The sequence below is a fragment of the Coregonus clupeaformis genome, chromosome 29 (assembly GCF_020615455.1).
Source record: "Coregonus clupeaformis isolate EN_2021a chromosome 29, ASM2061545v1, whole genome shotgun sequence".
Lineage (NCBI taxonomy): Eukaryota > Metazoa > Chordata > Actinopteri > Salmoniformes > Salmonidae > Coregonus > Coregonus clupeaformis.
This window is the reverse complement of record NC_059220.1, coordinates 40,856,249-40,917,196: the sequence shown is the minus strand read 5'-3', so window position 1 is coordinate 40,917,196 and position 60,948 is coordinate 40,856,249. Positions and strand designations below refer to the sequence as shown.

The following is a 60,948-nucleotide window of genomic DNA, read 5'->3' as shown; positions in this document are numbered from 1 at the left end:
CAACACAGAGTTACATATGGGGTAAAACAAAACATACAGTCAATAACACAATAGAAAATATATATACAGTGTGTGCAAATGTAGTAAGTTATGGAGGTAAGGCAATAAATAGGCCATAGTGCAAATTAATTACAATTTAGTATTAACACTGGAGTGATAGATGTGCAGAAGAAGATGTGCAAATAGAGATACTGGGGTGCAAATGAACAAAATAAATAACAATATGGGGATGAGGTAGTTGGGTGGGCTAATTACAGATGGGCTGTGTACAGGTGCAGTGATCGGTAAGCTGCTCTGACAACTGATGCTTAAAGTTAGTGAGGGAGATAAGAGTCTCCAGCTTCAGAGATTTTTGCAGTTCGTTCCAGTCATTAGCAGCAGAGAACTGGAAGGAATGGCGGCCAAAGGAGGTGTTGGCTTTGGGGATGACCAGTGAGATATACCTGCTGGAGTGCATACTACGGGTGGGTGTTGCTATGGTGACCAATGAGCTAAGATAAGGCGGGGATTTGCCTAGCAGTGATTTATAGATAACCTGGAGCCAGTGGGTTTGGCGACAAATATGTAGTGAGGACCAGCCAACGAGAGCGTACAGGTCACAATGGTGGGTAGTATATGGGGCTTTGGTGACAAAACGGATGGCACTGTGATAGACTACATCCAATTTGCTGAGTAGAGTGTTGGAAGCTATTTTGTAAATGACATCGCCGAAGTCAAGGATCGGTAGGATAGTCAGTTTTACGAGGGCATGTTTGGCAGCATGAGTGAAGGAGGCTTTGTTGCGAAATAGGAAGCCGATTCTAGATTTCACTTTGGATTGGAGATGCTTAATGTGAGTCTGGAAGGAGAGTTTACGGTCTAACCAGACACCTAGGTATTTTTAGTTGTCCACATATTCTAAGTCAGACCCGCCGAGAGTAGTGATTCTAGTCGGGCAGGCAGTGCAAGCAGTGTTCGATTGAAGAGCATGCATTTAGTTTTACTAGCGTTTAGGAGCAGTTGGAGGCTATGGAAGGAGTGTTGTATGGCATTGAAGCTCGTTTGGAGGCTTGTTAACACAGTGTCCAATGAAGGGCCAGATGTATACAAAATGGTGTCGTCTGCGTAGAGGTGGATCTGAGAGTCACCAGCAGCAAGAGCGACATCATTCATATACACAGAGAATAGTGTCGGCCCAAGAATTGAACCCTGTGGCACCCCCATAGGATTATCTATCCTGTTGCCTAGTCACTTTACCCCTAACTACAGTATACTGCTGCTACTGTCTATTATCTATCCTGTTGTCTAGTCACTTTACCCCTACCTACAGTATACTGCTGCTACTGTCTATTATCTATCCTGTTGTCTAGTCACTTTACCCCTACCTACAGTATACTGCTGCTACTGTCTATTATCTATCCTGTTGCCTAGTCACTTTACCCCTACCTACAGTATACTGCTGCTACTGTCTATTATCTATTCTGTTGCCTAGTCACTTTACCCCTACCTACAGTATACTGCTGCTACTGTCTATTATCTATCCTGTTGCCTAGTCACTTTACCCCTACCTACAGTATACTGCTGCTACTGTCTATTATCTATCCTGTTGCCTAGTCACTTTACCCCTACCTACAGTATACTGCTGCTACTGTCTATTATCTATCCTGTTGCCTAGTCACTTTACCCCTACCTACAGTATACTGCTGCTACTGTCTATTATCTATCCTGTTGCCTAGTCACTTTACCCCTACCTACAGTATACTGCTGCTACTGTCTATTATCTATCCTGTTGCCTAGTCACTTTACCCCTACCTTATTGTACATACCAGTGGAGGCTGGCGGGAGGAGCTATAGGAGGACGGGCTCATTGTAATGGCTGGAATGGTATATATGGAACGGTATCAAACATATGGAAACTGTTCCATTTATTCCATTCCAGCCATTACAATGAGCCCGTCCTCCTGTAGCTCCTCCCACCAGCCTCCACTGGTACATACGGTCGCTACCTCAATTACATCCTCCTGCACATCGACTCGTTACTGGTGTTATTTTTTATTTTTTATTGTTATTCCCTGTGTCACTTTTTAAATGTTTTTTTTTCTATTTTTATCTTTAACTCCACATTGTTGGAAAAGGACCTGTAAGTAAGCATTTCACTGTTACTCTACACTCGTGGTTCCCAACCTTTTTCGGTTAATGTACCACCAAGTAGATTTTGCTCTGCCCGGAGTACCCCTGAAGTACCCCCTCATGAGCATCTTACCAGTAGGCCTATGGTCTCATCAGTCTTACAAGACGCTCTTATTAGTGCATACATTATTTTAAATTTTTCATACTGGCCCCCCGTGGGAATCGAACCCACAACCCTGGCGTTGCAAACACCATGCCCTACTGAGCTACATCCCTGCCGGCCATTCCCTCCCCTACCCTGGACGAATTGTGCGCCGCCCCATGGGTCTCCCGGTCGCGGCCGGCTACGACAAGAGCCTGGATTCGAACCAGGATCTCTAGTGGCACAACTCTAGTGCCTTAGACCACTGTGCCACTCGGGAGTCCAAGTCTTCTCAAGTACCCCTTGTGGATAGGCCAAGTACCCGCCAGGGGTCCTAGTACCCCTGGTTGGGAAACACTGGTCTACACCTGTTGTTTAAGAAGCATGTGACAAATAACATTTGATTTGATTAAAATGAGGAAGCAATAGATTTTGATTCAAGAATAGGGCTAGCTAGAAGAAAGTGTGAATGCATCTCTTTTCATGTTTGACTATATATTTTATGCATACATGCAATAGGCTCCATTCACTGTAACAGTGTATAGTTTATCTAGGCTACATTGTAACAATGTATCGAGCTTTGAATTCTAGGGTTGTGCTTCGGCTCTGGTACGTCACACAAGTTGGCTCCAGTCTGTCTGGCGTTCACTTCACCAGAGAGAACCGACCAAAGGAGAGTGTGTCCCGCAGTAATGTTGCTATCCCTACCAAATGAATTACTTACTTGTGTTCCCGCGACCAACACGTTTTTCCAACTGCTATCTTTTCACCTTAGAATGAAATTATGAAGTAATGTGTAGCCTAGTGAGAATCACGTGAAACCGCTTACACACCCCCACAACAAACTGCAACAAACGCCATTGAACAACCACCGACCAAAAAACAGAGTTGGCGTTGGAGAGGTGTTCGCTGCTCGTCTATGTTTGTTGGTTAGTGTTTTGTCTGATTCGACACGTACAATCTGCGTTTGTTCATCAGTGTTATTGTGGCGTTTGTTAAGACAGTGGCTATAGCAACTCCAAAAGATGCAACTGGAAGGGTCAGCCACTAGTGGGCAGTCTTCCTTCACACGTAGCAAGTTCTCTTCTTTTGATGAGACAGGCTGAAAGACAGACAGACAGACAGACAGGAAGGAGGAGGCAGACAGACAGACAGAGAAATTCCCAACAATATATTAGACATTGGAATATTGAAGATAAGTTATAAAAAACTAAGTATGTAGATGAATTGATGTTTTAATCAGATAGTGGACAGTTCATGATACAGCTGTAACCTATGGGAGAACCATGTATCCACCGGTATCCTCAGAATGAAAAGCCTCATAATGAAAAGCCTTATAATATTATTATAATTATTATGGTAATGCTGTCGGGGAGACAGGGGAACCCAACTCCTACAAAGGGCCTAGAAGTCAACAGGCAGAACAGAACTTCGAGGGAAGGCGCTCCTGGATCAGAACGTAACTACACAGCAATGTCAATAACAGATGGAAGGGACATGGTGATACTGTATTTCAAGGCCTGGGGTACAGAAAACCTATTGGTGGCTGTCTGTTTTGTGGTTTTCACTCCCCTCCTTTATCATTCCTTAATGTTCACTCATTTTTTAAGGTTTGAAATAGGCCTACAGTTTACTCTATGTTCTCATTTATTTACTTAGCCTGTAGGCTATTCTTTTAGCCTATAAGTACCATACTGTGTGAGCCACCCATACACAGATACTCTCCCTTTGATGAAAGGAAACTGTAGATCTTTATTGACAGCTCTCTCACATTAACGCAAGAGACACAATACCCATTTGATCTGTTTCCCAAATTCCCGGCCGCGTCTTGGGTGTTCTCCTCTTGGCATAAGTGGGCCATTGTAGGTCAAGCCTGGCCAAGCCTGGCCAAGTTAACAGGGTGTATCAGGGGGGCAACAGATGGACCACAGGTCAACCATGGTACAGGGTCTGGAGGCCTTCCGTTCTGGGGAGAAACATCTGCCTCTATCAATACAGAGAGAAGGACAGAATCTTATGTAACAAGTATCAGAGGAGCAAAAGTTTAGCCTGGTCCCGGATCCCGTTGATGCTGTCTTGCCAACTTTTATGATCATCAGTATGGTTATCAAAATGATCTTAGGAGTTGGAAATACGGCACAAACTGATCTGGGACCAGGCTATAAAAAGTTTAGGTATAACTGGTGAATGTTAGGTCGAGACAACCTCTTCACTGATGTCGTGAAGACATCCCGCTCTGTCAGAGATGAGTGATCATTGTTGGAATTTCAACTTGAATATAGAAAGAACAAAGCTCTCAGGCTAGGTTTAGTAGGTTACCTGGGGTAACAGCTGTCTTCAGGGATGAAAATGTTATGGCTAGGTGTCTTGAAGAAGTGTTAAAACCACAGGAACATGACCAGTAGAGGAATACATGAGGTAAAAGCAGTCCTAAAGCCATGGTGTTTTTAATAGTTCCACATGTGTTCCATGTTACAGGGCAATAACAGGCGCTAGACCGACTTCCTCATAGTCCAGGAGGGCACAGTTAAGGTACAGAATGAATGAAATAGAGGATTGAACTTAAACAATGGGTACATTGACATAGAAACCCTCTGAACTTGCAAGACTATTGCATTTCAAATGGTGCGCCAATCTACCATGTCTTGCTGCAGAATATACTATAGGCTACTAGTAGCATGTAATAAACTACATGACATCCAGCAACAACATTAAGTCACTATATGTTTGGTTACTGATGTAATAGTAAGGATGTAACTACATTATTACTCTTCCTGACCTCGTTTGCTCCATCTGTTACCTTGAGCAACAAGTCTCTTAGAAAATCAGAACTCTGACATTAGAGAGAGTTCTAGAATCCGGTGGGAATTCCAGAACTCTAATGAGTGCTTTGACCTTTGCCTTCTCCATAATCTGTCTCACAATATTTTGACTTGTTTAATAGATTTTTTGGCATCCAGAACAGTCAGTGGCCTTCCGTTCCTGACGAGGGCTCCTAGCCAGTGGTCGCTCTGCCCCCTGTAGCTCCAACAGCTTGGTAGTGTCTGGTCCAGAGTGTAAAACACTTTTGGAATGTTTCATTCATTGTTCCGGATCATTTGCCGGGAGGCCTGCCAACTGGGAGCTGGCTATTGTATGCATATATCTGTCTCTCTCTCTCTCTCTCCCTTACAACACTCCTGTACACGGCCCTTCCCATGGGCTCAACCAAGAAACTGGAAGGGTTCCTATGTTCTAATTTCTTTACAGATAACAATTCTTCCTTTTCCCCCCCTCCAGAGAAAATACATACACAAACTTCAAAATATATTTTAAAACTTAACATTACAGTCAATGTTCGTGAGTGGTGAATTGAAAGTATTGGTCTTGGATTAAATTATTATTGATATCACATGGATGAGAAAAAATGTCCAATTCAGTTTTCAGTTCCTGTACAGTGAGGTGTTGACGTTGTTCTGCAGATGGACCTGTGATGGTGGTTTTCAGCAGGAGTTAGTCTAATTCAAACAGAAGGAAGACCTTGTTCTCAGACATTGGGTAGGCTATGTTCCAAACGGCACCCTATTCCCTATACAAAAGTAGTACACTATAAAGGAAATAGGCTGCCGTTTGGAACGCAGATAAGATGATATAATATTACACAAGTGCCGTGAAACACTTTAGTGTCCTCATGGATAGAACTTTAATAAATCCAAACAAATTCTGTGGCTACAAAATGAACATTTTATTTTTGAAATGTGCAGACATTGCTCTTTGGTTTCCACACAAAATATATTGCTACAGTATGTTACAAATGGAATGCATGTGACTTGAATATGGGTGCATTACTATTTTCAAAAGGTTTAATGAAAAAATGACTTTGACCTCCATTTGCGTGTGCCCAAATAGCTTTTTTTCCGTTCCAGGCTAAACATGCAAACATGCTACATCTATCATATCAAAACAAAATACAGTATACATTTCTCCAAAAAAATCTGCTCTGCGTTTACATTTAAAACAGAAGTCATGTGTGAACATTCAAAACACTTTCATGAAACTACAGTATATGTAGTCATAGCTAGTTGCTGTTCTTTGGTTTACAGTTTTCACATAAAAGAAAACAGACAAGTAATTCTATTAAATTCAAATCTTCGGTCTTTGGTATATGAAAGCAATACTACAACATATTCCACTAAGAGATATCCCATCTCTTTCTTCATCTAATGCTGGGTTATTATTCACGTTGACCATCTTTGACAAAATTTGATCGATAAGACTACCTTTGAGAGTTCCAGATAAGAATATATTCCATAAACAAAAGGAACAATCCCCTGATTTGTGTTGATGTACCGTATGTAATTATATTTTTCTCCTCCTTAATTTGTTTTACTGGACGCGAGTCATCGTCCTGCTGGAGAGACTCTTCCTGACCTTCTGGAAGAGATCATCTGAAACAAAACAAAGATCATAACAACATTTAACACCAGTTCAACAACAGTTTGTTTTGTGGAATGCACCACGTGAGACTGTGGGAGATGTAGATAAGAGAATATTTACCATTTTTGACTGCGATTCTTGAGTCCGTCTGTGAAGAAAGGAATACAACAATATTTAGATATAAATCTACAAATACAAAACAAATCTCTTTAAGATAATGTACATTCACATAGCTGCAGCTTTAAAACAACGGTCATCTAATAAGACAGTCAAAAGAGACATGATAAGTGAACTGTCTATAAATGTCTTACTCTCATGGAAGAGATGGGGGCATCAGCCTGTTCCCTGTCAACCTTAGGAGCTGGAGGAGATAGAGAGAGAATGAGACCGTTGGAGGATAATACAGTATGCCATATACAGTAAGGTGAGATGGTTTATTCAGTATTTATAAAGTGATTGCTCTTACGCAGTGGCGTTATGATGGCTCCCACAGCGTGGACAACTCCATTGGTGGCCATCAGGTCGGCTTCAACCACTGGCACCTTGTTGACGTACACTGTCTGGTTCTTCTGAAGGAGAAAGACATATGCCATTTATAAGGTGACACTTAATATTTTCATAACATGGGGTTCAAGACAATCAAGTCATGTTGAAATAATGTATATCAATACATTGTACACAAATTATGTAAGCAATAGAAGTACACAACAAAAGAAAGTACCTCTTTTCTCCACTGAAAACAAAATCATCAATAAAAAGAAAAACATGTACATATTAGTACTGATAGTACATGTTAGTAGGATCAATATCAAACATGTGTTATCGGAACAAATTGTTACAGGATCATGTGTTATCGGATCAAATTGTTACAGGATCATGTGTTCTAGGATCTAATTGTTCTAGGATCATGTGTTCTAGGATCTAATTGTTCTAGGATCATGTGTTCTAGGATCTAATTGTTCTAGGGTCATGTGTTCTAGGATCTAATTGTTCTAGGATCATGTCTTCTAGGATCATGTCTTCTAGGATCATGTCTTCTAGGATCATGTGTTCTAGGATCATGTGTTCCAGGATCAAACAGTCACGAGGGCCTACTGTACCATGTTCAGCTCCAGCTTCTCTCCCTGCAAAGGCTTCAGTCTGGTATGGGAGCCCACTCCTCCACTGACCAGAATCTCCTTAGCCATGTGGTACTTCAACACACTGGCCAGCTCCTGGGGGTTGCCTAGACAACAAAATGAAATAGAACACCTACCAGATCATATTGTATCACTATGGTCTAGACATTTACAAACAGAGGAATTCGAAAAAATACCAGCCCGCATTAAAACACTGCTGAGGAATGAATAATGCTTAAAAAGTGAAGAGGAATCGGTTGTGCAAGTTGCAACATGGAACTGATGAATTAAGGCCCTTGGCATAACTTTAGCATTACAGCTACATTCTCATTGCTGTGGCCAAGTCATTGAACATGAAGTCATGATGCTATTTGTCTAAACGTGTCCTGCTCATCTAAACAGTTGTTGCAAAACGGCTAGGCAATCATTAACAAACAGCAGTGGGGTTTTTTTCTCTCGTTATAAATGATTTTAAACACCCAAACAAGCGTAATTGTAGCTGCAGTATCCTGTAGGTAGGTCATACTGTAACGTTACAACCGGCTCCAGTTAACCACAGCTGTTTGGCATTCATACGCGTAGCAGCATCCAAGATTCATTATTTAATGTCATAATTTCCTGGGTGTAGATAGGTCATTAGGTTTATACAAATAGTTCTGTCTGTCTGCCGAACATATTCTCACTGTGGGTCATATCAGGTTGTCTTTAGGTGCCATTGATTTTTCTTTACTGGAAAAGTACTGTGTTCTGCAAAGCCAGTCATGTGAAACCTGTTCACAGTTTTGGTTGTTTGTCAGGCAGGATGCCAGTCACCAAAATACACCACATATGGCATGCACTACATACAACATGCATATGATAGAGCCTGTATGGCCGAGAGGTGTCTGTTATAAATATCCTAGTCTTACATCACCAGACCTCAACCCCTGTATTCTCGTTTGAGATTAGCTTTGTTCTAGAAAAACTAGAATGTCTGGAGCCAGGGCCGTCCTTACCCATGAGTTTGTTGAGGTCAGCCTTTGGCAAGGCGCTGAAAGCATCGTTGGTGGGCGCGAACACGGTATGGGGACCGGCCTGGTTCATCAGCTCTGTCATGCCAGCCGTCTGGATGGCACCGACCAACAGACTGGAACAAAGAAGGGAACACACACTTAGAAAGACTATCTTCAGAGCAAGAAAGAGGACTTGACAGTTGACTAATAGGAAAGTTTAAACCACGTCGATGAGTTGTGGTTTCTGATGAGCCTAATGTACCAAACATGTATGAGTTGAATCATGGCAGAACAGATCACTGGTAGTGAAAACATACAGAGAAAACGGAAAAGAACCAGGTCTCTGAACGTGGGTGGAAATGAAGCAGCAGATTGCCTTTCAGCCTTTCAGTTCTGGGAAAACCATTAGACGCTTGAGGGGGACTTCTCCCCAGGATATCTAGCTACAGAAGCTGAACACATGCTGTGCTACGTAGGCAGAAGCGACCATCTTTTTTGCTCATCCGCTACATGTCTGTTCTTCTTGTTCTTCTGAAATTGAATTATATATGCCTCAAGATATTATTGAAGACAACCTTGGTAATCCTTTTCATTGAATCATTCCCCGATTCATTGACTCTCACCTGAATCGGTTATCAGCCTTCAGGACATCCATGATGGTACCCATTGGCGGAGTCAGGACCTTGTCGACTGTGAACATGCTGCCGAAACGTCCGGTCTTGTCGTGGGCAGCTATACAGGAGTTCTCAATGCACAGGCTCTGTTGTTAAAACAGAGAGAGAGAGAGAGGGGAACAGACAGACAGGTTAAAGGAACGTTTACTCCACCCATCGCCATGATTTCATCCCAAATGGCACTACTTTTGACCAATGTTCCCTCTAAGCTGCGGGTGCATGCAGCAAGATTGAACTTCACTCAACTTTCTAGTTTTCCCCCTGTTAGTTAACACTATCAACGTTTCCCCTCTACTGTGGGAATTGTGCTCGAATCAACGCAATATCAGCCACTTTCAATGTAACATACCGAAACAAAATGAACTATGCAAGACTTAGTATGCAAAACTAACTGTGCAAGAGATTTTATTGTAGGCAGAACGCATTGGAGTATGATTCTATTGCATTGACAGGCATGACCCAGGCCCGTAATCTACACAGACCGGTGCGCCATAACCAATCAGAGCTGAAGTAGGCCTATATGCAAATAGCCATTGCCACATATGGATCTGTGCCATTCACTTTGAACTGGACTGTGTTTACAGCATGACCGGTCGCGAGTAGATGCGCTTGTTTTGAGATCACCTGTGCACATTTGTTCATATTCTTTGCTAGTTAGTGAGTTATTAGCCCAGTTATAGCTAATTTCTAGTCAACAATGGAGGAGTTATTGCTTCCTATAAGAGCACAAAATGTGTGCATTTCTAGCCATCTTTGAAAAGCCAGTCAGGTAAAGAGTCTTAAAGGGACAGTGTTGTAATTTGAGACGGTCTTAAATAGGCTTAGTAGCCAATAGGCAGAGAGTAGCACAATTTGTCTGATTCTCTGTAATAATGGTATGGGAATAATAATGAATTGTATTTTGTAAAGTGGTTTCTTGCATCAAACACAGCATTTTCAGTCACCTCCTTGTCTGAAGGACAAGTGGATGAACAGGTTAATGTCAAGCCCTGCATGTTATTTATTTATTTATTTTATTTCACCTTTATTTAACCAGGTAAACCAGTTGAGAACAAGTTCTCATTTACAACTGCGACCTGGCCAAGATAAAGCAAAGCAGTGCGATAAAAACAACAACACAGAGTTACATATGGGGTAAAACAAAACAAAGTCAAAAATACAACAGAAATACATATATATACAGTGTGTGCAAATGTAGCAAGTTATGGAGGTAAGGCAATAAATAGGCTATAGTGCAAAATAATTACAATTAGTATTAACACTGGAATGATAGATGTGCAAGAGATGATGTGCAAATGGAGATACTGGGGTACAAATGAGCAAAATAAATAACAATATAGGGATGAGGTAGTTGGGCGGGCTAATTTCAGATGGGCTGTGTACAGGTGCAGTGATCGGTAAGGTGCTCTGACAACTGATGCTTAAAGTTAGTGAGGGAGATAAGTGTCTCCAGCTTCAGAGATTTTTGCAATTTGTTCCAGTCATTGGCAGCAGAGAACTGGAAGGAATTGCGGCCAAAGGAGGTGTTGGCAGTGAGATATACCTGCTGGAGCGCAGACTACGGGTGTGTGTTGCTATGGTGACCAATGAGCTAAGATAAGGCGGGGATTTGCCTAGCAGTGATTTATAGATGGCCTGGAGCCAGTGGGTTTGGCGACGAATATGTAGTGAGGACCAGCCAACAAGAGCGTACAGGTCACAGTGGTGGGTATTATATGGGGCTTTGGAGACAAAACGGATGGCACTGTGATAGACTACATCCAATTTGCTGAGTAGAGTGTTGGAGGCTATTTTGTAAATGACATCGCCGAAGTCAAGGATCGGTAGGATAGTCAGTTTTACGAGGGCATGTTTGGCAGCATGAGTGAAGGAGGCTTTGTTGCGAAATAGGAAACCGATTCTAGATTTAACTTTGGATTGGAGATTCTTAATGTGAGTCTGGAAGGAGAGTTTACAGTCAAACCAGACACCTAGATATTTGTAGTTGTCCACATACTCTAGGTCAGACCCGTCGAGAGTAGTGATTCTAGTCGGGTGGGCGGGTGCAAGCAGCGTTCGGTTGAAGAGCATGCATTTAGTTTTACTAGTGTTTAAGAGCAGTTGGAGGCTACTGAAGGAGTGTTGTATGGCATTGAAGCTCGTTTGGAGGTTTGTTAACACAGTGTCCAATGAAGGGCCAGATGTATACAAAATGGTGTCGTCTGCGTAGAGGTGGATCTGAGAGTCACCAGCAGCAAGAGCGACGTCATTGATATACACAGAGAAAAGAGTCGGCCCAAGAATTGAACCCTGTGGCACCCCCATAGAGACTGCCATAGGTCCAGACAACAGGCCCTCCGATTTGACACATTGAACTCTATCTGAGAAGTAGTTGGTGAACCAGGCGAGGCAGTCATTTGGGAAACCAAGGCTATTTAGTCTGCCAATAAGAATGCTGTGGTTGACAGAGTCGAAAGCCTTGGCCAGGTCAATGAAAACGGCTGCACAGTACTGTCTATTATCGATCGCGGTTATAATATCGTTTAGGACCTTGAGCGTGGCTGAAGTGCACCCATGACCAGCTCGGAACCGGATTGCATAGCGGAGAAGGTACGGTGGGATTCGAAATGGTCGGTGATCTGTTTGTTGACTTGGCTTTCAAAAACTTTTGAAGGGCAGGATGGATATGGGTCTGTAACAGTTTGGATCTAGAGTGTCACCCCCTTTGAAGAGGGGGATGACCGCGGCAGCTTTCCAATCTCTGGGGATCTCAGACGTTACGAAAGAGAGGTTGAACAGGCTAGTAATAGGGGTTGCGACAATTTCGGCGGCTAGTTTTAGAAAGAAAGGGTCCAGATTGTCTAGCCCAGAAGATTTGTAGGGTTCCAGATTTTGCAGCTCTTTCAGAACATCAGCTGTCTGGATTTGTGTGAAGGAGAAGCGGGGGGGGCATGGGCAAGTTGCAGCGGAAAAAGTCTCATGGAATGTAGGCCTACATTGAACACCACACACTTGCTGCTACTGTAGTCTGAATGATAGCATAGCTATTTCCATGTTAAAATGTTATGGGATGCATCCCCATTGTTTTTGATGGTAGACCACTCTGGTAGGCCTACATTATGATCAAATAGCCACAGTAGCCTACTTGACCACTGTTAAAACTAACTTAAAGCGGGTACAGCCTCAGTGTTCACAGTAAACGCGCACCGGAAGTTGCTCAGAATTTTCACAATGTTCAAATTTGCGCTCAGCAGACCTGAAATGTGCTCAGTGCCCCAAAAATGTTGAGGGAAAATTGCTTTTGACTAGAGCCATATGGGCCCGGGTCAAATGTAGTGCACTGTATAGGGAATAGGGTGCCATTGTGGATGAAACCATCAGTCTACCAAGAAGTCTGGCACATGGCTTCCTTCCATTCTCCCCTGCACTCTCTCTCTGGTCTCTCTCTCTCTCTCTGGAAAAAAGCTTTTTGTGGCCGTCTGGAAATTCCATTACAAAGCAGAAATGTGAGCTGTGCTGCCGAACAACCATCTTCCACCCAGCAGAGAACAGAGCAGAGCTGTGCTGCCGAACAACCATCTGCCACCCAGCAGAGAACAGAGCAGAGCTGTGCTGCCGAACAACCATCTGCCACCCAGCAGAGAACAGAGCAGAGCTGTGCTGCCGAACAGCCATCTGCCACCCAGCAGAGAACAGAGCAGAGCTGTGCTGCCGAACAACCATCTGCCACCCAGCAGAGAACAGAGCAGAGCTGTGCTGCCGAACAACCATCTGCCACCCAGCAGAGAACAGAGCAGAGCTGTGCTGCCGAACAACCATCTGCCACCCAGCAGAGAACAGAGCAGAGCTGTGCTGCCGAACAACCATCTGCCACCCAGCAGAGAACGGAGCAGAGCTGTGCTGCCGAACAACCACCTGCCACCCAGCAGAGAACGGAGCAGAGCTGTGCTGCCGAACAACCATCTGCCACCCAGCAGAGAACAGAGCAGAGCTGTGCTGCCGAACAACCATCTGCCACCCAGCAGAGAACGGAGCAGAGCTGTGCTGCCGAACAACCATCTGCCACCCAGCAGAGAACGGAGCAGAGCTGTGAAAACGGTGTGAAACAGCATTCTGGGTAACTATTCTACAGTATGAGGATGTAGAGGGACACTCTTGTTTCATTGGATGAAAACATGTTTTGGTGGTAAAACTAATTAGGCCTCCTTCTCTGACTCGTTTGGAGAAAATGATGCACAGCCAGAAACTGTTCATTGTTAATATGAAAACAGCACAATCATACTTTGTATAGTTTGGGATAGTGTATTTGGGGTAATCTATGTAATGAGTTGCCCTTAGGAAGAGAGTAATCTATGTAATAAATTAGCCCTCTGGAAGAGAGTAATCTATGTAATGAGTTAGCCCTCAGGAAGAGAGTAATCTATGATAAAGAGCCCTCAAGGGAGAGAGTAATCTATGTAATGAGTTAGCCCTCAGGAAGAGAGTAATCTATGAAATAAGTTAGCCCTCAGGAAGAGAGTAATCTATGTAATGAGTCCCTCAGAAGAGAGTAATCTATGTAATGAGTTAGCCCTCAGGAAGAGAGTAATCTATGTAATGAGTTAGCCCTTAGGAAGAGAGTAATCTATGTAATGAGTTAGCCCTCAGGAAGAGAGTAATCTATGTAATGAGTTAGCCCTCAGGAAGAGAGTAATCTATGTAATGAGTTAGCCCTCAGGAAGAGAGTAATCAATGTAATGAGTTAGCCCTCAGGAAGAGAGTAATCTATGTAATGAGTTAGCCCTTAGGAAGAGAGTAATCTATGTAATGAGTTAGCCTTCAGGAAGAGAGTAATCTATGTAATGAGTTAGCCCTCAGGAAGAGAGTAATCTATGTAATGAGTTAGCCCTCGGAAAGAGAGTAATCTATGTAATGAGTTAGCCCTTAGGAAGAGAGTAATCTATGTAATGAGTTAGCCCTCAGGAAGAGAGTAATCTATGTAATGAGTTAGCCCTTAGGAAGAGAGTAATCTATGTAATGAGTTAGCCCTCAGGAAGAGAGTAATCTATGTAATGAGTTAGCCCTCAGGAAGAGAGTAATCTATGTAATGAGTTAGCCCTCAGGAAGAGAGTAATCTATGTAATGAGTTAGCCCTCAGGAAGAGAGTAATCTATGTAATGAGTTAGCCCTCAGGAAGAGAGTAATCTATGTAATGAGTTAGCCCTCAGGAAGAGAGTAATCTATGTAATGAGTTAGCCCTTAGGAAGAGAGTAATCTATGTAATGAGTTAGCCTTAGGAAGAGAGTAATCTATGTAATGAGTTAGCCCTCAGGAAGAGAGTAATCTATGTAATGAGTTAGCCCTCAGGAAGAGAGTAATCTATGTAATGAGTTAGCCCTCAGGAAGAGAGTAATCTATGTAATGAGTTAGCCCTCAGGAAGAGAGTAATCTATGTAATGAGTTAGCCCTCAGGAAGAGAGTAATCTATGTAATGAGTTAGCCCTCAGGAAGAGAGTAATCTATGTAATGAGTTAGCCCTCAGGAAGAGAGTAATCTATGTAATGAGTTAGCCCTCAGGAAGAGAGTAATCTATGTAATGAGTTAGCCCTCAGGAAGAGAGTAATCTATGTAATGAGTTAGCCCTCAGGAAGAGAGTAATCTATGTAATGAGTTATGCCTTAGGAATAGGGTAATGTATGTAATGAGTTATGCCTTAGGAAGAGGGTAATGTATGTAATGAGTTATGCCTTAGGAAGAGAGTAATCTATGTAATGAGTTAGCCCTCAGGAAGAGAGTAATCTATGTAATGAGTTATGCCTTAGGAAGAGGGTAATGTATGTTATGAGTTATGCCTTAGAAAGAGAGTAATCTATGTAATGAGTTATGCCTTAGGAATAGGGTAATGTATGTAATGAGTTATGCCTTAGGAAGAGGGTAATGTATGTAATGAGTTATGCCTTAGGAAGAGAGTAATCTATGTAATGAGTTAGCCCTCAGGAAGAGAGTAATCTATGTAATGAGTTATGCCTTAGGAAGAGGGTAATGTATGTTATGAGTTATGCCTTAGGAAGAGGGTAATGTATGTAATGAGTTATGCCTTAGGAAGAGAGTCTTGTCTTTTTCCAGAAGAACAACTGTGCTCAGAGTTACTTTTAGATCGCGCTCTTAATTCAGCTCAATTGAGGCTTTTATATCATCTGATGCCAGCTGTAGGTCCTCTAGAGGGCTTTGATCTGTGGTTCTTACGTTACGGTAGACGAACACTCTGAGTTTGATTCCTCCCAGAGTCTCTAGCTCTTGTCCGTGGTACAGCGACCTGGAAGACAGCTGCTCCTTCAGGATGTGGTTCTTCAACAGCTTCTTCAGCTCACCAGTCACCGACACACCCTCTGTTAACAATAGAGAAGTTATCAGATTGATGAAATGAAATGGGTCAAGAACCATGGCTCAAATCACTTCTGCTTGTTAGCACAGAGAGAGGGGAGAGGGAGGGAGGGAGACAGAGAGAGTGAGAGAAAGAGAGAGAAAGAGCGAGACAGAGAGAGCGAGAGACGGACAGAGACCAAGAGAGATGGAGATGGGGGGAGAAAAAGGTGGAGAGAGATCATCGTCGATCGATGTTACCTTTGAAAGCTTCATTCTGAGGGGTCAGGATGGTCAGAGCCTCTGAGCCAGAAAGGCGGGAACTAAGACCAGCGTCAACAAACAGCTTGGTTGCTGTGGTAACGACGGATCCCTGGGCCAGCTCCAATAATGTCTTAGCTTTAAAAGGAGATCAGTACATATAAACATTTATCATCGCACATAGAGATGGAAAACACTCCTCATAAGTAGCCTTGAGGTCTTGTCTCAATAAGAACCATTGAGTTGGTAGAGCATGGCGCTTGTAACGCCAGGGTAGTGGGTTCGATCCCCTGGGACCGCCCATACGTAAAAAATGTATGCACACATGACTGTAAGTCGCTTTGGATAAAAGCGTCTGCTAAATGGCATATTATATTATAATCTACTTCATATTCAGTGCAGTAGCATTCCAGAAAGACAGACTTATACTTGACTCTCAACTCCTATGACCGTCAGAGACCTTTTCAGGCGTGAATCACCATTACTAATAATCTCATAACAGAGATCTTCTCAGACTAAATCACCATTACTAATAATCTCATAACAGAATGCGGAGGCCCAATAATTTGAATTGCAGCCTTATATTTGGCATTGACGCAACTCTCAATTTAAGTCTCTGGCTCTGGTTGGAATACCTGAGTCTGGGATGAGGAGCTCGTTGATGTAGTGGATGACTCCGTTGGTCCCCAGCTGGTCTTTCTTCTGGATGATGGCCTTCCCGTTGAGGGTCATGTCAGCCCCATCACAGCCCACCTCAAGCACAGTTCCCTGCAAGGTCTCCAGGGGAGTACCAGATGTGATGGACTCTGCACACTGCATGTTCTTCAGGATGTGGTAGTTCAGCAGGTCTGGATGGAGAGTACAGACACAAGTAGAAGTTAGTTCATGGTAATAAGTGATTGGGTTTCCTTCTCCAATATCTATCTCCCCATTCTATATCCAAAGATCCCTTAAAAAAAAAAAAAAAAAAATCACCTTTCAGAGCCACGGGGTCTCCCAGGATCCTGTTGAGCATTTCAGGGGGGATCTTATTGAATGCTTCGTTGGTTGGAGCGAACACCGTATAGTGGCCATCGCTCTCCAGCATTTGGGTCAGACCAGCAGCAGCAACAGCAGTCTAAAACACAGAGAATCAACACACTGAACACTGGGTCAGACCAGCAGCAGCAACAGCAGTCTAAAACACAGAGAATCACACACTGAATCAACACTGAATCAACACTGAATCAACACTGAATCACACACTGAACACTGCTTTTCTCTACATGATTCAAATTGCACATACAATACAAAAGACTGAGACCGCGTCAATGATCAGCGAATGTAACATTATGATAGCTGACATAGCATTGCATAGCATATGTTCAACATGTATAAAATGGTAAGAGAGTTCTGTGTGATAGACTGTTCTGTGAATGGATGAATGAATGGATGAATGAAGCGACAAACTGTTAAACTCATTTACTTACACGAAGAGTCTCCAGATCATCATCGGTGTCGATGAAAGTGTGCACGTCGTTGGTAACGGCGGTGATGACTCTGTCCACAACGTGCACGATCCCGTTGGTAGCGTGCTGGTCTGTCTTCACCAGACGAGCACAGTTCACTGTTACAATCTGCAATGACGAGAGAACATTTGAGATTTTGTCTCGATGATTTAGCTGGCTTTCGAATCGATGGTCAACATGTGACCATTTTGAAAAATTACCAAAACCGTATGGTAAAGATTTTTAGACGACGACATGTCTGTTCATGTCTCTTTTGTTGTTGAGCTGTCTCTCTAGAGGTTCCAACTGGCTTGGTCCCAGATGGGCTATGGCACAACATCATATACCTTCCAATCACAGGAGGCTGGTGAGGACAGGACGGCTCATAACAATGACTGGAATGAAGTGAATGGAATGGTATCAAACAATACCATTCTATTCATTCCATTCCAGTCGTTACTATAGAGCCCGTCCTCCCCAATTAAGGTGCCACCAGACGCCTGCGCTTCCAATATAATGCAACATTAAACATCGGACAGATGCTACTCACTCCGTTGGGGTAGTGGTGGATGTGAAGGTTGAAGTCTTGGTACATGGAGGGGAAGGCAGATCCATGCTTCAGGTCCTCAGAGGTCAAACGGCGGTTCACCATGTGGTAGTGGAGTGCGTTGAGCAGCTCAATGTTCACGTTGCTCACCAGAGCATCCAGGATTTCCTACACAACCATAAAAAAAACAGAGTCCTACTTTCATCAGAATAATGATCAGTCACAAGCTAACCATTCATACCATTACATAATACTGACCAAAGACTTGGTTATAGTATCAACTACTTGGATCTTTGGGGGGGAAAAAATGGATCTTTGATACGCTAACATGGCTGGTTAGGCTGATAACACGTAGTCTGCAGTCAGCATAATACAATGGTCAATGGTGGTCCTCTGTAGCTCAATTGGTAGAGCACGGCGCTTGTAACGCCAGGGTAGTGGGTTCGATCCCCCGGGGACCACCCATACGTAAAAATCTATGCACACATGACTGTAAGTCGCTTTGGATAAAAGCGTCTGCTAAATGGCTTATTATATTATAATATCTCTACATTTACATTTTAGTCATTTAGCAGACGCTCTTATCCAGAGCGACTTACAGTTTAGTGAGTGCATACATTTTTATTTATTTTTCATACTGGAATTGAACCCACAACCCTGGCATTGCAAACGCCATGCTCTACCAACTGAGCTACATCCCTGCCGGCCATTCCCTCCCCTACCCTGGGCCAATTGCGCTCCGCCCCATGGGTCTCCCGGTCGCAGCCGGCTACGACAGAGCCTGGATTCGAACCAGAATCTCTAGTGGCACAGCTAGCACTGCGATGCAGTGCCTTAGACCACTGCGCCACTCGGGAGACTCTAGATGCAACAGGATTTGGGGTCAATTATACTTCGTTTTCTAGTTTTCGCTCAGTGTATCCCTCTCCTGTGAAAACTTGACACACTCACATTGGGTAAGGCCGCCCATGCCTCGTTGCTGGGAGCGAAGAAGGTGAAGCTCCCTGGTCCCTCGATCTCCTCCCTCAGCTGAGCCCTCTCTGAGTACATCTTAGTGGTGGCAGCTCCAACCATACCCAGGGTGTTGTAGATGTTCACCAATGGCAGAGCTGGGGGGGAAAAAAAATAACCACTCTTAACCATCATATGGGGGAATGTATGAAATTCAAATGTTGACTTGATAGATATATATTTCACAACCAAAGTGAGATGCCATATTTTGTTTGACAGGCCTCTGGTCTAGAAATAATTCTCCCAAATTGGTCATGACATGAATTGATGACTAGCTGTTGCATTGTATCGATAGTAAGTGACTGAGCTATAACTTGATTTGCAGGCTAATAAACCATATTTATTCTTACCAGCAGGACAACCCTTCTCTCCTGGAAGCTTCTCATAACCAGGGCAACACTCATAGCTGATCACCCTGTCGACCAATAAGAACACACGTTAAGGATGACTGCAGCCAATCAGAGATGAACACAAACAGGTCAGTTTCTCATGACCCTTTCAAATCAAAAAGACTCTAGCCTTGTCCCAGATCTCGTTTGTGCCGTCTTGCCACAAACAGATCTGGGAACGGGCTACAAAAGATTGAACAATGTGTCTTAGGCTAAATGATGCAACCACATGCTATACACATAGTTCTGTCATTTTGTGCATTTAAGATATTTCCACAATAAATCTAAACTGGGCTCAGCTGGATCCTGGAAGGTCATAAAAGCTCATTTCCTCAGAGTGAGAGAAGGAGCAGAGGAATCCACTGACCCAGGGTTGGCCAAAAGAAACTCCTGAAAGGGGACTAAGGGACTGATACTGAAACATAGGCTCCCGCCAGTAAAAACAAAGAGTAAAACGGTCAAGCGAAGGTGTAACTACTGGATAAAAATGTCAACCTTAAAGTTAAGTCAAAAATAAGTGGTCTATATCCACGAAAAGGAAGCTTTTAACTAGCTACATTCGGTGGCAAGTTCTTCATACAACCAGAAAACAAAAAAAACTGAATAAAAGATGGTAGTCCATTGTGTAAACATTAGTATTGCTAATCAAACAGTGGCACACATAGGTTCTAGTGAGGAACACACAGTGGCAATATTATCAATACATAACACACTCAAAAAAGACCAGGCAAAGCTGTGGAAAGCGATGCTAAAAGTATTTGGCATCTTGCAGCCCCCTGCAGACCCTACACCCCAACTCGAGTACTCCGTTCTGCCAGCTCTAGTCTCTTGGCCCACCCCTACGGGTGTCAGATCCCGCTCAGCCCAGTCAAAGCTCTTCAGCAGAGTCCCTGCCCAACTTCCAAAAACAGCAGAAACCCTACCTCTTCAAAGAGTATCTTAAATAATCTCCCCCACTGATATGTGGTTGTCACACCTAGCTATTTTAAGATGAATGCACTAACTGTAAGTTGCTCTGGATAATAGTGTCTGCTAAAGGACTAAAGGACTAAAATGTAAAAGAGGACCAACTCTGAATCCTAACATTGATGAAAGTCAATGGAAAACTACCTGAGTCAGACATATTGTATACCCACAGAGTCAGACATATTGTATACCCACTTGTCATGTCAACCCTAGTTAACCACCCCATGCCCACCATCCCCTTTAAGCATAATGAACTATACTGTAAAAGCTGTTAAAGACCTCAGACAGGCTCTGAGCAATCAGCTACTGTTAAACTCCTAGTGTGAGGGTAGGGGTAGCTCAGAAACATAGTTGGGGGACAATCCTAACATTCAGCGAGGTGGAGGGGGAGGGGGGGGTTACGGGGAAACCCTGTAAAACACAGTAGCCTGGAAACCAGACCAGACTGATTATCAAAACAGATGGTAACTCAACTTCGATTTGTTCTCCACAAGCATAAACAAAGATGGTAGCCATGGATTTCTGACAAAATAAACAGTAAGGTCACATAATTCAAACACAGTGTACATTGAGACTTCCAAGTGTTGAGGTAAGCTATCCACCAGACTAAAGTACTAAAGACGAGACTGAAGGTCCATTCGACTTTTATGGGTTCCATGTTGAAATCAGCATGCTAGATAGATTTGGATTTTCCCACACAGTCATCTCTCACTTTGGCTTTATATTCCTAGGTACTGTATCAGAAAATTAGTTTTTTTGCTTCATTGATTAAGAATAGATAACAAAACGTTCCTTTCCCAGACAAAAAAAAACAAGATGTAAAAGTGACTGTGTATAAAGCTTTACAGACTAGTTAGCTTTGGGATTCACCTTTGGTCAAATGTCACGGCGCCGGAGGGGATGGCTGCCGTTTTACGGGCTCCTAACCAACTGTGCTATTTTGTTAGTTTTTTCGCGTTGGTTGTAACAGTTTGTAACTGCTGCTACCGTCTCTTATGACCGAAAATAACTTCTGGACATCAGAACAGCGATTACTTACCTCAAACTGGACTAAGATGTTTTCTTTAACGAGTCCGACGCGAAGGATATACCGCTTTCTCGGGAACGGGCCCAAATCCCCGTCATTTGGGTGAAGAAAAGACGGAGAAAAAGGAGGCGGAGGTCGGGAAACCACGAGCTGCCCAGTGACTCGAGCCTACCAGATGAGCTAAATGCCTTTTATGCTCACTTCGAGGCAAGCAACGCTGAAGCATGCATGAGAGCACCAGCTGTTCTGGACGATGTGAACAAGACCTTTAAACAGGTCAACATTCACAAAGCCGCGGGGCCAGACGGATTACCAGGATGTGTACTCAAAGCATGTGCGGACCTACTGGCAAGTGTCTTCACTGACATTTTCAACCTCTCCCTGACCGAGTCTGTAATACATACATCTCTCAAGCAGACCACCATAGTCCCTGTGCACAAGGAAGCGAAGGTAACCTGCCTAAATGACTACCGACCCGTAGCACTCACGTCAGTAGCCATGAAGTGCTTTGAAAGGCTGGTCATGGCTCACATCAACAGCATCATCCCAGATACCCTAGACCCACTCCAATTCGCATACCCAAAGATCCACTGATGACGCAATCTCAATCGCACTCCACACTGCCCTTTCCCACCTGGACAAAAGGAACACCTATGTGAGAATGCTGTTAATTGACTACAGCTCCCGGTTCAAGACCATAGTGCCCACAAAGATCATCACTGAGCTAAGGACCCTGGGACTAAACACCTCCCTCTGCAACTGGATCCTGGACTTCCTGACGGGCCGCCCCCAGGTGGTAAGGGTAGGCAACAACACGTCTGCCAAGCTGATCCTCAACATGGGGGCCCTTCAGGGGTGCGTGCTCAGTCCCCTCCTGTACTCCATGTTCACCCATGACTGCGTGGCCAAACACGACTCCAACACCATTAAAGTTTGCTGACGACACAACAGTGGTAGGCCTGATCACCGACAACGATGAGACTGCCTATAGGGAGGAGGTCCGAGACCTGGCAGTGTGGTGCCAGGACAACAACCTCTCCCTCAATGTGAGCAAGACAAAGGAGCTGATCGTGGACTACAGGAAAAGGCGGGCCGAACAGGCCCCCATTAACATTGACGGGGCTGTAGTGGAGCAGGTCGAGAGTTTCAAGTTCCTTGGTGTCCACATCACCAACAAACTATCATGGTCCAAACACACCAAGACAGTTGTGAAGAGGGCACGACAACACCTTTTCCCCCTCAGGAGACTGAAAAGATTTGGCATGGGTCCCCAGATCCTCAGAAAGTTATACAGCTGCACCATCGAGAGCATCCTGACCGGTTGCATCACCGCCTGGTATGGCAACTGCTCGGCATCTGACCATAAGGCTCTACAGAGGGTAGTTATTACAGCCCAGTACATCACTGGGGCCAAGCTTCCTGCCATCCAGGACCTCTATACCAGGCTACCGCACGGCAAGCGGTACCGGAGCGCCAAGTCTAGGACCAAAAGGCTCCTTAACATCTTCTACCCTCAAGCCATAAGACTGCTGAACAATTAATCAAATGGCCACCCAGACTTTTTACATTGACCCCCCCTTTATTTTTACATTGCTGCTACCCGCTGTCTATTATCTATGCATAGTCACTTTACCCCTACCTACATGTACAAATTACCTCGACTAACCTGTACCCCCGCACATTGACTTGGTACCGGTACCCCCTGTATATAGCTTCGTTATTGTTATTTTATTGTGTTACTTTTTATAATTTTTTCTTGAACTGCATTGTTGGTTAAGGGCTTGTAAGTAAGCATTTCACGGTAAGGTTGTATTCGGCTCATGTGACAAATAAAGTTTGATTTGATTTGATCGCTTGAGCAAAGCAGAAGAACCAATGCATTGACGTTGAGAGTGGGGCTTTAAAGGTAGCTAGGGGATGTTGGGAGGTTGCTAAGGGGTGTTGTTAGGGTTATTGGTGACTCAGAGTTTTGGGGTCTCCCCTCAAGTGACCTGTGACCTCTCTAGCACCAGCAGCACCACCTCCCCATGGCCTAGCACCACCTCCCCATGGCCTAGCACCACCTCCCCATGGCCTAGCACCGCCTCCCCATGGCCTAGCACCGCCTCCCCATGGCCTAGCACCACCTCCCCATGGCCTAGCACCGCCTCCCCATGGCCTAGCACCACCTCCCCATGGCCTAGCACCACCTCCCCCATGGCCTAGCACCACCTCCCCATGGCCCAGCACCACCTCCCCATGGCCTAGCACCGCTCCCCCATGGCCTAGCACCACCTCCCCATGGCCTAGCACCACCTCCCCATGGCCTAGCACCACCTCCCCATGGCCTAGCACCACCTCCCCATGGCCTAGCACCGCCTCCCCATGGCCTAGCACCGCCTCCCCATGGCCTAGCACCACCTCCCCATGGCCTAGCACCGCCTCCCCATGGCCTAGCACCACCTCCCCATGGCCTAGCACCACCTCCCCATGGCCTAGCACCACCTCCCCATGGCCTAGCACCACCTCCCCATGGCCTAGCACCGCCTCCCCATGGCCTACGTTCGAACCCATTACCTGTTAAGCCCAGTGGCCACTCACAGTCACACAGACAGGGATTGTTCAGTTCAGCACAATGAACGCTGCTACACACCCCAGTGTTCAAAACTCCCCTCTCTATGCAGACCTGGGTTCAAATACTATTTGAAATCACCGCACAGGGGCTCTGTCGGGCCGGGGGCGGAAATGGCCAGTGGGGGGGGAGGGGGACGAGGGGGCAGTATAAAAAAAAGATGTATTGCTGGATAGGCGTTGCAAAATGTTAAAAAACGTTCTGTGTTTTGTTTTTTTGTTGCTTGCCTGGCCTAACAGGCCAATAGAATAGTCCCAAAACAGCAACCACCTGCTCATCTGGCACACCAGACAGGCTAGAGAAAAGGGTACAAGTATTAGACATATTCTAAATAGTATTTTAACAGGTCGGCTCCCTCTTTCCATGGATGTCTGTCTCTGTCTGTAAATGTAATTAAATCCAAGCTGATAAAAGCTTTTTGGAACCTTTGTTTACACAAGCCCAGGTTTGTCCTTTTGAACGCAACTCTCAAACTCCCAGTCCTCTCAAATTGACACAGTTAGGCCTGGCTTGCTATGGAAAAAGTAAAATGTCCTGGCTCCCTTATGAATGATTAGTGTGCGTTTAGGGATGTAAGTCTCTCAACAGTGCCCTCTAAAGCCATCATTTCCTCCAAACATCCAGCGCCCACAGCAAAGTTTCACTTCCTCTTCAACTTTCATGAGATTTCCAATGAAAGAAACACTGTTGTGAATCGCCAGCAAACGTCTCCCGTTACAAAGTCATCAAGTTCGTGTCTGTGGTTACATTCTACAGGAAACATCCAGATAATTTCACAATACTTATCAAGGGAGATCAAATAACAAGAAAAAGCCAGGAACAGAAGACTCTCTCACACACACACACACACACACACACACACACACACACACACACACGCTCCAAGACCCACTTATCCTAAATAGCAAATGCATGTCTACTTAGCACACCAATTCCCATGCACTGCAGGACAAGGCAGTATAATGGTGCAATGGTCTACACATGACTTTCCCATCCCATGCCATGCAAAACCTACAACACAATCTCAGAGGAATGTTAGACAGAGCAATAACCAATACCATCTTGCCCCCTGCAGGGATGTTAACATTGACGTCAATCAAACTGCAGCTACTGTGGAGGGTTGTCAGTGCCTTTACTGCCCGTGGTCCAGGACGGGGCCGATCTGGAAGACTGATGTTGGTAACTTGAGTTGTCCTTTGACCCTCAGAGGTGGTCAAGCTATTTAACACTACCCTGACTGATTGATTAGAGAGACACAAGGTATCCATTATCTCCCATTATCTCCTTCAGCTATTTATCTCCCTCAAACTAACTACGTAGTTAACTCAGCATTTATCTCCCTGCAAACTAACTACCTAGCTAACCCAGCATTTATCTTGTCCAAACTAACTACCTAGCTAACCCAGCATTTATGTCCCCTTAACTAACTATCTAGCTAACCCAGCATTTATCTCCCCCTAACTAACTACCTAGCTAACCCAGCATTTATCTCCCCCAAACTAACTACCTAGCTAACCCAGCTATTTATCTCCCTCAAACTAACTACCTAGCTAACCCAGCATTTATCTCCCCCAAACTACCTACCTAGCTAACCCAGCATTTATCTCCCTCAAACTAACTACCTAGCTAACCCAGCATTTATCTCCCCCAAACTACCTACCTAGCTAACCCAGCATTTATCACGTCCAAACTAACTACCTAGCTAACTCAGCATTTATCTCCCCCTAACTAACTACCTAGCTAACCCAGCATGTATCTCCCCCAAACTAACTACCTAGCTAACCCAGCATTTATCTCGTCCAAACTAACTACCTAGCTAACCCAGCATTTATCTCCCCCAAACTAACTACCTAGCTAACCCAGCTATTTATCTCCCTCAAACTAACTACCTAGCTAACCCAGCATTTATCTCCCCCAAACTACCTACCTAGCTAACCCAGCATTTATCTCCCTCAAACTAACTACCTAGCTAACCCAGCATTTATCTCCCCCAAACTACCTACCTAGCTAACCCAGCATTTATCACGTCCAAACTAACTACCTAGCTAACCCAGCATTTATCTCCCCCTAACTAACTACCTAGCTAACCCAGCATGAATCTCCCCCAAACTAACTACCTAGCTAACCCAGCATTTATCTTGTCCAAACTAACTACCTAGCTAACCCAGCATTTATCTCGTCCAAACTAACTACCTAGCTAACCCAGTATTTATCTCGTCCAAACTAACTACCTAGCTAACCCAGCTATTTATCTCCCTCAAACTAACTACCTAGCTAACCCAGCATTTATCTCCCCCTAACTAACTACCTAGCTAACCCAGCATGTATCTCCCCCTAACTAACTACCCAGCTAACCCAGCATTTATCTCCCCCAAACTAACGACCTAGCTAACCCAGCATTTATCTCCCCCTAACTAACTACCTAGCTAACCCAGCATTTATCTCCCCCTAACTAACTACCTAGCTAACCCAGCATTTATCTCCCCCAAACGAACTACCTAGCTAACCCAGCATTTATCTCCCCCTAACTAACTACCTAGCTAACCCAGCATGTATCTCCCCCTAACTAACTACCTAGCTAACCCAGCATTTATCTCCCCCAAACTAACTACCTAGCTAACCCAGCATGTATCTCCCCCTAACTAACTACCTAGCTAACCCAGCATGTATCTCCCCCAAACTAGCTATCTAGCTAACCCAGCTATTTATCTTGTCCAAACTAACTACCTAGCTAACCCAGCATGTATCTCCCCCAAACTAGCTATCTAGCTAACCCAGCTATTTATCTCCCCTAAACTAACACTAAAACTGAGTCAAACTTCCAGTCCTTGTCGATGTCACAAAAAGAGAAGAGGATACAGCAACAAAGCTGATGACTCAATGATTCCTGGATTAGTCATTTCCTAATTGTTGAGAACCAAACTAACAGAATTGTGTCTAACTCATGAGCTTACCATTATGATCCAAAACTAAACGCAAACCAATTTCCACTACTATTACTACTAATATGTTCATTTGTCAGCCATTCTATTGAAACTAAATAAGATATATATATATATATATACAGTGGGGAAAAAAAGTATTTAGTCAGCCACCAATTGTGCAAGTTCTCCCACTTAAAAAGATGAGAGAGGCCTGTAATTTTCATCATAGGTACACATCAACTATGACAGACAAATTGAGAAAAAAAAATTCCAGAAAATCACTTTGTAGGATTTTTTATGAATTTATTTGCAAATTATGGTGGAAAATAAGTATTTGGTCACCTACAAACAAGCAAGATTTCTGGCTCTCACAGACCTGTAACTTCTTCTTTAAGAGGCTCCTCTGTCCTCCACTCGTTACCTGTATTAATGGCACTTGTTTGAACTTGTTATCAGTATAAAAGACACCTGTCCACAACCTCAAACAGTCACACTCCAAACTCCACTATGGCCAAGACCAAAGAGCTGTCAAAGGACACCAGAAACAAAATTGTAGACCTGCACCAGGCTGGGAAGACTGAATCTGCAATAGGTAAGCAGCTTGGTTTGAAGAAATCAACTGTGGGAGCAATTATTAGGAAATGGAAGACATACAAGACCACTGATAATCTCCCTCGATCTGGGGCTCCACGCAAGATCTCACCCCGTGGGGTCAAATTGATCACAAGAACGGTGAGCAAAAATCCCAGAACCACACGGGGGGACCTAGTGAATGACCTGCAGAGAGCTGGGAACAAAGTAACAAAGCCTACCATCAGTAACACACTACGCCGCCAGGGACTCAAATCCTGCAGTGCAAGACGTGTCCCCCTGCTTAAGCCAGTACATATCCAGGCCCGTCTGAAGTTTGCTAGAGTGCATTTGGATGATCCAGAAGAGGATTGGGAGAATGTCATATGGTCAGATGAAACCAAAATATAACTTTTTGGTAAAAACTCAACTCGTCGTGTTTGGAGGACAAAGAATGCTGAGAGAACACCATACCTACTGTGAAGCATGGGGGTGGAAACATCATGCTTTGGGGCTGTTTTTCTGCAAAGGGACCAGGACGACTGATCCGTGTAAAGGAAAGAATCAATGGGGCCATGTATCGTGAGATTTTGAGTGAAAACCTCCTTCCATCAGCAAGGGCATTGAAGATGAAACGTGGCTGGGTCTTTCAGCATGACAATGATCCCAAACACACCGCCCGGGCAACGAAGGAGTGGCTTCGTAAGAAGCATTTCAAGGTCCTGGAGTGGCCTAGCCAGTCTCCAGATCTCAACCCCATAGAAAATCTTTGGAAGGAGTTGAAAGTCCGTGTTGCCCAGCGACAGCCCCAAAACATCACTGCTCTAGAGGAGATCTGCATGGAGGAATGGGCCAAAATACCAGCAACAGTGTGTGAAAACCTTGTGAAGACTTACAGAAAACGTTTGACCTGTGTCATTGCCAACAAAGGGTATATAACAAAGTATTGACAAAACTTTTGTTATTGACCAAATACTTATTTTCCACCATAATTTGCAAATAAATTCATTAAAAATCCTATAATGTGATTTTCTGGATTTTTTTTTCTCATTTTGTCTTTCATAGTTGACGTGTACCTATGATGAAAATTACAGGCCTCTCTCATCTTTTTTAAGTGGGAGAACTTGCACAATTGGTGGCTGACTAAATACTTTTTGCCCCCACTGATATATATATATATATATATATATTATCAGTATGCTTATCAGTATTTTACAAGCAAAATAAAATGGTCCAGAAATAGTTGTCCATGTTTCATGTCGTCTACTACAGCTAGATCAGATACTACTACAGTTAGACCAGATACTACTACAGTTAGATCAAATACTACTACAGCTAGATCAAATACTACTACAGCTAGATCAGATACTACTACAGCTAGATCAGATACTACTACAGCTAGATCAGATACTACTACAGCTAGACCAGATACTACTACAGCTAGACCAAATACTACTACAGCTAGATCAAATACTACTACAGCTAGACCAGAGACTACTACAGCTAGATCAAATACTACTACAGCTGGACCAGATACTACTACAGCTAGATCAAATACTACTACAGCTAGACCAGATACTACTACAGCTAGATCAAATACTACTACAGCTAGACCGGAGACTACTACAGCTAGACCATATACTACTACAGTTAGACCAGATACTACTACAGCTAGACCAGATACTACTACAGTTAGACCAGATACTACTACAGCTAGATCAAATACTACTACAGCTAGACCAAATACTACTACAGCTAGAACAGATACTACTACAGTTAGACCAGATACTACTACAGCTGAACGTTTTAAACACTGGACCATTAAGTCATTAACACCTTTACATTTTACATTTGAGTCATTTAGCAGACGTTCTTATCCAGAGCGACTTAAAGTCAGTGAGTGCATCCATGTTTCATACTGCCCCCCCCCCCGTGGGAATCGAACCCACAACCCTGGCGTTGCAAGCGCCATGCAATACCAATTGAGCTACATGGGGCCCCTACAAGATATTTTCTCTCACAGGACTGTTGGGACGTCTTGCATTATTGCAGACCATACATACCAAATGCACCCTATTCCCGGGCCTATACAGTGAAGTACTTTTGACCATAACCCTTTGGGCCCCGGTCAAAAGTAGTGCACTATATAGGGAATAGGATGTCATTTGGGACATACTCACTCTCTCGTTTCCACTGGCATCAGACTGGCCTGGCAGGACCCAACTACTGCAGGAGAAGTTCCCGTAACAGGATGAAGAAAAAGCATTTCCCACTTCAACATGCAGCTAGCTGGATACCAACTGAACCAATCTTTTAACAAGGTTTTTTAATAACAACCTCAATCTGACCTCACTGCATGTCACCTTTTACAACACGAGTCATTATGGTTAGCGACTTAAATAGTTGGGCTACTGTTTCAGGAAAGAATTTCACTTATGTGCTCCTTAAACTGTCACCTTCATCATGCGTACTCTCTGAAGATTTAGATTTTATGCACGCTGGTGTTTTGGACTGGAAAATGCACCTTCTCAGCATAATTCAGTCAAATCAATTCCTTCTCACTGTATGCCGTCTATCTCTATTCTATGGGTACGTCCAAAATGGCACCCTATGAGCCCTGGTCAAAAGTAGTGCACTGTATAAGGAATAGGGTGCCATTTTGGGACACATGGGTCATGGTAGAAGTCAGTCTGTTGGTTTCTGACTTTACCCCTGCTGCCTTCAGCAGAGTAGAGGTGAAGGCTAAATGTTTTAGCTACTTTTCTTTCAGCTTGACAATCTTAGTTGGGAGTTCTCCTTCAATAAACCCACATGAAAAGAAAATCCCTCATTTAGCCCAAGTGGAAAACTAATAAATCTCGCTTAAAATCTATTGTTTGCGTATCTAAATGAACAATAAAGGAAATGGCCTGCTCAGCACAAATGACAAAAAAAGTTTGAGATCTTCATTCCTTATGATTGACAGCCTATCCATCCACATTATATGTATAGTCTACCCCAGTAGGCTATAATACCCAACATATTGACACAACATGTTGTAATAAATCAACTCACTGTCAACCATTTAAAATTAATACGCACGTGAATAACAAGTTTATATCACACTCACGTTGGCTTGCCGCAGATCTTGCGATGGTACCATTGCTTGCAGTTGGTGAAGTATTTCTTGTCAGTTCCCTGTATCTTTTGCATAGCGCACACGTTGGGTCTAAAAGAGTTGAGAGAATATTTCATGACGTTTTATTTTGCCGGCACATTACAGTAGACAATTTGAGTTGAGCTATCACTTATATCGAATTACCTGTTCACTTTAACTTCAAGCAGTTGTGAAGTACAACACAGTATGCCATTACAAATCAGTGGCCATAGAAGGCTATATATTTTCTAACATAAAACATAAATCATGCTTTGTAATTATACGAACAAAAGTAATGTTTGCTTTTGCCCTTTGAAAATGCACAACGCAGAACTTTCTATGCTCACATTATCATTGGAATAATAATTTCGGAGCCTTACCCATGCTGTCTGCCTCTTATCCTACTGTGCTGAAGAACTGATTGATAGGGTGACTTTGCAAAACAAATCGTTGCAATCAAGGTGAGCGCCAAAGTCAATAAAGTTAAGTGCTGCATTTTGGCCTTTTCCCCTTATTCAGTCGGCCTCCGCACTCCAGACAAGTCGGAGAACGGTGCGACCAGGAATATATATAGTGAAGGACTCAGCGGTTATAGGGAGGGGCGTGGGAGTGAGCCAAGACACTTTTGCACACACAAAAATAAAAACTGTAAAACTAACGGAGTCAATCTTAATTTTACCACAAATACATTAATGATATGGAAAGATTAAAACGAAAATAGATTAATTCATGTGAACAAATATATTTTTGAGATATCATTTTTGGTCATCAAATGACTCCCAAATGCAATGCCATCCCTGGCCTGAGACATGAAGACTTGCATCAGCTCCTCAAGCTAATGCCTGGGCTTTAGCTCAGATGCCTAACACATGACCCGGGTTTAGACCTGGTCAGCCATAAATGAAGGGTATTTCACATTCTGAGGACATCCACTGTAGAGTATCATAGCCAGGACATCTATTTTACCACAGAAAGTCTCAGTTTGACCTCAACAAAGTTGATTCAGTCATTGGCCTGGACTGGGAAGCCTGGACTGGGAAGCCTGGACTGGGAACTCTGACAAAACTCATTTTTGTTAAATCATGTGTCTCACCCACCCAGAGTGTTTCAGCAGGGAAGAATGCATTGTTAACGGTTTCATTGGGTTTACTCTGTGGCACAGTTGGTAGAGCACAGCGCTAGAGCAATATTATGATTGTAGGTTCAATTCCTGCTGGTATATATTATTCTATAAATGATGTTTTGAATTTAAAACTGGTAAACCAAACAAAGCACAGTTGAGTCGCTTCTCCTGCATCTCCTGCATCTCCTGCATCTCCTGCATCTCCTGCATCTCCTGCATCTCCTGGGAAAGATGAAAAGTTAAGTTCCATCCAGGAGGACATCATGTCTTTCTGATTGTTTTATGTCACCAACTGAGACCTGAATTACTTTAGCAGACCTGAAGCAGTAGTTACAGTTGGCTTCTTCCCCTGATCGCTACCATAGAAACAAACCACACAACAGAATTCCTTCTGTTATATAAAAAAAAAATACATTTTAAAAAACGGACATTCACACTTTATTTGGATAGTCCGGATAGTCTACCTGTAGATGCTCTACAGATGGTCATGCTAACTGCTTGCTAAGGTTACAGTTAGGTTTAGAATAAGGGTAAGGGTTAAGGTTAGGGTAAGGGTTAAGGTTAGGGTAAGGGTTAAGGTTAGGGTAAGGGTAAGGGTTAAGGTTAGGGTAAGGGTTAAGGTTAGGGTAAGGGTTAAGGTTAGGGTAAGGGTTAAGGTTAGGGTAAGGGTTAAGGTTAGGGTAAGGGTTAAGTTACACTGCCAGGTAGACTGGCACATTTACATTACATCATCAAGTTACACTGCCAGGTTGACTTACACATTTACATTTAGTTAGAGGGAGAGAGGAGAGAGAGAGAGAGAGAGAGAGAGAGAGAGCAGGGAGGTTGAAGGATCGGGTTAGTTCCTTACAGAGAGAGAGAGAGGGAGCAGGGAGGTTGGTGGATCGGGTTAGTTCCTTATATAGAGAGAGAGAAAGAGCAGGGAGGTTGGAGGATCGTGTTAGTTCCTTACAGAGAGAGAGAGAGAGAGAGAGAGAGAGAGAGAGAGAGAGAGAGAGAGAGGAAGAGAGAGAGAGAGAGAGAGAGAGAGCAGGGAGGTTGGAGGATCGTGTTAGTTCCTTACAGAGAGAGAGAGAGAGAGAGAGAGAGAGAGAGAGAGAGAGAGAGAGAGAGAGAGAGAGAGAGAGAGCAGGGAGGTTGGAGGATCGGGTTAGTTCCTTACAGAGAGAGAGAGAGAGAGAGAGAGAGAGAGAGAGAGAGAGCAGGGAGGTTGGAGGATCGTGTTAGTTCCTTACAGAGAGAGAGAGAGAGAGCAGGGAGGTTGGAGGATCGGGTTAGTTCCTCACAGAGAGAGAGAGCGAGAGAGAGGGAGAGAGAGCAGGGAGGTTGGAGGATCGGGTTAGTTCCTCACAGAGAGAGAGAGCGAGAGAGAGGGAGAGAGAGCAGGGAGGTTGGAGGATCGGGTTAGTTCCTTACAGAGAGAGAGAGAGAGAGCAGGGAGGTTGGAGGATCGGGTTAGTTCCTTCGAGAGAGAGAGAGAGCAGGGAGGTTGGAGGACAATTAAGGTCACAGTTATGAAAACTTAGGACACTAAATAGGCCTTTCTACTGACTCTGAAAAACACCAAAAGAAAGATGCCCAGAGTCCCTGCTCATCTGCGTGAACGTGCCTTAGGCATGCTGCAAGGAGGCATGAGGACTGCAGATGTGGCCAGGGCAATAAATTGCAATGTCCGTACTGTGAGACGCCTAAGACAGCGCTACAGGGAGACAGGACGGACAGCTGATCGTCCTCGCAGTGGCAGACCACGTGTAACAACACCTGCACAGGATCGGTACATCCGAACATCACACCTGCGGGACAGGTACAGGATGGCAACAACAACTGCCCGAGTTACACCAGGAATGCCCAATCCCTCCATCAGTGCTCAGACTGTCCGCAATAGGCTGAGAGAGGCTGGACTGAGGGCTTGTAGGCCTGTTGTAAGGCAGGTCCTCACCAGACATCACCGGCAACAAGGTCGCCTATGGGCACAAACCTACCGTCGCTGGACCAGACAGGACTGGCAAAAAGTGCTCTTCACTAACGAGTCGCGGTTTTGTCTCACCAGGGGTGATGGTCGGATTCGCGTTTATCGTCGAAGGAATGAGCGTTACACCGAGGCCTGTACTCTGTAGCGGGATCGATTTGGAGGTGGAGGGTCCGTCATGGTCTGTGGCAGTGTGTCACAGCATCATCGGATTGAACTTGTTGTCATTGCAGGCAATCTCAACGCTGTGGTTACAGGGAAGACATCCTCCTCCCTCATGTGGTACCCTTCCTGCAGGCTCATCCTGACATGACCCTCCAGCATGACAATGCCACCAGCCATACTGCTCGTTCTGTGCGTGATGTCCTGCAAGACAGGAATGTCAGTGTTCTGCCATGGCCAGCGAAGAGCCCGGATCTCAATCTCATTGAGCACGTCTGGGACCTGATGGATCGGAGGGTGAGGGCTAGGGCCATAACCCCCATAAATATCAGGGAACTTGCAGGTGCGTTGGTGGAAGAGTGGGGTAACATCTCACAGCAAGAACTGGCAAATCTGGTGCAGTCCATGAGGAGGAGATGCACTGCAGTACTTAATGCAGCTGGTGGCCACACCAGATACTGACTGTTACTTTTGATTTTGACCCCTCCTTTGTTCAGGGACACATTATTCAATTTCTGTTAGTCACATGTCTGTGGAACTTGTTCAGTTTATGTCTCAGTTGTTGAATCTTGTTATGTTAATACAAATATTTACACAGTTAAGTTTGCTGAAAGTTGACAATGAGAGGACGTTTCTTTTTTTGCTGAGTTTATTTCAGATGCACCACTAGTACTGTAGCATGTATGTAATGTAATGAATGTTCTAGGCTGTGACTTCATTCTGAGATATTTAGCTGGTACTGGAGCTAATAATTAAATTAAATGTTGATTCAGGTCTACCTCACAAATATTTGACTGAACACAGGAGGTCTTGCCAAATCAACCAAGGCGACCATGAAGCGTTAGGTTCTGGAGGGTCCAGGAAACAAGACAGACTGAGCTTAAAGCTATAGCTCAGTCCAGTCAGTCAGACAAGCCTGTGGGCTCCAGGGTGCGTCGGGTCTGAAGTGGGACCAATACATCTACAATACCAGTCTCTAAAAGACCTCTCTTGTTCTCCTCCATACCGTCATAATGCTCCATTCACCATTTGGTATTTTCTACTAGCTCACTTCCACACACACACACACACACACACACACACAGAGCAGGGAAGTTGGAGGGTCAGGGGTGAGAGAGAGAAAGGTTGGAGGGTCAGGGGTTACTTCCTCATTGAGCGAGAGCGAGAGAGGTTGGAGGGTCAGGGGTTACTTCCTCATTGAGAGAGAGAGAGAGAGAGAGAGAGAGGGAGCAGGGAGGTTGGAGGATCGGGTTAGTTCCTCACACAGAGAGAGAGAGAATCGGGTTAGTTCCTGAGAGAGAGCGAGAGCGAGAGAGAGAGAGAGGTTGGAGGATCGGGTTAGTTCCTCACAGAGAGAGAGAGAGAGAGAGAAGGGAGGTTGGAGGATGGGTTAGTTCCTTACAGAGAGAGAGAGAGAGAGAGAGAGAGAAAATCGGGTTAGTTCCTCAGAGAGAGAGAGAGAGAGAGAGAGAGAGAAGGGAGGTTGGAGGATCGGGTTAGATCCTCACATAGAGAGAGAGAGAGCAGGGAGGTTGGAGGATCGGGTTAGTTCCTTACAGAGAGAGAGAGAGAGAGAGAGGAACAAACAGCAAAACAATATACATGATCAAATGCAAATCTTAGAATCAACTATTAAAGACTACCAGAACCCACTGGATTCTCCAATGACATTGAATGAACTACAGGACAAAATACAAACACTCCAACCCAAAAAGGTATCCTCAATGAAATGATAAAATATACAGACCACAAATTTCAATTAGCTATACTTAAACTCTTTAACATCATCCTTAGCTCTGGCATCTTCCCCAATATTTGGAACCAAGGACTGATCACCCCAATCCACAAAAGTGGAGACAAATTTGACCCCAATAACTACCGTGGGATATGCGTCAACAGCAACCTTGGGAAAATCCTCTGAATTATCATTAACAGCAGACTAATTCATTTCCTCAGTGAAAACAATGTACTGAGCAAATGTCAAATTGGCTTTTTTACCAAATTACCTTACGACAGACCACGTATTCACCCTGCACACCCTAATTGACAAACAAACAAACCAAAACAAAGGCAAAGTCTTCTCATGCTTTGTTGATTTCAAAAAAAGCTTTTGACTCAATTTGGCATGAGGGTCTGCTATACAAATTGATGGAAAGTGGGGTTGGGGGAAAAACATACAACATTATAAAATCCATGTACACAAACAACAAGTGTGCGGTTAAAATTGGCAAAAAAACACACACATTTCTTTCCACAGGGCCGTGGGGTGAGACAGGGATTCAGTTTAAGCCCCACCCTCTTCAACATATATATCAACGAATTGGCGAGGGCACTAGAACAGTCTGCAGCACCCGGCCTCACCCTACTAGAATCTGAAGTCAAATGTCTTCTGTTTGCTGATGATCTGTTCCTTCTGTCACCAACCAAGGAGGGCCTACAGCAGCACCTAGATCTTCTGCACAGATTCTGTCAGACCTGGGCCCTGACAGTAAATCTCAGTAAGACAAAAATAATGGTGTTCCAAAAAGGTCCAGTTGCCAGGACCACAAATACAAATTCCATCTAGACACCGTTGCCCTAGAGCACACAAAAAACTATACATACCTAGGCCTAAACATCAGCGCCACAGGTAACTTCCACAAAGCTGTGAACGATTGTCACGATCGTCATACACAACGGACCAAGGCGCAGCGTGATATGCGTACATCTCTTTAATAGTGTACTAGCAACACGATACAAAATACAAAACAACAAAACGAAACGTGAAGTCCTCGGTCATGAACACAAACCAACACGGAACAAGATCCCACAAAACACAAGTGCACAACAGGCTGCCTAAGTATGGTTCCCAATCAGAGACAACAAGCAACAGCTGATTCTCGTTGCCTCTGATTGAGAACCACCCCGACCAACATAGAAACACATAACCTAGAAAAGAACATAGGAAACGAAACATAGACACTACACAAAGAAACTAACACCCTGGCTCAACATACAAGAGTCCCCAGAGCCAGGGCGTGACAGTACCCCCCCCCCCAAAGGCGCGGACTGCGACCGTGCCAACATAAACCCAACAAGGGAGGGGCCGGGGTGGGCATTCCGCCTCGGAGGCAGATCTGGCTCCGGGCGTGACCACCACCCTCTAACAACCCCCGGGCCGGGCTGGCGACGCGCACCATTGGCTTGGTGCGAGGGGCAGGAACAGGCCGGGCCGGGCTGGCGACGCGCACCATAGGCTTGGTGCGAGGGGCAGGAACAGGCCGGGCCGGGCTGGCGACGCGCACCATTGGCTTGGTGCGGGGGGCAGGAACAGGCCGGGCCGGGCTGGCGACAGCGCACCATAGGCTTGGTGCGAGGGGCAGGAACAGGCCGGGCCGGGCTGGCGACGCGCACCATTGGCTTGGTGCGAGGGGCAGGAACAGGCCGGGCCGGGCTGGCGACGCGCACCAAAGGCTTGGTGCGGGGAGCAGGAACAGGCCGGGCCGGGCTGGCGACGCGCACCATAGGCTTGGTGCGGGGATTAGGAACAAGCTGGGCCGGGCTGGTGAAGCGCACCATAGGCTTGGTGCGGGGAGCAGGAACAGGCCGGGCCGGGCTGGCGACGCGCACCATAGGCTTGGTGTGGGGAACAGGAACAGGCCGGACCGGGCTGTGGAGACGGACTGGAGGTCTGGAGCGAAGAGCTGACACAACCCGTCCTGGCTGAATGCCTATTCTTACACACTCTGTGTGAGGCATCAGCACAGGACATACAGGGCTGTGTACTCGTACTGGCACTACAGCACGTGGCACTGGCGCAGGATATCCAGGACCGAGGAGGGGCACTGGAGGCCACGAGCGTTGAGCCGGCACACTCCGTCCTGGCTGCATGCCCACCTTAGCACGACACGTGCGTGGTGCTAGCACAGGACGTACAGGACTGTGCCGGACCACTCGTGGCACAGTACGCAGCTCCGCATACCTCGGAACCTGCCCAGTCTCACGCTGCCTAGCCTGAGTACGGGGAGTTGGCTCTGCTCTACCTCTAGGCTCCGCCAACCTCCCTTCCAGACCCCTAAACCCGGTGGCCTCCTCTCCTAATCCACAAACTCGCCCAGTAGCTGCCTCCAGCAGCCCCGTCGTCCATGCCGTGTGCCCCCCCCAAAAAATGTATTGGGGTTGCCTCTTGCGTGTCCGACGTCGGCCCGGTTGGCGCCGCTGCTCCTCTCTATGGCGCGCCTCCACCGTCTCCTCCCACGGACGGCGATCCATACCGGCCTGGATTTCCTCCCAAGTCCAGGACCCCTGCCCGTCCAAGATCTCCAGCTCCTTACCCGGCGTTTGCTCCTGGAAACGCTGCTTGGTCCTGTTTTGGTGGGATCTTCTGTCACGATCGTCATACACAACGGACCAAGGCGCAGCGTGATATGCGTACATTTCTTTAATAGTGTACTAGCAACACGATACAAAATACAAAACGAAACGTGAAGTCCTCGGTCATGAACACAAACCAACACGGAACAAGATCCCACAAAACACAAGTGCACAACAGGCTGCCTAAGTATGGTTCCCAATCAGAGACAACAAGCAACAGCTGATTCTCGTTGCCTCTGATTGAGAACCACCCCGGCCAACATAGAAACACATAACCTAGAACAGAACATAGGAAACGAAACATAGACACTACACAAAGAAACTAACACCCTGGCTCAACATACAAGAGTCCCCAGAGCCAGGGCGTGACAACGATCTGAGAGACAAGGCAAGAAGGGCCTATGCCATCAAAAAGGAACATAAAATTTGACATACCAATTAGGATCTGGAAAAAAATACTTGAATCAGTTATAGAACCCATTGCCCTTTATGGTTCTGAGGTCTGGGGTCCGCTCACCAACCAAGAATTCACAAAATGGGACAAACACCAAATTGAGACTCTGCATGCAGAATTCTGCAAAAACATCCTCCGTGTACAACGTAAAACACCAAATAATGCATGCAGAGCAGAATTAGGCCAATACCCGCTAATTATCAAAATCCAGAAAAGAGCCGTTAAATTCTATAACCACTTAAAAGGAAGCGATTCCCAAACCTTCCATAACAAAGCCATCACCTACAGAGAGATGAACTTGGAGAAGAGTCCCCTAAGTAAGCTTGTCCTGGGGCTCTGTTCATAAACACAAACAGACCCCACACAGCCCCAGGACAACAACAACAACAACAACACAATTAGACCCAACCAAATCATGAGAAAACAAAAAGAGAATTACTTGACACATTGGAAAGAATTAACAAAAAAACAGAGCAAACTAGAATGCTATTTGGCCCTAAACAGAGAGTACACAGTGGCAGAATACCTGACCACTGTGACTGACCCACATTTAAGGGAAAGCTTTGACTATGTACAGACTCAGTGAGCATAGCCTTGCTATTGAGAAAGGCCGCCGTAGGCAGACCTGGCTCTCAAGAGAAGACAGGCTATGTGCACACTGCCCACAAAATGAGGTGGAAACTGAGCTGCACTTCCTAACCTCCTGCCAAATGTATGACCATATTAGAGACACATATTTCCCTCAGATTACAGCGATCCACAAAGAATTCGAAAACAAACCCAATTTTGATAAACTCCCTTATCTACTGGGTGAAAAACCACAGTGTGCCATCAAAGCTGCAAGATTTGTGACCTGTTGCCACAAGAAAAGGGCAACCAGTGAAGAACAAACACCATTGTAAATACAACCCATATTTATGTTTATTTATTTTCCCATTTGTACTTTAACTATTAGCACATTGTTACAACACTGTATATATACATAATATGACATTTGAAATGTCTTTATTCTTTTGAAACTTCTGAGTGTAATGTTTACTGTTAATATTTATTGTTTATTTCACTTTTGTTTACTATCTACTTCGCTTGCTTTGGCAATGTTAACACACGTTTCCCATGCCAATAAAGCCCTTAAATTGAATTGAAATTGAATTGAGAGGGAGCAGGGAGGTTGGAGGATCGGGTTAGTTCCTCACAGAGAGAGAGAGAGAGAGAGAGGGAGGTTGGAGGGTCAGGGGTTCTGATCAATATTTGTAGACTATACAGGGAATAAGATGCTATTTGACTCCCGAGTGGCGCAGTGGTCTAGTGGCTAGCTGTGCCACTATAGATCCTGCTTAGAGTCCAGGCTCTGTCGCAGCCGGCCGCGACCGGGAGACCCATGGGCGGCGCACAATTGGTCCAGTGCCGTCCAAGGTAGGGGAGGGTTTGGTCGGCAAAACATATATGCATTCACTAACTGTAAGTCGCTCTGGATAAGAGTGTCTGCTAAATGACTACAATGTAAAATGTAAAATGTATTTCAGATGCACCACTAGTACTGTAGCATGTATGTAATGTAATGAATGTTCTAGGCTGTGACTTCATTCTGAGATATTTAGCTGGTACTGGAGCTAATAATTAAATTAAATGTTGATTCAGGTCTACCTCACAAATATTTGACTGAACACAGGAGGTCTTGCCAAATCAACCAAGGCGACCATGAAGCGTTAGGTTCTGGAGGGTCCAGGAAACAAGACAGACTGAGCTTAAAGCTATAGCTCAGTCCAGTCAGTCAGACAAGCCTGTGGGCTCCAGGGTGCGTCGGGTCTGAAGTGGGACCAATACATCTACAATACCAGTCTCTAAAAGACCTCTCTTGTTCTCCTCCATACTGTCATAATGCTCCATTCACCATTTGGTATTTTCTACTAGCTCACTTCCACACACACACACACACACACACACACACACACACACAGAGCAGGGAAGTTGGAGGGTCAGGGGTGAGAGAGAGAAAGGTTGGAGGGTCAGGGGTTACTTCCTCATTGAGCGAGAGCGAGAGAGGTTGGAGGGTCAGGGGTTACTTCCTCATTGAGAGAGAGAGAGAGAGAGAGAGGGAGCAGGGAGGTTGGAGGATCGGGTTAGTTCCTCACACAGAGAGAGAGATCGGGTTAGTTCCTGAGAGAGAGCGAGAGCGAGAGAGAGAGAGAGGTTGGAGGATCGGGTTAGTTCCTCACAGAGAGAGAGAGAGAGAGAAGGGAGGTTGGAGGATGGGTTAGTTCCTTACAGAGAGAGAGAGAGAGAGAGAGAGAAAATCGGGTTAGTTCCTCAGAGAGAGAGAGAGAGAGAGAGAGAGAAGGGAGGTTGGAGGATCGGGTTAGATCCTCACATAGAGAGAGAGAGAGCAGGGAGGTTGGAGGATCGGGTTAGTTCCTTACAGAGAGAGAGAGAGAGAGAGAGGAACAAACAGCAAAACAATATACATGATCAAATGCAAATCTTAGAATCAACTATTAAAGACTACCAGAACCCACTGGATTCTCCAATGACATTGAATGAACTACAGGACAAAATACAAACACTCCAACCCAAAAGGTATCCTCAATGAAATGATAAAATATACAGACCACAAATTTCAATTAGCTATACTTAAACTCTTTAACATCATCCTTAGCTCTGGCATCTTCCCCAATATTTGGAACCAAGGACTGATCACCCCAATCCACAAAAGTGGAGACAAATTTGACCCCAATAACTACCGTGGGATATGCGTCAACAGCAACCTTGGGAAAATCCTCTGAATTATCATTAACAGCAGACTAATTCATTTCCTCAGTGAAAACAATGTACTGAGCAAATGTCAAATTGGCTTTTTACCAAATTACCGTACGACAGACCACGTATTCACCCTGCACACCCTAATTGACAAACAAACAAACCAAAACAAAGGCAAAGTCTTCTCATGCTTTGTTGATTTCAAAAAAGCTTTTGACTCAATTTGGCATGAGGGTCTGCCATACAAATTGATGGAAAGTGGGGTTGGGGGAAAAACATACAACATTATAAAATCCATGTACACAAACAACAAGTGTGCGGTTAAAATTGGCAAAAAACACACACATTTCTTTCCACAGGGCCGTGGGGTGAGACAGGGATTCAGTTTAAGCCCCACCCTCTTCAACATATATATCAACGAATTGGCGAGGGCACTAGAACAGTCTGCAGCACCCGGCCTCACCCTACTAGAATCTGAAGTCAAATGTCTTCTGTTTGCTGATGATCTGTTCCTTCTGTCACCAACCAAGGAGGGCCTACAGCAGCACCTAGATCTTCTGCACAGATTCTGTCAGACCTGGGCCCTGACAGTAAATCTCAGTAAGACAAAAATAATGGTGTTCCAAAAAAGGTCCAGTTGCCAGGACCACAAATACAAATTCCATCTAGACACCGTTGCCCTAGAGCACACAAAAAACTATACATACCTCGGCCTAAACATCAGCGCCACAGGTAACTTCCACAAAGCTGTGAACGATTGTCACGATCGTCATACACAACGGACCAAGGCGCAGCGTGATATGCGTACATCTCTTTAATAGTGTACTAGCAACCACGATACAAAATACAAAACAACAAAACGAAACGTGAAGTCCTCGGTCATGAACACAAACCAACACGGAACAAGATCCCACAAAACACAAGTGCACAACAGGCTGCCTAAGTATGGTTCCCAATCAGAGACAACAAGCAACAGCTGATTCGTTGCCTCTGATTGAGAACCACCCGACCAACATAGAAACACATAACCTAGAAAGAACATAGGAAACGAAACATAGACACTACACAAAGAAACTAACACCCTGGCTCAACATACAAGAGTCCCCAGAGCCAGGGCGTGACAGTACCCCCCCCCCCAAAGGCGCGGACTGCGACCGTGCCAACATAAACCCAACAAGGGAGGGGCCGGGTGGGCATTCCGCCTCGGAGGCAGATCCGGCTCCGGGCGTGACCACCACCCTCTAACAACCCCCCCGGGCCGGGCTGGCGACGCGCACCATTGGCTTGGTGCGAGGGGCAGGAACAGGCCGGGCCGGGCTGGCGACGCGCACCATAGGCTTGGTGCGAGGGGCAGGAACAGGCCGGGCCGGGCTGGCGACGCGCACCATTGGCTTGGTGCGAGGGGCAGGAACAGGCCGGGCCGGGCTGGCGAGCGCACCATAGGCTTGAGTGCGAGGGCAGGAACAGGCCGGGCCGGGCTGGCGACGCGCACCATTGGCTTGGTGCGAGGGGCAGGAACAGGCCGGGCCGGGCTGGCGACGCGCACCAAAGGCTTGGTGCGGGGAGCAGGAACAGGCCGGGCCGGGCTGGCGGCGCACCATAGGCTTGGTGCGGGGATTAGGAACAAGCTGGGCCGGGCTGGTGAAGCGCACCATAGGCTTGGTGCGGGGAGCAGGAACAGGCCGGGCCGGGCTGGCGACAGCGCACCATAGGCTTGGTGTGGGGGAACAGGAACAGGCCGGACCGGGCTGTGGAGACGGACTGGAGGTCTGGAGCGAAGAGCTGACACAACCCGTCCTGGCTGAATGCCTATTCTTACACACTCTGTGTGAGGCATCAGCACAGGACATACAGGGCTGTGTACTCGTACTGGCACTACAGCACGTGGCACTGGCGCAGGATATCCAGGACCGAGGAGGGGCACTGGAGGCCACGAGCGTTGAGCCGGCACACTCCGTCCTGGCTGCATGCCCACCTTAGCACGACACGTGCGTGGTGCTAGCACAGGACGTACAGGACTGTGCCGGACCACTCGTGGCACAGTACGCAGCTCCGCATACCTCGGAACCTGCCCAGTCTCACGCTGCCTAGCCTGAGTACGGGGAGTTGGCTCTGCTCTACCTCTAGGCTCCGCCAACCTCCCTTCCAGACCCCTAAACCCGGTGGCCTCCTCTCCTAATCCACAAACTCGCCCAGTAGCTGCCTCCAGCAGCCCCGTCGTCCATGCCGTGTGCCCCCCAAAAAATTTATTGGGGTTGCCTCTTGCGTGTCCGGCGTCGGCCCGGTTGGCGCCGCTGCTCCTCTCTATGGCGCGCCTCCACCGTCTCCTCCCACGGACGGCGATCCATACCGGCCTGGATTTCCTCCCAAGTCCAGGACCCCTGCCCGTCCAAGATCTCCAGCTCCTTACCCGGCGTTTGCTCCTGGAAACGCTGCTTGGTCCTGTTTTGGTGGGATCTTCTGTCACGATCGTCATACACAACGGACCAAGGCGCAGCGTGATATGCGTACATTTCTTTAATAGTGTACTAGCAACACGATACAAAATACAAAACCGAAACGTGAAGTCCTCGGTCATGAACACAAACCAACACGGAACAAGATCCCACAAAACACAAGTGCACAACAGGCTGCCTAAGTATGGTTCCCAATCAGAGACAACAAGCAACAGCTGATTCTCGTTGCCTCTGATTGAGAACCACCCCGGCCAACATAGAAACACATAACCTAGAACAGAACATAGGAAACGAAACATAGACACTACACAAAGAAACTAACACCCTGGCTCAACATACAAGAGTCCCCAGAGCCAGGGCGTGACAACGATCTGAGAGACAAGGCAAGAAGGGCCTATGCCATCAAAAGGAACATAAAATTTGACATACCAATTAGGATCTGGAAAAAAATACTTGAATCAGTTATAGAACCCATTGCCCTTTATGGTTCTGAGGTCTGGGGTCCGCTCACCAACCAAGAATTCACAAAATGGGACAAACACCAAATTGAGACTCTGCATGCAGAATTCTGCAAAAACATCCTCCGTGTACAACGTAAAACACCAAATAATGCATGCAGAGCAGAATTAGGCCAATACCCGCTAATTATCAAAATCCAGAAAAGAGCCGTTAAATTCTATAACCACTTAAAAGGAAGCGATTCCCAAACCTTCCATAACAAAGCCATCACCTACAGAGAGATGAACTTGGAGAAGAGTCCCCTAAGTAAGCTTGTCCTGGGGCTCTGTTCATAAACACAAACAGACCCCACACAGCCCCAGGACAACAACAACAACAACAACACAATTAGACCCAACCAAATCATGAGAAAACAAAAAGAGAATTACTTGACACATTGGAAAGAATTAACAAAAAAACAGAGCAAACTAGAATGCTATTTGGCCCTAAACAGAGAGTACACAGTGGCAGAATACCTGACCACTGTGACTGACCCACATTTAAGGAAAGCTTTGACTATGTACAGACTCAGTGAGCATAGCCTTGCTATTGAGAAAGGCCGCCGTAGGCAGACCTGGCTCTCAAGAGAAGACAGGCTATGTGCACACTGCCCACAAAATGAGGTGGAAACTGAGCTGCACTTCCTAACCTCCTGCCAAATGTATGACCATATTAGAGACACATATTTCCCTCAGATTACAGCGATCCACAAAGAATTCGAAAACAAACCCAATTTTGATAAACTCCCTTATCTACTGGGTGAAAAACCACAGTGTGCCATCAAAGCTGCAAGATTTGTGACCTGTTGCCACAAGAAAAGGGCAACCAGTGAAGAACAAACACCATTGTAAATACAACCCATATTTATGTTTATTTATTTTCCCATTTGTACTTTAACTATTAGCACATTGTTACAACACTGTATATATACATAATATGACATTTGAAATGTCTTTATTCTTTTGAAACTTCTGAGTGTAATGTTTACTGTTAATATTTATTGTTTATTTCACTTTTGTTTACTATCTACTTTCGCTTGCTTTGGCAATGTTAACACACGTTTCCCATGCCAATAAAGCCCTTAAATTGAATTGAAATTGAATTGAGAGGGAGCAGGGAGGTTGGAGGATCGGGTTAGTTCCTCACAGAGAGAGAGAGAGAGAGAGAGAGAGAGAGGGAGGTTGGAGGGTCAGGGGTTCTGATCAATATTTGTAGACTATACAGGGAATAAGATGCTATTTGACTCCCGAGTGGCGCAGTGGTCTAGTGGCTAGCTGTGCCACTATAGATCCTGCTTAGAGTCCAGGCTCTGTCGCAGCCGGCCGCGACCGGGAGACCCATGGGCGGCGCACAATTGGTCCAGTGCCGTCCAAGGTAGGGGAGGGTTTGGTCGGCAAAACATATATGCATTCACTAACTGTAAGTCGCTCTGGATAAGAGTGTCTGCTAAATGACTACAATGTAAAATGTAAAATGTATTTCAGATGCACCACTAGTACTGTAGCATGTATGTAATGTAATGAATGTTCTAGGCTGTGACTTCATTCTGAGATATTTAGCTGGTACTGGAGCTAATAATTAAATTAAATGTTGATTCAGGTCTACCTCACAAATATTTGACTGAACACAGGAGGTCTTGCCAAATCAACCAAGGCGACCATGAAGCGTTAGGTTCTGGAGGGTCCAGGAAACAAGACAGACTGAGCTTAAAGCTATAGCTCAGTCCAGTCAGTCAGACAAGCCTGTGGGCTCCAGGGTGCGTCGGGTCTGGAAGTGGGACCAATACATCTACAATACCAGTCTCTAAAAGACCTCTCTTGTTCTCCTCCATACTGTCATAATGCTCCATTCACCATTTGGTATTTTCTACTAGCTCACTTCCACACACACACACACACACACACACACACACGGAAGTTGGAGGGTCAGGGGTGAGAGAGAGAAAGGTTGGAGGGTCAGGGGTTACTTCCTCATTGAGCGAGAGCGAGAGAGGTTGGAGGGTCAGGGGTTACTTCCTCATTGAGAGAGAGAGAGAGAGAGAGAGAGGGAGCAGGGAGGTTGGAGGATCGGGTTAGTTCCTCACACAGAGAGAGAGAGAATCGGGTTAGTTCCTGAGAGAGAGCGAGAGCGAGAGAGAGAGAGAGGTTGGAGGATCGGGTTAGTTCCTCACAGAGAGAGAGAGAGAGAGGAGGAGGTTGGAGGATGGGTTAGTTCCTTACAGAAGAGAGAGAGAGAGAGAGAGAAAATCGGGTTAGTTCCTCAGAAGGAGAGAGAGAGAGAGAGAGAGAAGGGAGGTTGGAGGATCGGGTTGATCCTCACATAGAGAGAGAGAGAGCAGGGAGGTTGGAGGATCGGGTTAGTTCCTTACAGAGAGAGAGAGAGAGAGAGAGGAACAAACAGCAAAACAATATACATGATCAAATGCAAATCTTAGAATCAACTATTAAAGACTACCAGAACCCACTGGATTCTCCAATGACATTGAATGAACTACAGGACAAAATACAAACACTCCAACCCAAAAAGGTATCCTCAATGAAATGATAAAATATACAGACCACAAATTTCAATTAGCTATACTTAAACTCTTTAACATCATCCTTAGCTCTGGCATCTTCCCCAATATTTGGAACCAAGGACTGATCACCCCAATCCACAAAAGTGGAGACAAATTTGACCCCAATAACTACCGTGGGATATGCGTCAACAGCAACCTTGGGAAAATCCTCTGAATTATCATTAACAGCAGACTAATTCATTTCCTCAGTGAAAACAATGTACTGAGCAAATGTCAAATTGGCTTTTTACCAAATTACCGTACGACAGACCACGTATTCACCCTGCACACCCTAATTGACAAACAAACAAACCAAAACAAAGGCAAAGTCTTCTCATGCTTTGTTGATTTCAAAAAAGCTTTTGACTCAATTTGGCATGAGGGTCTACTATACAAATTGATGGAAAGTGGGGTTGGGGGAAAAACATACAACATTATAAAATCCATGTACACAAACAACAAGTGTGCGGTTAAAATTGGCAAAAACCACACACATTTCTTTCCACAGGGCCGTAGGGGTGAGACAGGGATTCAGTTTAAGCCCCACCCTCTTCAACATATATATCAACGAATTGGCGAGGGCACTAGAACAGTCTGCAGCACCCGGCCTCACCCTACTAGAATCTGAAGTCAAATGTCTTCTGTTTGCTGATGATCTGTTCCTTCTGTCACCAACCAAGGAGGGCCTACAGCAGCACCTAGATCTTCTGCACAGATTCTGTCAGACCTGGGCCCTGACAGTAAATCTCAGTAAGACAAAAATAATGGTGTTCCAAAAAAGGTCCAGTTGCCAGGACCACAAATACAAATTCCATCTAGACACCGTTGCCCTAGAGCACACAAAAAACTATACATACCTCGGCCTAAACATCAGCGCCACAGGTAACTTCCACAAAGCTGTGAACGATTGTCACGATCGTCATACACAACGGACCAAGGCGCAGCGTGATATGCGTACATCTCTTTAATAGTGTACTAGCAACACGATACAAAATACAAAACAACAAAACGAAACGTGAAGTCCTCGGTCATGAACACAAACCAACACGGAACAAGATCCCACAAAACACAAGTGCACAACAGGCTGCCTAAGTATGGTTCCCAATCAGAGACAACAAGCAACAGCTGATTCTCGTTGCCTCTGATTGAGAACCACCCCGGCCAACATAGAAACACATAACCTAGAAAAGAACATAGGAAACGAAACATAGACACTACACAAAGAAACTAACACCCTGGCTCAACATACAAGAGTCCCCAGAGCCAGGGCGTGACAGTACCCCCCCCCCCAAAGGCGCGGACTGCGACCGTGCCAACATAAACCCAACAAGGGAGGGGCCGGGTGGGCATTCCGCCTCGGAGGCAGATCTGGCTCCGGGCGTGACCACCACCCTCTAACAACCCCCCCGGGCCGGGCTGGCGACGCGCACCATTGGCTTGGTGCGAGGGCAGGAACAGGCCGGGCCGGGCTGGCGACGCGCACCATAGGCTTGGTGCGAGGGGCAGGAACAGGCCGGGCCGGGCTGGCGACGCGCACCATTGGCTTGGTGCGAGGGGCAGGAACAGGCCGGGCCGGGCTGGCGACGCGCACCATAGGCTTGGTGCGAGGGGCAGGAACAGGCCGGGCCGGGCTGGCGGCAGCGCACCATTGGCTTGGTGCGAGGGGCAGGAACAGGCCGGGCCGGGCTGGCGACGCGCACCATAGGCTTGGTGCGGGGAGCAGGAACAGGCCGGGCCGGGCTGGCGACGCCGCACCATAGGCTTGGTGCGGGGATTAGGAACAAGCTGGGCCGGGCTGGTGAAGCGCACCATAGGCTTGGTGCGGGAGCAGGAACAGGCCGGGCCGGGCTGGCGACGCGCACCATAGGCTTGGTGTGGGGAACAGGAACAGGGCCGGACCGGGCTGTGGAGACGGACTGGAGGTCTGGAGCGAAGAGCTGACACAACCCGTCCTGGCTGAATGCCTATTCTTACACACTCTGTGTGAGGCATCAGCACAGGACATACAGGGGCTGTGTACTCGTACTGGCACTACAGCACGTGGCACTGGCGCAGGATATCCAGGACCGAGGAGGGGGCACTGGAGGCCACGAGCGTTGAGCCGGCACACTCCGTCCTGGCTGCATGCCCACCTTAGCACGACACGTGCGTGGTGCTAGCACAGGACGTACAGGACTGTGCCGGACCACTGCGTGGCACAGTACGCAGCTCCCGCATACCTCGGAACCTGCCCAGTCTCACGCTGCCTAGCCTGAGTACGGGGAGTTGGCTCTGCTCTACCTCTAGGCTCCGCCAACCTCCCTTCCAGACCCCTAAACCCGGTGGCCTCTCTCCTAATCCACAAACTCGCCCAGTAGCTGCCTCCAGCAGCCCCGTCAGTCCATGCCGTGTGCCCCCCCAAAAAAATTTATTGGGGTTGCCTCTTGCGTGTCCGAGCGTCGGCCCGGTTGGCGCCGCTGCTCCTCTCTATGGCGCGCCTCCACCGTCTCCTCCCACGGACGGCGATCCATACCCGGCCTGGATTTCCTCCCAAGTCCAGGACCCCTGCCCGTCCAAGATCTCCAGCTCCTTACCCGGCGTTTGCTCCTGGAAACGCTGCTTGGTCCTGTTTTGGTGGGATCTTCTGTCACGATCGTCATACACAACGGACCAAGGCGCAGCGTGATATGCGTACATTTCTTTAATAGTGTACTAGCAACACGATACAAAATACAAAACGAAAGCGTGAAGTCCTCGGTCATGAACACAAACCAACACGGAACAAGATCCCACAAAACACAAGTGCACAACAGGCTGCCTAAGTATGGTTCCCAATCAGAGACAACAAGCAACAGCTGATTCTCGTTGCCTCTGATTGAGAACCACCCCGACCAACATAGAAACACATAACCTAGAACAGAACATAGGAAACGAAACATAGACACTACACAAAGAAAACTAACACCCTGGCTCAACATACAAGAGTCCCCAGAGCCAGGGCGTGACAACGATCTGAGAGACAAGGCAAGAAGGGCCTATGCCATCAAAAGGAACATAAAATTTGACATACCAATTAGGATCTGGAAAAAAATACTTGAATCAGTTATAGAACCCATTGCCCTTTATGGTTCTGAGGTCTGCGGTCCGCTCATGTCACGGTTTACTAAGCCAGAACCCAGAAGCAGACCAGGACAAGGTAAGTGGTGTCAAAGGTGAGTGTTTATTTAACTGATCCACGGGTGATGTTGAATAATCCAGGGAACAGAGCGGGCGGCGTGGATGAGTTGTAGAAGGTGCAGTGGTTGGTCCAATGATGGCTCGGCAGCCGCCGACCATCAGGCAGAGGTTGGGTGAAGGTTCCGGACGAGTGACTGTAGGGAGAACAAAACGGAGGTAAGCATACAACAAGCAAACAAGGTGCAAAACAACAAAACTAATGCTCTAAGCTCTAGGACTGATCCGCTGATAAACATACTGTTCATGGCTAACGATCCGGCAGGGAATGGATGTCAGGTCAGAGCTTATGAAGGTGATGATCAGGGCCAGGTGTGCAGATTGCTGATGGAATGCAGGTGTGGAAATCAGGAGAGCTCCCGCCTAGCAACATAGCCCGGCAACCAGGCAGGGAGCGTTCCAGAACCCTCGGGAAACTGGAGATCCCGAGCAGAAAAACTAATACACAGACAGGAACCGACTCAGACTGCCGGAATCGTTACAGTACCCCCCCTCCGACGAACGCCACCGGGCGGACTCCCGGAGCGCCAGGATGGAGGCGGTAGAAGTCACGAATGAGGTCAGCATCTAGGATCTGTCGCCGCGGAATCCAACTCCTCTCTTCAGGACCATACCCTCCCAGTCCACGAGATACTGGAAACCCCGGCCCCGCCGTCTGGAATCCATGATGCGTCGCACCGTGTAGGCAGGACCACCTCCGATCATCCGAGGAGGAGGAGGAGGAGGCGGAGGAGGCAACAGAGGACTGAGGAAAACAGGCTTGAGGCAGGAGACATGAAAGGTGGGATGGACTCTGAGCGTCCTCGGTAGTTTGAGTCGAACTGCCACCGGATTGATCACCTTCTCCACCACAAACGGACCAATGAACCCGGTAACAACTTCCTAGACTCAGTCCGTAAAGGAAGATCCCGTGTGGCCAACCAGACCCTATCTCCGATGGTATAGGTGGGAGCGGGGATCCGGCGACGATTCGCCTGGAGCTGATACCGGTCCGAAACTCTAAGGAGTGCCTTTCTGGCCCGATGCCAGGTCCGGTGGCAACACGAATATGGGCCTGAACAGAGGGCACTGAGAGCTCCTTCTCCTGAGAAGGGAACAAGGGAGGTTGGTAGCCATACAGGCACTGGAAGGGAGACATCCCAGTGGCAGATGTAGGGAGAGTATTGTGGGCATACTCAACCCAAGGCAACTGAGAGACCCAGGAGGTGGGGTTGGAAGAGACAAGGCAGCGTAGCGTGGATTCCATCTTCTGGTTGGCTCTCTCCGCCTGACCATTAGATTGGGGGTGAAAACCAGATGTGAGACTGACTGTAGCTCCAATGGCCAAACAGAAGGACTTCCAGACAGCAGAGGTAAACTGAGGGCCACGGTCGGGAAACGATATCACTGGGCAAACCGTGGACCCTGAAAACCTCCTAACCAGGATCTCGGACGTCTCCGAGGCAGAGGGAAGCTTGGCAATTGGCACAAAGTGGGCGAACTTGCTGAATCTGTCCACGATAGTCAGAACGACCGTGTTCCCCTCAGAAGAGGGCAACCCAGTGACAAAGTCCAGGGCCAGATGCGACCATGGTCGCGGGGGAATAGGAAGGGGGTGAAGTAGTCCAGAGCTGGGCCGATTGGTACTCTTATTCTGCGCACACACTGGACAGGCAGCAACAAAACCCCGAGTATCCTCGGCCATGGCAGGCCACCAAAAAGCGTCTGCGAAGAAAGCGCCATCGTCCGAGCCACGCCAGGGGTGACAAGCCATCTTGCTGGCGTGGGACCATTTGAGGACAGCAGGACGAACCCGACTCAGGCACAAACAACCGACCGGGTGGACCGTTACCGGGACCGGGCTGCGTCCGAAGGGCCGCCATCACCTCCTCCTCAATCCTCCACATAACTGCTCCCACGACGCAGTTCGGGGGAGAATTGTCTCGGTCTTGGACCCACTCTCTTCCGTCTTGGAGAACATCCGGGACAAGGCGTCCGCCTTGCCGTTCTTAGATCCAGGTCGGAACGTCAGGGAAAAATTGAATCGTCCGAAAAACAACGCCCACCTGGCCTGGCCGGGAGTTGAGACGTCCTAGCCGATTGCACGTAAGCAAGATTCTTGTGGTCAGTCCAGACAATAAACGGTTGCTCCGCCCCCTCCAACCAGTGGCGCCACTCCTCCAAGGCAAGTTTCACCGCGAGAAGCTCCCGGTTGCCCACATCGTAGTTCCTCTCCGCAGGCGAAGCGGCGAGAGTAGTAGGCGCAGGGATGGAGTTTACTGTCCGTGGAGCATCGCTGCGACAGGATGGCGCCAACTCCCACATCAGACGCGTCCACTTCAACGACGAACTGACGGGCCGTGTCCGGTTGAGAGAGAATCGGTGCGTTGGTGAATCGTCTCTTCAAATCCAGAAACGCTCGATCCGCCTCCGGATTCCACTTGAAGGTCCTGATACTGGAAGTCAAGGCAGTTAACGGAGCGGCCACACGGCTGTAATCCCGGATGAATCTGCGGTAGAAATTCGCAAACCCCAAAAATCTCTGGAGCTGCAATCTCGTACCGGGCTGGACCCATTCCAGAACCGCTCTAACCTTCTCCTGGTCCATCCTAATCTCTCCCCTGGAGATGATGTACCCGAGAAAGGATGTCGTGTGGGCGTGAAACTCGCACTTCTCGGCCTTCACGAACAGGCGATTCTCCAACAATCGCTGCAGAACCTGCCGGACATGCTGGACGTGGTCGGAAGGTTCCTTCGAGAAGATCAGAATGTCATCCAGGTAAACAAACACAAAGAGACCGATCATATCTCTCAGGACGTCGTTCACCATACTCTGGAATACCGCTGGAGCATTGGTCAGTCCAAAGCGGCATCACCTGATACTCAAGTGACCCATCGGTGTATTGAAACCCGTCAACCACTCGTCCCCCTCTCTGATCCGGACCATGTGATACGCATTGCGTAGGTCTAGTTTGGTGAACACCGTAGCACCCTGTAAGGAGTCGAAGGCAGAGCTCATCAAGGGCAGGGGATACTTGTTCTTGACCGTGATGTCATTCAACCCCCGATAATCAATACACGGTCGAAGAGAGCCATCCTTCTTACCCACAAAGAAGAATCCTGCCCCCAGGGGTGATGACGAGGGACGAACGAGACCAGCAGCTAGGGACTCCTTGATGTAGGTCTCCAAAGCCTCACGTTCAGGTCGGGAGATACTGTATAACCTTCCCTTGGGGTAGACAGCTCCAGGGAACAGGTTGATGGCACAATCATATGGTCGGTGGGGAGGGAGTGACAGAGCCTTCTGCTTACTGAACACTTCCCCCCAAATCGTGATATGTCTCGGGAACCAGGGACAAATCTGGGGGTTTAGCCTCAATCACCTGACTGGGAACCGAATGGGGACAGGCAGTCTTGAGACAGTTAGCATGACAATCAAGGCTCCAACTCGTTACCTTGCCCGTCACCCAATCGAACGTGGGATTGTGTTCCTTCAGCCAGGGGTATCCAAGGACCAGAGGAACATGGGAAGACGGCAGAATGAAGAATGAAATCATCTCAGAATGATTCCCCGACAACAGCATCTTAACCGGTTCAGTCCTCATCGTGATACGTTGCCAGACTACTGCCGTTCAGAGTGGTACGCTTCAATGGCTTCCGCAATTGCTCCTTGGAAAGCCCCAGCTGTTCCACCAACTCGGCATCAAGAAAGCTTCCATCGGCACCTGAATCGATAAAAGCGTTAATCGCTAAGCTCTGATTCCTGTTCATAAGGGTAGCCGGAAACGGGGTCTGACAGAGGTATTGAGAGTTCGAAACTGGCTCGCTAAAAGTCCTCCCAACTTTAGCGAGCCGCGCAGTTTGACGATCCGCCGGGAACAGGTGGCGAGGTAATGTCCCGAACCACCACAGTAGAGGCAACAGTTAGTCCCTACGTCTGAGTTGGCGTTCCTCCTTGGTTAACCCGTGCCGCCCTACTTGCATTGGTTCAGAATCGGGAGACAGGACCTCTCCACTAATCCTGTGTGGTGGACGATGATCGACGTATTCTGGTCCAATCACCGACCCGACTGGAACCTGAGAAGCTGATCGATTGGACGGAACCCATTGCTTCTCCCTCCTTCGGCTCTCGGACTCGATTATCCACCCGAATAGACAAGGCTACCAAGCTGTCCAGGTCACTAGGCTCCGGATAGGAGATCAACTCATCCTTGAGCTGCTCCGACAGACCCTGGTAAAAGGCCGCTTGCAGAGACTCCTCATTCCACCCACTCTCCACAGCCAACGTCTTGAACTCGATCACGAAGTCGGACCACGCTGCGAGTTCCTTGGCGAGCGAAAACAGGCGCCTAGCTGCGTCCCTCCCTCGGACGGAATGGTCGAAGAGCTTCCTCATCTCGGCCGTGAACCCCTGGTATGAAGCCATGCAGGGGTCCTGTCGTTCCCAAACGGCTGAAGCCCACTCCAGCGCTCGACCACGCAGCAACTCAATCACAAAGGCTATCCTAGCCTTGTCTGTGGCATAAGAGTAGGGCTGTAGATCGAACACTAACCCACACTGCATAAGGAAAGAACGGCATCTTCCCAGCTCCCCCTCATATTTATCCGGCGTCGGAACCTTGGGCTCACGGAAGGACACAGCTCCAGAAGCGGCAGGCGAGATGGGTGAAACCGGTAGTGGATCCTCCACCGGAAACTTGCGCTGGTTCTGGACCTCCGTCAGACCGGTAGAAAGGTTCCGAACTGCCACGTGATCTCCTGTAGCTCCGTGCTATGATGACCCAACATCTTCTCCTGATGGGAAATGGCATGGCGAACAGAGTCCAGGTCCGCTGGGTTCATACTGGCCGGATCGTTCTGTCACGGTTTACTAAGCCAGAACCCAGAAGCAGACCAGGACAAGGTAAGTGGTGTCAAAGGTGAGTGTTTATTTAACTGATCCACGGGGTGATGTTGAATAATCCAGGGAACAGAGCGGGCGGCGTGGATGAGTTGTAGAAGGTGCAGTGGTTGGTCCAATGATGGCTCGGCAGCCGCCGACCATCAGGCAGAGGTTGGGTGAAGGTTTCGGACGAGTGACTGTAGGGAGAACAAAACGGAGGTAAGCATACAACAAGCAAACAAGGTGCAAAACAACAAAACTAATGCTCTAAGCTCTAGGACTGATCCGCTGATAAACATACTGTTCATGGCTAACGATCCGGCAGGGAATGGATGTCAGGTCAGAGCTTATGAAGGTGATGATCAGGGCCAGGTGTGCAGATTGCTGATGGAATGCAGGTGTGGAAATCAGGGAGCTCCCGCCTAGCAACATAGCCCGGCAACCAGGCAGGGAGCGTTCCAGAACCCTCGGGAAACTGGAGATCCCGAGCAGAAAAACTAATACACAGACAGGAACCGACTCAGACTGCCGGAATCGTTACAGCTCACCAACCAAGAATTCACAAAATGGGACAAACACCAAATTGAGACTCTGCATGCAGAATTCTGCAAAAACATCCCCCGTGTACAACGTAAAACACCAAATAATGCATGCAGAGCAGAATTAGGCCAATACCCGCTAATTATCAAAATCCAGAAAAAGAGCCGTTAAATTCTATAACCACTTAAAAGGAAGCGATTCCCAAACCTTCCATAACAAAGCCATCACCTACAGAGAGATGAACTTGGAGAAGAGTCCCTAATAAGCTTGTCCTGGGGCTCTGTTCATAAACACAAACAGACCCCACACAGCCCCAGGACAACAACAACAACAACAACACAATTAGACCCAACCAAATCATGAGAAAACAAAAAGAGAATTACTTGACACATTGGAAAGAATTAACAAAAAAACAGAGCAAACTAGAATGCTATTTGGCCCTAAACAGAGAGTACACAGTGGCAGAATACCTGACCACTGTGACTGACCCACATTTAAGGAAAGCTTTGACTATGTACAGACTCAGTGAGCATAGCCTTGCTATTGAGAAAGGCCGCCGTAGGCAGACCTGGCTCTCAAGAGAAGACAGGCTATGTGCACACTGCCCACAAAATGAGGTGGAAACTGAGCTGCACTTCCTAACCTCCCTGCCAAATGTATGACCATATTAGAGACACATATTTCCCTCAGATTACAGCGATCCACAAAGAATTCGAAAACAAACCCAATTTTGATAAACTCCCTTATCTACTGGGTGAAAAACCACAGTGTGCCATCAAAGCTGCAAGATTTGTGACCTGTTGCCACAAGAAAAGGGCAACCAGTGAAGAACAAACACCATTGTAAATACAACCCATATTTATGTTTATTTATTTTCCCATTTGTACTTTAACTATTAGCACATTGTTACAACACTGTATATATACATAATATGACATTTGAAATGTCTTTATTCTTTTGAAACTTCTGAGTGTAATGTTTACTGTTAATATTTATTGTTTATTTCACTTTTGTTTACTATCTACTTCGCTTGCTTTGGCAATGTTAACACACGTTTCCCATGCCAATAAAGCCCTTAAATTGAATTGAAATTGAATTGAGAGGGAGCAGGGAGGTTGGAGGATCGGGTTAGTTCCTCACAGAGAGAGAGAGAGAGAGAGAGAGAGAGGAGGAGGTTGGAGGGTCAGGGGTTCTGATCAATATTTGTAGACTATACAGGGAATAAGATGCTATTTGACTCCCGAGTGGCGCAGTGGTCTAGTGGCTAGCTGTGCCACTATAGATCCTGCTTAGAGTCCAGGCTCTGTCGCAGCCGCCGCGACCGGGAGACCCATGGGCGCGCACTAATTGGTCCAGTGCCGTCCAAGGTAGGGGAGGGTTTGGTCGGCAAAACATATATGCATTCACTAACTGTAAGTCGCTCTGGATAAGAGTGTCTGCTAAATGACTACAATGTAAAATGTAAAATGTATTTCAGATGCACCACTAGTACTGTAGCATGTATGTAATGTAATGAATGTTCTAGGCTGTGACTTCATTCTGAGATATTTAGCTGGTACTGGAGCTAATAATTAAATTAAATGTTGATTCAGGTCTACCTCACAAATATTTGACTGAACACAGGAGGTCTTGCCAAATCAACCAAGGCGACCATGAAGCGTTAGGTTCTGGAGGGTCCAGGAAACAAGACAGACTGAGCTTAAAGCTATAGCTCAGTCCAGTCAGTCAGACAAGCCTGTGGGCTCCAGGGTGCGTCAGGTCTGAAGTGGGACCAATACATCTACAATACCAGTCTCTAAAAGACCTCTCTTGTTCTCCTCCATACCGTCATAATGCTCCATTCACCATTTGGTATTTTCTACTAGCTCACTTCCACACACACACACACACACACACACACACAGAGCAGGGAAGTTGGAGGGTCAGGGGTGAGAGAGAGAAAGGTTGGAGGGTCAGGGGTTACTTCCTCATTGAGCGAGAGCGAGAGAGGTTGGAGGGTCAGGGGTTACTTCCTCATTGAGAGAGAGAGAGAGAGGGAGCAGGGAGGTTGGAGGATCGGGTTAGTTCCTCACACGAGAGAGAGAGAATCGGGTTAGTTCCTGAGAGAGAGCAGAGAGCGAGAGAGAGAGAGAGGTTGGAGGATCGGGTTAGTTCCTCACAGAGAGAGAGAGAGAGAGGAAGGGAGGTTGGAGGATGGGTTAGTTCCTTACAGAGAGAGAGAGAGAGAGAGAGAGAGAGAAAATCGGGTTAGTTCCTCAGAGAGAGAGAGAGAGAGAGAGAGGGAGGTTGGAGGATCGGGTTAGATCCTCACATAGGAGAGAGAGAGCAGGGAGGTTGGAGGATCGGGTTAGTTCCTTACAGAGAGAGAGAGAGAGAGGAACAAACAGCAAAACAATATACATGATCAAATGCAAATCTTAGAATCAACTATTAAAGACTACCAGAACCCACTGGATTCTCCAATGACATTGAATGAACTACAGGACAAAATACAAACACTCCAACCCAAAAGGTATCCTCAATGAAATGATAAAATATACAGACCACAAATTTCAATTAGCTATACTTAAACTCTTTAACATCATCCTTAGCTCTGGCATCTTCCCCAATATTTGGAACCAAGGACTGATCACCCCAATCCACAAAAGTGGAGACAAATTTGACCCCAATAACTACCGTGGGATATGCGTCAACAGCAACCTTGGGAAAATCCTCTGAATTATCATTAACAGCAGACTAATTCATTTCCTCAGTGAAAACAATGTACTGAGCAAATGTCAAATTGGCTTTTTACCAAATTACCGTACGACAGACCACGTATTCACCCTGCACACCCTAATTGACAAACAAACAAACCAAAACAAAGGCAAAGTCTTCTCATGCTTTGTTGATTTCAAAAAAGCTTTTGACTCAATTTGGCATGAGGGTCTGCTATACAAATTGATGGAAAGTGGGGTTTGGGGGAAAAACATACAACATTATAAAATCCATGTACACAAACAACAAGTGTGCGGTTAAAATTGGCACAAAAAACACACACATTTCTTTCCACAGGGCCGTGGGGTGAGACAGGGATTCAGTTTAAGCCCCACCCTCTTCAACATATATATCAACGAATTGGCGAGGGCACTAGAAACAGTCTGCAGCACCCGGCCTCACCCTACTAGAATCTGAAGTCAAATGTCTTCTGTTTGCTGATGATCTGTTCCTTCTGTCACCAACCAAGGAGGGCCTACAGCAGCACCTAGATCTTCTGCACAGATTCTGTCAGACCTGGGCCCTGACAGTAAATCTCAGTAAGACAAAAATAATGGTGTTCCAAAAAAGGTCCAGTTGCCAGGACCACAAATACAAATTCCATCTAGACACCGTTGCCCTAGAGCACACAAAAAACTATACATACCTCGGCCTAAACATCAGCGCCACAGGTAACTTCCACAAAGCTGTGAACGATTGTCACGTGTCGCCACACAACGGGACCAAGGCGCAGCGTGATATGCGTACATCTCTTTAATAGTGTACTAGCAACACGATACAAAAATACAAAACAACAAAACGAAACGTGAAGTCCTCGGTCATGAACACAAACCAACACGGAACAAGATCCCACAAAACACAAGTGCACAACAGGCTGCCTAAGTATGGTTCCCAATCAGAGACAACAAGCAACAGCTGATTCTCGTTGCCTCTGATTGAGAACCACCCGGCCAACATAGAAACACATAACCTAGAAAAGAACATAGGAAACGAAACATAGACACTACACAAAGAAACTAACACCCTGGCTCAACATACAAGAGTCCCCAGAGCCAGGCGTGACAGTACTTCCCCAAAGGCGCGGACTGCGACCGTGCCAACATAAACCCTAACAAGGGAGGGGCCGGGTGGGCATTCCGCCTCGGAGGCAGATCCGGCTCCGGGCGTGACCACCACCCTCTAACAACCCCCCCGGGCCGGGCTGGCGACGCGCACCATTGGCTTGGTGCGAGGGGCAGGAACAGGCCGGGCCGGGCTGGCGAGCGCACCATAGGCTTGGTGCGAGGGGCAGAACAGGCCGGGCCGGGCTGGCGACAGCGCACCATTGGCTTGAGTGCGAGGGCAGGAACAGGCCGGGCGGGCTGGCGACGCGCACCATAGGCTTGAGTGCGAGGGCAGGAACAGGCCGGGCCGGGCTGGCGGCGCACCATTGGCTTGGTGCGAGGGGCAGGAACAGGCCGGGCCGGGCTGGCGAAGCACGCACCAAAGGCTTGAGTGCGGGGAGCAGGAACAGGGCCGGGCCGAGCTGGCGACGCGCACCATAGGCTTGGTGCGGGGATTAGGAACAAGCTGGGCCGGGCTGGTAAAGCGCACCATAGGCTTGGTGCAGGGAGCAGGAACAGGCCGGGCCGGGCTGGCGACGCGCACCATAGGCTTGGTGTGGGGAACAGGAACAGGCCGGACCGGGCTGTGGAGACGGACTGGAGGTCTGGAGCGAAGAGCTGACACAACCCGTCCTGGCTGAATGCCTGTTCTTACACACTCTGTGTGAGGCATCCAGCACAGGACATACAGGGCTGTGTACTCGTACTGGCACTACAGCACGTGGCACTGGCGCAGGATATCCAGGACCGAGGAGGGGCACTGGAGGCCACGAGCGTTGAGCCGCACACTCCGCCCTGGCTGCATGCCCACCTTAGCACGACACGTGCGTGGTGCTAGCACAGGACGTACAGGACTGTGCCGGACCACTTCGTGGCACGAGTCGCAGCTCCGCATACCTCGAACCTGCCCAGTCTCACGCTGCCTAGCCTGAGTACGGGGAGTTGGCTCTGCTCTACCTCAGGCTCCGCCAACCTCCCTTCCAGACCCCTAAACCCGGTGGCCTCCTCTCCTAATCCACAAACTCGCCCAGTAGCTGCCTCCAGCAGCCCCGTCTGTCCATGCCGTGGTGCCCCCAAAAAAATTTCTTGGGGTTGCCTCTTGCGTGTCCGACGTCGGCCCGGTTGGCGCCGCTGCTCCTCTCTATGGCGCGCCTCCACCGTCTCCTCCCACGGACGGCGATCCATACGGCCTGGATTTCCTCCCAAGTCCAGGACCCCTGCCCGTCCAAGATCTCCAGCTCCTTACCCGGCGTTTGCTCCTGGAAACGCTGCTTGGTCCTGTTTTGGTGGGATCTTCTGTCACGATCGTCATACACAACGGACCAAGGCGCAGCGTGATATGCGTAATTTCTTTAATAGGTACTAGCAACACGATACAAAATACAAAAACGAAAAGCGTGAAGTCCTCGGTCATGAACACAAACCAACACGGAACAAGATCCCA

At 46.9% G+C, this 60,948-nt stretch overlaps 1 protein-coding gene across 4 annotated transcripts; it reads right to left on the bottom strand.

Moving 5' to 3' along the window:
- Positions 1–5,960: 5,960 nt before the first annotated feature.
- Positions 5,961–31,258, bottom strand: LOC121530712 (transforming growth factor-beta-induced protein ig-h3). 4 transcript variants are annotated; one of them, XM_041835890.2, is made up of 18 exons: positions 31,082–31,258; positions 30,675–30,773; positions 19,429–19,493; positions 19,019–19,176; positions 18,071–18,235; positions 17,503–17,649; positions 17,009–17,150; positions 16,669–16,881; positions 16,034–16,171; positions 15,656–15,798; positions 9,401–9,537; positions 8,781–8,911; positions 7,768–7,892; positions 7,389–7,400; positions 7,134–7,236; positions 6,979–7,028; positions 6,788–6,815; positions 5,961–6,678 (listed from the first exon to the last, which is right to left on the bottom strand). In XM_041835890.2, exons 1-18 carry the CDS (start codon positions 31,195–31,197, stop codon positions 6,617–6,619), a joined length of 2,034 nt encoding a protein of 677 aa, XP_041691824.2. In that variant the 5' UTR covers positions 31,198–31,258; the 3' UTR covers positions 5,961–6,616. The 4 variants fall into 4 exon arrangements, with proteins under 4 accessions (XP_041691824.2, XP_041691834.2, XP_041691843.2 ...); XM_041835900.2 differs by having other exon boundaries at positions 7,134–7,233; XM_041835909.2 differs by lacking the exon at positions 7,389–7,400.
- Positions 31,259–60,948: the final 29,690 nt, after the last annotated feature.

Bases quoted from the DNA above. Each gene is read 5' to 3' on its own strand.
- LOC121530712 (XM_041835890.2), bottom strand. From the start codon at position 31,197: ATGCAGCACTTAACTTTATTGACTTTGGCGCTCACCTTGATTGCAACG. The intron at 16,172-16,668 runs GTATTCCAACCA...CTCCTTTTAAAG, and splicing joins GCTCCTCATCCCAGACTCAG to CTAAGACATTATTGGAGCTG. The intron at 7,893-8,780 runs GTAAGGACGGCC...TTTGTTGTCTAG, and splicing joins TGACCTCAACAAACTCATGG to GCAACCCCCAGGAGCTGGCC.